The 67,274-nt window shown below is 36.3% G+C and overlaps 2 pseudogenes; both read right to left on the reverse strand.

The window, feature by feature from the left end:
* Nucleotides 1-297: 297 nt before the first annotated feature.
* On the reverse strand, nucleotides 298-24,466 carry LOC103565313 (UDP-glucuronosyltransferase 2B17-like; annotated as a pseudogene).
* A 15,844-nt stretch (nucleotides 24,467-40,310) lies between these two features.
* Nucleotides 40,311-46,016, reverse strand: LOC139082569 (UDP-glucuronosyltransferase 2B31-like; annotated as a pseudogene).
* Nucleotides 46,017-67,274: the final 21,258 nt, after the last annotated feature.

Genomic DNA, 67,274 nt, shown 5'->3' on the forward strand with positions numbered 1-67,274 from the left:
GCCATGTCCTTAGGTAAAAAGCGATGCTGATACTGAGGCTGAGGCACAGTAAAAATCAAGCAGCATCAGTGGGCTCCCAAAAGGAAATGAAAGGATGAGTCTTTCTACACAATTCTAATTGTTGAATCATTTCTTCAGCAAAAGATAAAGCTACACATTTCTGTACCCACATGAAGTGAAAATACTCTGAATATTTGTAAAATATTACTGGTACTGTGAGTAGACACCTTATGTTCTTGTTTCCGTGCACAAAGTTAGAAACACAGTTAGGCTCAATAAATTTTTTTTGGTATAAATTGTGAATTAGAACTGTAAATTTCAATATAAACCCAGATAGGTTTATTTGATTTTTGTTTCCCCCCGTTTTCTTTCTCTTAGCATGAAATATTTCTAACTCTTAAATGTGTATTAAATCCATTGAAAACAAATTTCCAGACAAGCTAAATTTTGAAGTCATTTGGATATACGAGGAAGGGACCTTTACATCACAACTTCTTGCTGGAATAAACTGGAAGCATACCAGCTTTAGGTCAAGGATACAGCTTGGCCCTTTTTTTCTTCTTTGCTGTTTTAGTAAACTTCTAGCAACAAAACAGACAGCCTTTTGAGATGACAAATATAGCAGTTGCCACACAGGCCAGCAGGAACCCAATCACATCCAAAGAGTGGTGCTGGAAATAGGTGAGGTCATGGGCTGCAACCCGAAGATGTTTGGCTCCTTTGTGGCGCATGACAAACTCGATCCAGAAGACTGCTCGATCTAGAGGCTTCACTGGCTGATCATGGTGAATTCTTGATAATTTCATAGCATTCTCTTTATATCTAAAGGAGAAACACAAAGATAGCAACATTGAAAGGAAGTTTGTTTGTCTAAGCATACCAATCCCATTAAAGATTTTTGAAAAGTGTCGTACATATTATTCAAAATAAATGCTATAGGATTGCAGAAGTTAGTAAATCTTTATTTGGATCGCATAGAAAGTTTGGCTTTTAAATTGGAATTTTCCAATTGAAAAATATTTTAAAAAGTAAAAAAGGAAGGGCAGGTGAGAAAATTGTATCTTTTCTAGCAGAAAAAATGATACAAGCCATTCCAAGCGCTGTAAGGCAGAGGGCGGAAATGCAATTTTAGCATGATGCTTTTTTAATTTTTCAAGGAGACCAGTGTCTTGGAGGATGAAATGCCTCTTCACTAGTCCCTGTGTTTTTACTCTTCTACTTATACTGTCTATTTTCCATCGTGTAACCAGAATGATTCTTTTCAAACACATGTCAGCCTATTACACCTCCCTGCTCAGAATTTCAGCCTGGCTTCTCATCTCATTCTGAATAAACTCTAAATCTCTTCTTTGGACCTCAGGACCTCCATGGACAGAGCCCTGGCTCCCTCTTCTCCTATCACTTTGTCCCATGCACACTCTGTTGTAGACTCATTGGCCTTCTAGCTGTTCACTGAAGCTGCCCAAAGTTTTCCCACCCCAGTGCCTTTGCACTTTGTGTCCCCTCTGTCCCTCCGCTGGAGCACTCTTCCCTGCAACACCCCAAGCCTTGCTTCTCCCTTTCGAGGGAAGTCTTTGGCTCAGAGTTCCATCTCAGGGAGGTTTTTCCTGGCCACATGCTGACAGCACTCATGGGCATTTCTTCTATTGTTTTTTGCGAATTGTGCTTTCTACCATGTAGATATTTTTAAACATGTTATATATTCTAAAATAAACATTTAAGTATGAAACATATGAAAGCTGCACATTTCCTAAGTAAGCAGCTCCAAATTCAAAATTAGCTAGAAAATTATGACAAGGTAAAACACTAATCTAACTGCTCTCCAGATCATCAATTAGACAATCATAAGCTCCCGAGAATCACTTCCTCCTTGTGGGCACTTTCAGCCACTGCTATCTTCCCCAAATTAAACACTAGCATGATTTCTAATGTCCCAGAGTAGTTTTGCTCATGTATATACTGGAATCATATAGTGTCTACTCATTCGTGTCTGTCTTTTATGTAGCAATCATTGGTTAATTCCATTGTTGTATAGTATTCCTTTGAGTGACAATACCATAAATTATTTATTCATTCTTTGATCAACAGATATTTGGGCTGTTAACAGTTTTCTGGCTATTACGACTAATGCAGTTATAATTCTTGTATATGTCTTTTGGTTTGCATACTTATACTTTTTTCTTTTTAAAGATTTGTGCCTGAGCTAACATCTGTTGCCAATCTCTTTTTTTCCTTCTTTCTTCTTCTTCTCTCCAAAGGCCCCCAGTACATAGTTGTATATTCTAGTTGTAGGTCCTTCTGTTTGTGCTGTGTGACACACTGCCTCAGAATGGCTTGATGAGCAGTGCCATGTCTGTGCCCAGGATCCAAATTTGCAAAACCCTGGGCTGCCAAGGCAGAGCGCGCAAACTTAACCACTTGGCCTCGGGGCTGGCCCCTATACATTTTTGTTAGTCATATATCTAGGACTGGAATTGCTGAGAGAATAGTGCATGTATGTTTGGGTCTCATTGATATTACTAAACAGTTTTTTAAAGTTTTTTATTAATTCATCTTCCAACCAGTAGTACGCGAGAGTTCCTATTTCTCCACATCCTTGTCAAAGACTTGGTTGTATCAGTCTTTCTAAAGTTTAGCTCTTCTGATGAATTAATAGGAGGTTCTAATTTACATTTCCCTGAGGACTAATTAAGAGCATAAAGCTGTATATTTTTTGCCAGTGATATAATATTCATTGTAGGTTTCCTTTTAGATAATCATTATCAGATTAAGGAAGTTTCTTTCTAGTTTGCAAAAGGTTGGGTCTTTTTGAATATGATGAACAGATGTTGACTTTTATCAAAAATTTCTTTAACCATTGAAATGGTTATGATATTTTTCTCTTTCATGTTGACAATTTATTGTATTATATTGATTGATTTTTCAAACATTTCAGCAAACTTTCAATCCTGGAATAAACCTAAACCTAATTTGGTCACGATGTTTTATTCTTCTTTAAATGTACTCTATTTAGTGACCCAATATTTGATTTCAGAAAGGAATTTTTTTCAAATTTTCTTTTCCTGTAATGTCCTTGTCTTATTTTTATAGGCCTCAGAAAATGACTTGAAAAGTATTAAATATGTTTGACATTATCTAGAAGAGTTTACGTAAACTTGGTGATATTTCTTTCTTAAGTATTTGGAAGTATTCACAGGTGAAGGCATCTGGGCTAGGAGTTTCCTGTGTTGGAAGTTTTAACAAAGACTAAATTGAAAGTTTTAATAGCTTTAACAAACATTCAATTTCTTTTCTCTTTTTTTTGTCAGGAAGATTGGCTCTGAGCTAAAATCTGTTGCCAATTTTCCTAGTTTTTCTTTTTTTTGCTTAATGAAGATTATTGCTGAGCTAACTTCTGTGCCAATCTTCCTCTATTTTATGTAGGATGCTACCACAGGGTGGCTTGACAAGTGGTGCTAGGTCCATGCCCAGGATCGGAACCTGCAAACTATGGGCCACCAAACCAGAGTGCACAAACTTAACTACTATGCCACTGAACTGGCCCCTAGTTTCTTTAATGGATATGAGGCAAATCAAATTTTCAATTTGTCCTGGGGTGATTTTTTTGTACAATTGTGTTTTATAATATTTTGTTCATTATATAGAATTCTGTTCATATAGTTGCACCTAATACACTGTTAGGAGAAATTTTAATGTCCAATAGCTCTAGATTAATGTCATTTCTTTATTCTTGATATTGGTAATTTGTACCTGCTTTATTTCTTTGTTGATCTAAGTTGCCAGGATTTTATAAATTTTGTTGGTCTATTTAAAGAGCCAGGTTTTGGACTCATTGATCGTCCTCATTGTACATTTGTATTATATTGATTCATTTTCCTATTGTATTCATTTCTTCCCTATACATTGGTTTAATTTGCTGTTGTTTTCCTCAGATCTTGAAATAGAAGCTAAGATCATTGTTTATTAGACTTTTTACCTTTGGCATACATGTGAATTTTAAGGTCCAAAATTCCATTTGGGTATAACTTTTGTTGCATTCCACAAACCTTGATACCTTTAATTTTCCTGATCATTTTGTTAGATGTGTTAAAATTTCCATTATGCTTTTTTCATTGACTCTGAATTATTAGAATAAAATTGCTTAATTTCCAAAATTTAGATTAACAATTTTTTGATGATTTCTAACCAAATTCCACTGCGACCAGACAATTTACTTTGTATGAGTTCAGTCTTTTCAGATTTTCTGAGTCTTGCTTTATGGACAAACATATGGCCAATTCTGATATTTTATTACATATGCTTTTTTTTTTCTCCTGAGGAAGATTAGCCCTGAGCTAACATTTGCCAATCTTTCTCTTTTTTCTGAGGAAGGCTGGCCTTGAGCTAGCATCCATGCCCATCTTCCTCTCCTTTATATGTGGGATGCCTACCACAGCATGGCTTGCCACGTGGTGCCATGTCCACACTCAGGATCCGAACTGGTGAACCCCGGGCCACTGACGCAGAACGTGCACACTTAACCACTGCACCACCGGGCTGACCCCCACATATGCTTTTGAAAAATGTGTACTTCCAGTTTATCTATCTATCTATCTATCAATCAATCTATCTATCTATCATCTATCTATCTTACCTAGGGGTATGAAGTCATGGAGACTGACTAAGGAGTATAACCTTTCTTTTTGGTGTGATGAAAAAGTTCTAAAATTAGATTATAATGATGTAGGGAAGGTTTCATAACTCTGCAAACATAATGAATATACTTGAATTTTACAGTTTAAAGAGGACAACTTTATGTTAAGTAAATTTTATCTCCTTTTATAACGTATTAAAATAATTATATTAATAAAAAATTAGGGGAATATTTCTATAGTTTTAAAACTTTTAAGTAATTAATTGAAATATTTCCAGATATTTTTTCACATTCATCAGTTTTTCCTTCTGTGGATTCAGTCACATTTTTTTTTTAAAGATTGTATTTTTTTCCTTTTTCTCCCCAAAACCCCCAGTACATAGTTGTATATTCTTAGTTGTGGGTCCTTCTAGTTGTGCTATGTGGGATACCACCTCAGCATGGCCCGATGAGTGGTGCCATGTCCGTGCCCAGGATTTGAACCAGTGAAACTGTAGGCTGCTGCAGCAGAGCACTCAAACTTAACCATTCAGCCACAGGGTTGTCCCCCAGTCACATTTTTAAAAATGTGTGCCTCTTACAATAAGCTATATAACTTAAATTTTTTTTTGCTTAGAAAATTGTTGAACTAATTGGTTACTCATTAAATCTATAGAATTAAAATGAAATTTTGAAATAACTGACTGCTTGAATGTAAAAGTGAATTTTAGATTGGTTATGCCATTTTAATTATTTAAAATTAGCCTCTTAATAATAGGACATATATATATATTCACTACTGAAAAGAGAACCTATCTATAAATACTGCTTGGTTAAAAAAAAATGCTATACTCATGAAGGGTCATTAATGACAGTCTTCAATGCATTGAGCAAATCTGTACTTGACATTGTGTTCAAGTCCAATCTAACAGCTGCTCCCTTGGCCACCATGTGAGCAATGTTATCAGGTTGATCAACAAACATGGGGAGGCCACCATGGGAATCCAATGGTAAATGGCTTCATAGGTGCATTGCCACCACCGTGAGTGACAAAAGCTTTGGTTTTTGGATGATGTAAGAAAGAGATCAAAGAAAACAGTAAATTCTGAGTCCCACGGGTAAAAATAGAAATTGACAGTATAAGCCAGTAAAGAAGGCAGCATTTTCTGCACAGGATTACTATGCTCATGGGATCGTATAAACATTTGTGGATTTCCAAAGGAAGTCTGTCTAAGGAAAAGAGAAAAAGGGTTACATTGAAGGAGATGTTAGTGTAGAGTTGTTTGTCCCATAGGCAAGTGTGGAAGTGAATGAAGATTCAAAGAACTTTGTATTCAAAATCATGGCGGTGAAGAAACATTGTCTCAATTGTATAGAGAGGGATCCAATCTGAAAATGTGTGGAGAATCTCAGGAAGTGTTTGGACATAAAGGACAAATGATGAATGAGTTGAACACAAGGTGTTTTGTGTCCTATTGGGTGTACTTTATTTTGTAGGCAGTGTGAGTCACTGAAAGTCCATAGGAAAGGAGTAATGTTTTCTTATATTTTTTAGGAAATGCATTACAACATCAATGAGAAAGATAGACTGGAGTAGAAGAGCATGGAGCTGATAAGACCTATCAAGAAGCAATAGAAAATTTATGGTTGAGAGAGAATTAGCACATGATTGTTGAAGTTTTCAAAACCAAATGTTGCATTACACTGGTATTCCATTGTTTTTCTTGATATTTCCTCTCAGTAGGATTTTATTTGTTTGCCACAGTCTTACCAAGAAGATCATTCTGTGGGATCCAATTGAAGAGTTGAGTATTGCGTCCTAAGGTACCTGGTTTCTTTCCACTGAATCTCCAAACAACCTATTAAGATGAAGAAAATGCTCTACACCATGAGAAAGATCACATAAGCATAGAGTATTTTTGAAATTAAAATCTAGCAAGGAGTCTTTTCCAGCTCCCTCCCATTAACAAATTTGGATATTTTTGCCCGGAAATGTTAACATATGAGTGCTATCAAATAGTTTAAAAAATCAAAGTACCAAAAATCTGGGTACCTATTTATCAACTATCTTTCTGTAGAGTTTGCTACAAATTATTAGTTTATTATTCACTATTATTAGTTATAAAGAGCTGAGGGAAATTAGTTTGTAAATGACATTTTAACATTAAAAGCTTTAAGGAATAACTCAGGACTTTAGTGTAAACACAACATTAACTGCAATTTCTGCAATTTTATTTCAAGTGACTATCTCATATAAGAAACTTGTGGTTTTAATCTAGGAAAGGCTTTGCTTGCTTAGCATTTTCTGAGCAGAATACATGAGGATTTGCTTATGTTCACTTTCTCCATAAAGCATTTTGATGGAAAGTTATACCTTTCTATTTTATATCGTCAGCAATATCATACTTCATTCTACTTAGGACAGAGGGTTAAAGTCCCTTCTTCTATAGAGGGAATATCAAATAATTTAGATTACGTATTGCAAGAACATTGCTTGCTATAATCTTTGAAGTAGGAATCTTCCAAGGCCTTATTTCAGTTTTTTCCCCCAGAAAGGGATTAACAATGGACTTATCCATCCATAGTTTTACATATTTTTTTTTTTACAAAAGTAGGAACTGCAGAATTAATAATAGGACAAGGGATAAAATTTTTTTAAAAGGTCTTTAATTTTCATTGACCATAATAAGCTAAAATAGGCAAATTAGCAGCTTATGATGTTAAGAGATCTACTTGCATTTTATAAAATAGAAAACACTAATTTAGAATGCCTCATGTATCAAAGATGCTGCAACCAGACATAGTGACTGATACTGAAATTCTCACTTCTAAGTGAGATGAAATCCCAAGGAATCCTAGGTTAGTGGGGCAACTTTTTAAAAGAATAGCAGGTGGCTGTCTATTACCTGTCATGGCAGTCAGCCTGATCTCAGGCTCTCTGCGATAAAAATATTGTGGATTGTTAGGGGCCAGTTTAGATCATGCCTGAAGGTGGAAAGTAGTCCACAACTAGTGAGAGAGCTCAGATGGATCTTGTAGTTTCATTAAAATAACTATAGGATTTTACAGGAGGGAGCACTTCTGGATTTATCTCTATGTTAAACCTGACTGCGCATGCTTTCCCAGTTTTTGCCTCTCTCTTTCCCCCCACCTTTGAGAAAGCAGTTGATCATCCAGTTTGTCAGAACAGTATTTGGATTAGACCAAGTTTTTAATGGGCTGGAATAAGAGGACTTAAAGTCAGAGCCCGTGTCCCTTCCTTCCTATTGCCCTTTCTGCTTTAACAGGAGACAAAGCCTGGCCCTCTGGGCCTGCTCTTTAATCTATCCCCACTATTCAATGCCAAGGGGAATCAGGAGGGCCAGGCTTCTCTCTTGTTCTTTCACATAAGGTTAGTTTTAAGATATATACTGTATTTATCTTAGGAGAAGGGGGAGCAGGAACAGGAGGAAGGGTCTGAATCTTTATTCTCCAACTCAACCTTTTAGAAAATTCTACTTTGACTATTGAGTGTTTATGCAGCTACCAATTGAATTATGATTTGATGCCTCTCTGATGCTCATAACTTCATAATCTCTGAGGAGATGTTTTTGGAGAAGCTTTGATTTGTGGGGTAAAATTTGGGCATTCTTGCTGTGTTACCGGCATACTATTATCATAATAGGAGCAAAACCTTACACAGAGTCTCTAATATATAAATATCTCAGAGAGCATAATGAAACTTAAAGTGGAATATTTAAGCAAATGTGTCCTCTCTGCACTATTTTAGAATTTGACTTCAAATAAAAACAGAGATACAAGTTCATTTTGATCTAATTGCATTATGAAATTTTTACTCCTTTCTAGTAACCATTTTAATGAACCCACTCTACAGATTGTAAAGAGACTTACTCAAGTACTTGTTCAGCATAAATGCAACTTATCAGACCTTCTGTGGAATCTGAGCAAGGGCCGATGCAATCACGTTAGCCTTTTCTTCTGGAAGGTTTTGGACCATTGACCATAAACTAAATGCTACAATGCCGTCTTCTCCAGAGCTCTGCACAAACTCTTCAATTTCCTGAAAAGAGATAGTTCATGGTAATATGAAAGGGCATCAGTGCAGAGAGATTTTTTTATTTCATTTGTTCTTTTTTTTAGTTTGCTTGAAGGAAATGAATACATACATTCCTAAACAGAGTAGAATTCTTAGAATAGTCTCATCTTCTAACATGCTAAACCATTAAATCCTTTTAGAAGGAGATGTGTGATATGAAATCCAATTTCTTTCCCAAATGTATATCACTGATTTCTAGGCAAATATGGTTCTTTTTTTTATCAATTCCCAGCAAGTGATTACAATACAGAGGAAGTGTCCTTTGAGAACCTTTCCCACTATGGCAACATAGGTTTAATTTTCTTATGTGAGTACTAAAAACCATATAATTTCTATTCCATGCATTAAACGTCACCAGGGCGAGACATTTTTTTTCTAATTCTGTGTCAAACGTTACTGAGACCTAGCAACAGTATCTTGGTTATTTGCCCCAGGATTACATGATTGTGCCCAACTAAATTAGTTTACTCATTAAAACACATAGCTTGCTTACCAAGATAAGAATCAACACCTCACCTACCTTTGTCCAGCAATCCAAAGTTACATCATAAACTTTGCTCACTTACAACCAACTGCTTACTTTACAAAGCCGTCCATGTATCACCAACCCAGGCCCCAACACCTCGGAATTATCTTGACTTCCTTTTTCTGGAACAATAATAAAACCCAGTCTGGAAGGTGTTGTTTCCCCTTCCTGTAATAAGTCAAATAAATCTAGCTTCGATTGATCAACAGTTTTGTTTTGTTTTTGGTGTTCTTTGAGGAAGCAACAGATGACTAAAGAATTCAAAGAATCTAAATTCCTATCAGAATTCCTTGAATAAAGTGAAAGACCATTTGCAACTAGACTTCATGAATTTGTATGTCATTCTATGTCCAATATATTTGTTACTGAATTGCTACACTTTTCATCTTGGCAGTTTTTCAGGAAGTCTCTTTTGGTGTAGGCTTTCCTGATGATGAAGGCTACATGTAATGTGGCCTGATTATGCGGTTATATATGCTTGCTTTGGTATAAGAAGGAAAGTGCTTTTGTTAAGTCAGCTTTACGTACATAAATAAGACCTTCAATTTATTAGCCACAAAGTTTCCTGGAGTTTCAGATTCCCACTACATAACGGATCCCTAAATTTGAGCCTCCGCTAAGACTCTGATCTATTAATTGTTTTTCTGGTGATATTTCATTAACTGACTGGAAGATTTATGTATTTATGAAATAATTTTCCCTTTCATAAAGTCTCATATCCTTTTTTTTCTGGCACATGCTCTGCTAATATTGGGTGTGTTGTACTAATTTCATCTCATATTAAGGAAATAGCTTTCCAAAACTTCCTGCAGTTTGTTTCTTCCAATTTTCATTCAAAGTCCTAATGAAAGTGCAATGACATGCATTAACATTATTTTTATATAGAGTTCTTCAGCCTGGGTACAAGTTTGTGTCTATCTTATCCTGGCCCAGATATTTCAAGGGAACTAAAGACATGACTGCTAATGAATGTGACCAATTTTGCTTGTAAACTATTTATTTCATGGGTTTTTACTCCTTGAGAGTGTGATTTAATGGGTAACATATTTAATCAGTGTGTATATGAACTAATTGAGATCCATGTCGCAAAATGATTGAAAACCATCATTTATATTTCTAAATCTGTGGCATGTTGTACAGGTTAATATTAAATCAGGCATTTCCTCTCTAATATCTTACTTAATATATTTGTTTTCAAGCCATCTTGTGAGATTAGGCCATTTAAAACTTTGAAATAGAATTATATCTAATCCAGTTTATACTCCACTGAATGATTTTTAATGCCCACTATAGCTAATTCCAGAGAAAGGCTGATTTCAACAAACTGTTATCATGGTACAATGATCTCTGCTCTGTTTTGTGATATGAAGTTATTTGATCTCATGTATGATGAGATCAAATGCTAGAAAGCATTCAGAAATATCTTTGGAAATGATTTCAGGGGTTTGCCAGTATACACTCATATATATACATATACATATCTCAGAAGGAGTCCCTCCAGTCTAGATACTGGTGAGGTTGTGTAAAGTTTCAAATAGATTTTAACAGTTTCATCTGCTCACTTTGTTTTCTAAAATGAATTTCTTCAGTTAAAAGAGTCACTAGTAAAACTGAAATCACAATGGTTAATATCTATTAAGTACTATATTCCTGGCACTGTGTAAGGGCTTTACATATTTAGTTGATTCTTATTATTCTAGGCAGTTTTGTTTTATGAAGTTGCTGCAAACATGTTATTAGCAAATACTGAATCATTGCCATCAGTGAACACAAGGTTAGTTTCCTGCAAGCTTCTTGTTACAACATTTTTACCATCTGATCAACTCACAGCCTTCTTTCATGTGTGTTTCTGATTAAAGGCACCATATTTAATATATATTGTTTGATCTCATCAAGATGGTGATGTAGGTGGACTCTGAACTCACCTCCTCCCATGAACAGAACCAGGTTCAACTATTCTTGGAAAAATTACCCTTGAGAGGGAACTGAAAACTGGATAAAAAGAACCCCCACCACAAGGGACAGTCCTGACTGAGGCAGAAGATGCAGAAAAATCCTTCTGGAAAGAAAAAAGCCACCTTTGTGAGCCACAGAGCTTGACTGCCAGGTGAGAGCAACCTTAAGGTAGGAAGCCTTCCCTGGAGGAGCAGGGACCAGAGCAAGTGTGTGTTAACACTATAAGCATACTTCAGACCCAGCACAACAGAGACAAGTGTCATAATACCTGGCTTTACTGGTTATTAACTACAATGAGGAATACCTCCAGAAAAGCTATCTGACAAAAGTAGAAAAACTTAGCTAATAAAGGGCCCATGCACTAACTTACCCTTCTCAGAAAGCAGCCTAAAAACATCAGAAAGAAAGGTGGACAGTCCTTTGGTGAAAAGGGACTCACCCAACAGTTTCGGGCACATCTCAGTGAGAAATGAAACCTCTCGGGAGGCAGAGACATTGGTGGCAGCCATTGTTGTGACTTTGTACAGGCATACTGACACAAATGCTGACAGATGCCATTGGCGTTCTTCCCCTGGCCTCTTAGCCCAGGGATCTGCCACACTCACTAAGGCACCGATTTCATCCAGCTCTGCCAGGGCAGGCAGCCTGCCATAGGGACTGGGACTACCCAACAGCAAGCCCTCAGGCTATTTGTCAGCCTGCATAGATTGGGTGCCTGGATCCTCTGCAGGCAGGTATGTCTGCCTCTCTGGGGCAGGGCCTGTGCGAGGAGCAGGCAAAGTGTGGGGCCTCTGCAGTGGGGTGACTGGCTATGCTTCAAGGGGTCGGGAAGTGTACATGGGACAGGACTGTGCTGAAGGTGTGTGTGAACCTATGAGGGGGTTGGTGCTTATCAGTAGCAAACGACCTCTGCTTCACAAACAGCCACAAAGGGGATTGAAACCACATGCTAAAGCCTGAAACAATTGGGTTCTTCCATGTCTGGGCCAAGCCCCAATCAGCTGCAATCCTAAGAGAGCTGACAAGAGCCTTGCAGGTCTAAGGCCTATAGCAATTGTATGTCCCATTGTCTAGCAAGCAGCAACACTGGGTGCCTACTCACTTAAAATGAAAAAATGTAACAGGAATGTGCTATTAGACCTTTTAGCCAATAGTGCTGTGGCTCCCCAGCCCTATTTACAAACTGTCAAACAGTGCAGGAAATCCTAGACTCTCTGCATACTTGCAGTGAGAGCAAACTTTCTGCAGCAGAAGGACACACATAGCCCACACAGGGGTCACTCATGGAGCATTTTACTGGTGATGAGAGGGAAGCACACTGCTGGGCCTCAAAAAGTGTTTCTGACATAAGGCCACATCTCTAAATCAAGAGACATAGCTGACCCATCTAACACATAGATATAAGCATAGAGAAACAGGAAAAACGAGGAGGCAAAGGAACACATTTCGAGCAAGAAACCAGGACAAAACTCCAGAAAAAGAACTCAATGAAGCACAAATAGGCAATCTACTTGACAAAGAGTTCAAACAAAAACTCATAAGGGTGCTCACTGATCTTGGGAGAAGACTGGATGAACACAGCGACAACATCAACAAAGAAGTGGAAAATGTAGAAAAGAACCAATCAGAAATGAAGAATACATCACTAGAGGGACTCAATAGCAGAGTAGATAATACAGAAGAACAGATCAGCAAGCCAGATGAAAGACTACAGGAAATCACCCAAGCTGAAAAGATAAAAGAAAAACGAATTAGAAAGAACAAGAACAGTCTAAGGGAAATCTGGGACAATATCAAGCACACTAACATTTGTAATATAGGTGTCCAGGAGGATAAGAGAGAAAAAGGGGCAGAGAATATATCTGAAGAAATAATAGCTGAAAATTTTCTTACCCTAAGGAAGGAAACAGACATCCAAGCCCAGGAAGCACAGAGAGCACCAAACAAGATAAACTCAAAATGCCCACACCAAGACACATTATAATTAAGATGTCCAAAATTAAAGATAAAGAAAGAATCCTAAAAGCTGCAAGAGAAAGGCAACAAGTGACATACAAAGGAAACCCCATGAGACTATCAGCTGGCTTCTCAGCAGAAACTCTACAGCCTAGAAGAGAGTGGCATGATATACTTAAAGTGCTGAAAGGAAAAAAACTTACAGACAAGAATACTCTACCCGGAAAAGCTTATCATTCAGAATGGAAGGAGAGATAAAGAGTTTCCCAGACAAGCAAAAATTAAAGGAGCTTATCACCAAGAAACCAGGTCTACTAGAAATACTAAAAGTATTTAAGTGGGAGAGAGAAGACCAAAAATAGATATGATTTCAAAACACAAAATGTAGGAGGAGAGTGTGAAAGAATAAGACGTTTAGCAAGAGGTCAAACTAAAGAGACTATCAACTCGTAATAGATTGCTATATACATAGAATATTCTATCTGGACCTCATAGTAATCACAAACAAGAATCTATACTAAATACTCAAATGAGTAAGAGAAAGGAAATCAAACGTTTTAATAAAGAAAGCCATCAAAACACAAGGGAAGAGAGCAAGAGAAGAAGAAAGGAAAAGAGAAGAACTACTAAAATAGCCAGAAAAAAAGTAACAAAATGGCATTAAATGCATATTTATCAATAGCTACCTTAAATGTCAATAGATTTCGTGCTCCAATCAAAAGGCATACAGTGGCCAACTGGTCAAAAGCAAGACCTATATATGTGCTGCATACAAGAGACACACTTCAGACCAAAGACATTGACAACCTAAAAGTGAAGGGATGGAAAAAAGATACTCAATGCAAATGGCAAAGAAAAGACAGTTGAGGTAGCAGTACTTATATCAGACAAAAAGACTTTGAAATAAAAACTGAAACAAGAGGTAAAGAAGGGCATTACATAATGATAAAAGGAACATCCAAGAAGAGGACTTAACAATTGTAAATATCTATGCACCCAACATAGGAAAACCTAAATATGTAAAGAAAATATTAACAGACATAAAAAGAGAAATAGACAGTAACAAAATAAGAGTAGGGGACTTTAACACTCTACTTACCTGAATGGATAGGTCATCCTAACAGAAGTTCAATAAGGAAACATTGGCCTTAAATGATACATTTGACCAGAAGGATTTAGTAGATGTATATAGAACATTCCATGTAAAAACCAGAGAATACACATTATTTTCAATTGCACATGTAGCATTCTCCCGGATCAATCAAATATTAGGCCACAAAATAAGTCTCAAAAAATTTAAGGAGACTGAGATAATATCAAGCATCTTTTCTGACCACAAAACTATGAAACTAGAAATCTACTAGAGGAAGAAAATCAGAAAAGCCAAAAATATATGGAAAGTAAACAAAATGCTACTGAACAATTATTGGGTCAATGAAGAAATCAAAGAGAAATCAAAAAATACCTGGAGACAAATGAAAATAAAAATATGACATGGCAAAATCTATGTGTATGGAAAAAGCAGTTCTAAGAGGGAAGTTTATAGCAATTCAAGTTTACCTCAACAACAAGAAGAATCCCAAATGAACAATCTAAGAGTGCACTTAAAGGAACTGAAAAAAGAAGAACAAACAAAGCCCAAAATCAGCATAAGGAAGGAAATAATGAAAAGCAGAGCAGAAATTAATGAAAAGCAGAGCAGAAATAAATGAAAATAAGACTGAAAAATCAATAGAAAAAATCAAAGAAACCAAGAGCTGGTTCTTTGAAAACATAAACTAAACATTACTGCCAAACCCTTAGCTAGACTCACCAAGAACAAAAGTGAGAAACCTCAAATAAATAAAATCAGAAATGGAAAAGGAGAAATTACAATGGACACCTTAGAAATACAAACGACTATAAGAGAATACTAGGAAAAGCTATACGTCAACAAACTGGATAATCTAGAAGAAATGGATAAATTCTTAGAATCACACAACCTTCCAAAACTGGATCAAGAAGAAGTGTAGAACTTGAATAGACCGATGACCAGCAGGAAGATAGAAACAGTAATCCAAAACCTCTGAAAAAGTAAAAGTCCAGGACCAGATGGCTTCCCTGGTGAATTCTAGGAAACATTCAAAGAAGACTTAATACCTATCCTTCTCAAACTATTCCAAAAAATTGAAGAGGAGGAGAGGCTTCCTAACTCTTCTACGAAGCCAACATTATCCTGATACCAAAACCAGACAAAAACAACAGAAAAAGAGAAAATTACAGGCCAATATCACTGACAAACATTGATGCAAAAATTCTCAACAAAACAGTAGCAAATCGAATACAATAATACATTAAAAAGATCATATACTATGGTCAAGTGGGTTTTATTCCAGGGATGCAGAGATGGTTCAACATCCACAAATCAATCAATGTGATACATCACATTAACAAAATGAAGAATAAAATCACATGATCATCCCAATAGATGCAGAGAAAGCATTTGACAAGATACAGCATCCATTTATGATAAAAACTCTAAATAAAATGGGTATAGAAGGAAAATTTCTCAACATAATAAAATCTATATATGACAAACCAACAGTCAATATCATTCTCAATGCAGAAAAACTGAAAGCTATCCATATAAGAACAGGAAACAGACAAGGATACTCACTTTCACCACTTTTATTTAACATAGTATTGGAAGTACCAGACAGAGCAATCAGGCAAGGGAAAGAAAGAAAAGTGATCCAAATTGGAAAAGAAGTGAAACTATCACTATTTGAAGATAGGCTTGTATATGTTCAAAACCCTAAAGAGTCCACTAAAAAACTTAGAAATAATAAATGAATACAGTCATGTCACAGGATACAAAATCAACATACAAAAATTGGTTGCGTTTGTATACACTAACAATGAAGTAGCAGAAAGAGAAATTAAGAATACATTCCCATTTACAACTGCAACAAAAAGAATAAAATACCTAGGAATAGACTTAACCAAAGAGGTGAAAGATCTGTACACTGAAAACTATAAAACATTGTTGAAAGAAATTGAATAAGACACAAAGAAATGGAAAGGTGTTCCGTGCTCTTGGATTGGAAGAATTAACATAGCTAAAATGTCCATACTTCCTAAAGCAGTCTATAGGTTCAATGCACTCCCTAAAGTTATCTATAGATTCAATGCACTCTCTATCAAAATTCCAACAATGCTTTTCACAGAAATATAACAAAGAAACCTTCAACTTATATGGAACAACAGAATAGCCTGAATAGTCAAAGGAATCATAAGAAAAAAGAACAAAGCTTGGGTTATCACATTCCCTGATTTCAAAATATACTACAAAGCTATAGTAACCAAAACAGCATTGTACTGGCACAAAAACAGACACACAGATCAATGAAACAGAATCGAGAACCCCAAAATCAACCCACACATATATGGACAGCTAATTATCGACAAGGGAGCCAAGAGCATATGGTGGAGAAAGGAGAGTCTCTTCAATTAATGGTGTTGGGAAAACTGGCCAGCCACATGCAAAAGAATGAAAGTAGACCATTATCTTACTCCAGGCACAAAAATCAACTCAAAATGGATTACAGACTTTAATGTAAGATCTGAAACCATGAAACTTCTAGAAGAAAACATAGGCAATACACTTTTCAGCATTGGTCTTAGCAGCATTTTTTCGAATACCATGTCTGACCAGGCAAGGGAAACAATAGAAAAAATAAACAAATAGGACTACATCAAACTAAAAAGCTTGTGTGTAACAAAAGAAACCATCAATAAAATGAGAAAACTTAACAACTGGGAGAAGATATTTGCAAACCATCTATCACATAAGGGGTTAATATCCAAAATATACAAAGAACTCATACATCTCAAATTTAAAAAAACTAACCACTCAGTTAAAAAATAGGCAAAAGATTTGAACATAGATTTCCTCAAAGAGGGTATACAGATGGTCAACTGGTATATGGAAAGATGCTCAACATCATTAACTACCAGGGAAATGCAAATCAAAACTACAATGAGACATCACCTCACTCCAGTCAGAATGGCTATAATTAACAAGAAAGGAAACAATAGGTGTTGGAAAGGATGTGGAGAGAAGGGAACTCTCGTACACTGCTGTTGGGAGTGCAAACTGGTGCAGCCACACTGGAAAACAGTACAGAGTTGCCTCAGAAAATTAAGAATAGAGCTACCATATGATCCAGATATTCCACTGCTGGGTATTTATCCAAAGAACTTGAAAACACAAATGCATAAAGATACATGCACCCCTTTGTTCATCCCAGCATTATTCACAATAGAAAAGACTTGGAAGCAACCTAGATGCCCATCAAGGGACAAGTGGATAAAGAAGATGTGATATATATACACAATGGAATACTACTCAGCTATAAGAAATGATGAAATCTGCCCATTTGTGACAACATGGATGGACCCTGAGGGTATTATGCTGAGTGAAATAAGCCAGAGGGAGAAAGTCAAATACCTTATGATGTCACTCATATGTAGAAGATAAAAACAATGACAAGCAAACACATAGCAACAGAGATTGGACTAGTGGTTACCAGGGGGGAAGCGGGGAGGGAGGAGGGCAAGAGGTGATTAGGAACATGTGTGTGGTGATGGACTGTAATTAGTCTTTGAGTGGTGAACATGATGTAAACTACACAGAATTCAAAATATATTAGGATGTACACCTGAAATTTATATAATGTTATAAGCTAATAAAAACAAAAATAAACAAACTATAAGGAAATAATAAATTATATTCTTGACTCATTAGCATTGAGCTCATAGCCAACAACTATACTCATGGAAGTGAATGAAGCTTATGTAACAAACACGTTTATCCCCTAAGTCATGTCATTGTCATCTTTCTCCCTCTGAGGAACACCAGGAAGCCCTTCAGTATTATCCTTGGGGACCATTCTAAACAAAGCAATCACCAAAAAAAAGCACTATAATGCAAAAAATGTGACATTAAATACACTGGGAAAGGGACACTTGTTTACAGTATGAGAGCCTACAGCAAGACAGAGCATCACCTTGTGTGACCTCAACTGGGAACATACCTATAGGTGAATCGATTTTTTGCTGCTCTGTGCATATCCTTGAATGTTATGAAAGCACTGCAAGTACAGATTTTGGAGTTACAAATAAATTTTAGTGAGCAGGCAAATTTAAAAATACGTAATCTTCAAACAATAAAGAATGTTTTAAAATTTTGCATTTTCATACAATTCAGTGAGATAAGTAAGTAAAATCTTTTTTTTTCTTTTCCTCATTTTTTCTTTTACATCCATATTTTATAGGAAAAGTATTCCTGACAGGATCAGGACCTTTGTGTATTTGCTGACTACCGTAACGTCATGCATTAAAGCACCAGATCCCATAGCCTTGGAATACTGGCACATATTTTCACTTTGAATATAACATTATCATAATTTGATTCTTTTAATACCTGACTGCAGTTTACTTGAATACAATATGACAAGAGCTCCCACACCACCTCGATCTTACTCTTAATATGATTTATTGTTGATGTAAATAATTGTATATTATTGACTTTTATAGTTTTTCTGACCAACTAGCCTATAAGCTCCCCATGGGGGTAACTGTGTCTGTCTCATTCACTTCTTCTTCAGTGCATGGTATACAATTTGGCATCTAGTAGACATAGAATATTCATTTGTTGAAAAAATTATCCTTTCTTATGTATTGGACAGCAAAATAATGTTTTATAGTGTCCATATCCACATGATCATGCATGTCTCTCATCCTTGTAACAACTGTTATGTAACCTAGAATCTTCATTGATAATTAAACATGAAACACATAATATGTGAAAGAATGGCATGAAGAAATTTTATGTATTACCCCATGTCTTATCTATAAGACAACATCATCTGGATTGGGAAAGAAAAGCTCTTTTCAAGATAGCAAGTTTTACCTTAGGCAAGGGTTTGGCAGGTTTGCACTGTAGTCCTCCAACATATTCAAAATTAGGTAAGAGTGGACAAGGAAATTCAAAATCCCAATAGGTTTGGATTAGCCAAATATCAGTTTTCCCCATCAGTTCACACAATGCACTGGGTCTTCCTGAGAAAGAAAATAGAGAAGGAAAAATATGTATATATCGGTGAATTTGTATCCATTTTTTCTTAGAAAACATAGGAGTAAAGACTCAGGTTTCTGTAGGTCAAGATTTTCAAAATATGCCAGTGATTTAAAATTTGAACAAACATTTAAACAACAAAAAAAGTGGAAAGAAAACCATGTAAGTGACAGACTTAATAGTTAATATACTTTCACCTCTGCACCCTTTCTAAGTTCAAATATTCATTAAAGATTCATTTCTCTTTTATGTATTACAAATTCAAGGTAACTGATACATTGTATTTCTAAGTCGATATTTCCCTGTAGGTTGTTTAAGCATATATGATGAATATTAAGTTCTAAATGATCATCATCTCATTTTCCATCTTCATGGCATTAGGTTTGTATCTCTTTTATGATATTTGTGATAGTTTTACTGAATCCCATGCTTTAAACATGTTTTATTTTCTTTGCTAACTCATGATTCTCAGTCTCTGGGAAAGGTCCACGTGACAGGGTTTCACATGGGACAAGGGCTCAGCTAAGAATCCACTTTGCTGCTCATTGAAGTGAAGAAATCCCCAAGATTGCAGTAAGTTGGTTGAATAAGAAATGGTTTTCTAAATATCATAATGATCTTCCACATTAAATATGAATCTGCAGCGTGAGGATTTGCATCGTTCACGCTTGTCTCAATCTGGTCTCGTTTCACCAGAGAATAATCAGGTTACACATGGGAAGCTGTATATCCTTTAGGGGTATGGGGAAATGTAAGTAGAGAAACCCTGGTGGCTTAAGAGTTCTCTCTGATGACACAGATCACACTGGGAAACAAGTCTTCCTTTCCACAGCTTAAAGACTCTTTTTTCCTTGTATATTTTGCAGAAGAAAGCTTATTGCAGGACCAAAGTCCCAGACCATCTGTGATCAGGAAAGTGCATGATGAGTGAGATATGCTATGAAATGATGTCTTTCACTTGCATCTCCATGTCATTTATTTTTTATTTCTGAGGAAACTTGAAACATTCTTACATGGATAGATTATCACGATTTAACTTAAAGGGAAGGTTGCTTGACAACTATAGGGAAAGAATGGGACCTGAGTGCTGTCCCATCATTCAGTCTATCAAGTAATTTCCCCTACCTAATTTGAGTCTCCAGCCTACAGAAGAATTATAAATACTGGAAAACCTAAACTAAGTATGACCAAGCCCTGAATCGGTGGTCAGAGAGATTCAGGGGAAAAAAGTTGAAAATTCTCCCTTTTAAGTTTTATGACTTAGGGGCTGGCCTGGTGATGCAGCAGTTAAGTGCGCATGTTCTGCTTCATTGGCCCAGGGTTCACCAGTTCAGATCCAGGATGTGGACCTACCTACCACTTGGCAAGCCATGCTGTGGCAGGCATCCCACATATAAAGTAGAGGAAGATGGCATGGATGTTAGCTCAGGGCTAATCTTCCTCAAAAAAAATAAATAAATAAAAGATTATGACTTGGCCAAGGGATGTCCTTTGTCGGTTTCTATCCCTAAATAAATCAGCATTGTTGTCATGGGTGCCTGTTCAAGGAATGACATAAAAGTTCTGGAAAGCCAGGATGGAAAACTGACTTTGTTGTATAAGTTTATTTGCTTCAACCTTTTGTACCTGCATCCCCTTATTTACCTAAAATGTTCCCTGAGCTTCTTTGTGGCTTTGTATTATTTGCTTGGTCTTACAACCACGGACACATGAACCCACTCACACAATTGACCACCCAGCTTTCTATTTTGATTGTTTGCCATTTGATCCTTGTTTTCCTTCACATTACTGTGCATGCTCTGACTATGGAATCTCATCTAAGAGCTTATTTTCTATGACCTATGATTCCTGATTACTTTTTACCAGATTAATGTCAGAAACTTTGGTCTTTGGATTGTTTGTTTAGTCTTTTATTGTGAGCAAACCTTGCCTCCCTCCCACCTGACTCAACAACCAGCTTTCTACTTTGATTGTTTCCCATTCAATCCTTGTTTGCCTTTACAGTACTTTGCATACTCTTGCTGTGGGATCTCATTTAGGAGTTTATTTTCTGTGACCTATGATCCTTGATTAATTTTCAGTAGATTTGTATTTGAGATTTTGGATTTTGGCTTTATTCTCTAAGCCACTGCACCCTTATACAATATTTATATAGTCAAAGGTTAATGTTTTTGTGACTCAGATCTTTATTTCCCCTGTAATCTTAAATTAAACTTACATATCTTCTTATCTATTGATAATAATTATTACATTTATGTTAAGGATGGTTAAGTTCCATTTGAAAGGGATATGTTTTCTAAGTTTTCAGGTTTTACCATAGGGCCCAACAAAAAGCTACTTTATATATAGGATGAGGGAGCACCCCTGTTGGCAACACAAAGTTTGGCTAGTTGAAAGATACCTTCTGGCAATGAAATGCGTCTGTTAAAAATATCTCCCAAATCAAGAAAAACTAACTTTCTTGGTCTTCTGTATTGTAATATACTTGGTGCTTAGCACAGTATGTGGAGTTTTGAATTGAGACTCTCTGTTCTATCATTTAATGCAATATGCAAAGGAATTAGGCCCAGGGGACAGACGGCTGTGTTTTAATCCCATCCCCAACATTTTTTTCCACTGAGAATTTAGGTAACTTACCTGAACTTCTGTACTACAGTTTCCATTCTGTAAAATGAGGAGAATAATAGCACCTATGAAATGATTCCTATATGTATTGTCTATGACTTAATAAATATGAAGGACTTAGAAGATTTCCTGGAAGAGAGTAATTCTCAGTAAATGTTTACTGATTTCCTTCTCCCTCCTGGAGGCAAAAATCATAGCAAAAGCTCAGTAAATGTTTGTTATTGAATGAATGTGCTTACCAAATCATCTTTAGAAATATTTCAGATAGGAAAAATATACTAGACCCCTATAGTTTGCTTTATTTTTTAAATCAAGTGAAAGTATAACTGTAGATCAGAAAACAGACATGGATAATGCTAAAATAATCAAAAAAGTTTTAGGTTTACTTAGCAGATGATTTTTAATTCATTGAGAAGGGAGGCGTAATACTAGATAATGCTCAGGGATAGCTTATTCATAACTTAGCAGGGGCAGGCCCAGCAGCTCAGCTGTTAAGTTTGCACCTTCCACTTCTGCTGCCTGGGGTTCGGCGGTTCGGATCCTGGGTGTGGACTTGGCACCCACCGCTTGGCACGCCATGCTGCGGTAGGTGTCCCACATATAAAGCAGAGGAAAATGGGCACGGATGTTAGCTCAGGGCCAGTCTTCCTCAGCAAAAAGAGGATTGGCAGCAGATGTTAACTCAGGGCTAATCTTCCTAAAAAAAAAAGTAAAATGATGGAAAAAAGATAAAAAAAAATTCATAATTAAGCAATTTTCCTCTTAAGAGAGATATTAAATGATTAGACCAAAGAAACAGTTCAGGTGTAATAATAGAAAAATTGAAACTGGAAGAGAGATGTCAGAGACTTTGATTCTGAAAGCTGAAAGTTACCTTAGCTATGAGCTCATATAAATATGTAATTTCAAAGACAAGGAAACATAAATTTTTCACAAAGTAGGCATACGTTCTTATACACAAAGTAAACTTTTTACTAGAACCAGATTGGTAAAATATATTTACTCATGGCTGAACTTCTCCTGACTTTATAAATAAATTTAATAAGTTTCTTACTGTAGTATATTAAAAATGGCAACCTATTCTTCGTAACTTCCTCTATCAAGAGATTGAGGCTATTTCTCCATCCTTTGAATGTGGACTTGCCTCAAGACCTATTTTACCAATAGCAGGGGGCAAAAGTGACATTGCACGACTTCCAAAGCTAGTCCCAGAACATTCACTCAAACTTTTCTGGAATTCTGCTACCTGAAAAAGCACAAGCTTGCCTGTTCAAGGGGCCACAGGGAGGAGACAACTAAAGTGTTTGGCTCTTGGGCCAAGGAAGACCCAAAGAGAAACATTTACTGAGTCCAGCTCAAATTGCTGGTGCACAGGATCATGAACAAATAATATGGTTGCTGTTTTAGAATGATTGGTTATACAGCAATAAATAACAAAGACATGATTTATGAAGAACATAGCACATATGTAGCTTTTTAAATAAACAAGCTTTAAGAATATTAATATAGTTGATCAATGTCAAATAGAGTTGCAGCTCCAGTGTTATGGAATTCTAGAATAATTTGCACAAGTTCTTGAATGATTGATAAATTTTGACTGAGAAATTATCGTATATCCATTTTGACACTAAACCTAAGAAAATAGAAATTCTCTTTAATTATATATACGTATATATATATATATATGTATATACACACACACACACTCTAAAACACACAAGAAAGTAGGTTTCTTTCCACCTACCGTAGGGAAAATATAATAAATAAATCACCGACTTACCTAATACTTCACTGTAAAACTTACCCCTCTTCTTCTTGTTAAAAGTCTCAAATGCAAAGTTGAAATACAGAAAATGCAACATATTTGTTATCCTCTCCATAAATGTCATTTTGTTGCTAAGTTCTGATATGACAACAGGTACATAGGAAGGAGGTAATGTAAGCCCTCCACAGAGTTTTTCATATGTATCGTCAGTGGTAAATCAAAGAGTGTAGACCAAAAGTAAGTTAAGTAGTTCAGACAGCAGCTCACCACAGGGAGCAACGGCATCTCCAAGAACAACATCAAATTTGGATTTTTGCAGTTTCTTGTTCAAAACTAAATCCTCACAGAGCTTTTGAACAGTATCAGAATATTCATAATATGTTTTTTGCATCTTTGAATCATATGCCCACAATGTACACTTTGGTAACTCGTATGACCACAACTTGAGCCATTTCATAAAATGTGAATCAAGTTCATTCTTGGTAAAAGATATAGGATAAACTTCAAATTTAAGAGCAGATTGTTTGCTGAGATCCACAAGAATGGAAGCTGAAGATACCAGCACAGTCACTTCATGGCCCCTCTGAGCAAGTTTATCCAAGATTGTTGTTAAATAGATCCAATGACTGTATTCCATTGGCCACACAAGCACTTTTCCACAGAATCCACAGCTGAAATAACAATACAGTGCAAGAAGAGAAGCCCATTTCTTAGACATCCTGGTAAAATTTATTCCTTCTTTATAAACTTCTTGTAACTTTGATGTGGCTCTCATTTACTCGTGGGAAAGAATCAATTAAGTAGTTAAAATATAACTGGTACGTGTAAATTGCACAATGATTAAATAACTCCAATAGAGGATTTGGAAAGCAAATACAGAAAAGTTCATGGGACTGTCCAGTGGTGTAGTGGTTAAGTTTGTACACTCCACTTCTACAGCCTGGAATTCTCAGGTTCAGATCCCCACTGCAGACTGAACACTGCTTGTCAAGCCATGCTGTGGCAGCATCCGACATAAAATAGAGGAAGATTGACACAGATGCTAGCTCAGGGCCAGGCTTCCTCACAAAAGAACGAAAGAAAAGAAAAGGAAAAAGAAAAGAAAAGACCAAATGATCTTGTGCTTGTGACTACGGATAATAAACTCCAGTATCATTATAAATTCTACTGCCTCTAGGCTAACAGGACATTATCTTTCATATAGGAATTCTCCAGACAAGAGAGCATCATTGTCTCAACACAAATCTATTCCTGATTTATTTTGACATTTTCAAGTAGGCTGTCTGAATTCCCTCCTCCATATTTTCCCATCTGTCATATTAGTGCTATTTCATTATCTTTGAGTTTGTTTTTCTGAGTGTAGATATTCCTTCCCTTCTTCTCTTTTCATCCAAATATGCAAGATTGTCAAGTACCACTGTACTTTCTTTATTTGAAAATGTTGCTTTAAATTATGATCTTTTTCTTTTCTGAACATTTGCAACATTCCTTATGTTATTCTTCCTCCCTTGAAACTTACTCTTAGAAAGTATGTATCCTCAAAGTACCTGCTTTTGAGCTTTGCTTTGTAGAATGCCTTTGTAATCCAGGTAAGTTGTATTTTTAAAAGAACTTTTACCACGAATTCTTAATCAAATTACGAGTAGGAAAGGAGAGATGCATGTCATGGGATAGATTTATTTTCATGCTATTAATAATCTGTTGACCTGAAATGATGGGTGATTTTCTCTGAAAAAGAATTTGGAAATAGATTCTAGCAAAACATTGCAAGCAGACTTGCTATATCCTTGGATTTTGACGATGCCCTTTTTGGTGGATCTTTTGATGTACTTCTGCTGAAGAGATCTATCTAGTCTAAAGTGCTGTCTCCTTCCTGGGGAAACCCATATCCAATGCCTGGTCTCCTCATTTAAACTTGGGCCAACACTTAAAAGTGATCTTAGCTTCAGATATCCCAGAGGGTTGGTTGAGACCTATGCTGAAACTTTATTATGTCCCTAGTTTTTTTCACTTTCCAATCTTGTTTCTTACCCTTCACACTCACAGATTTTGTTTCCAAGAGCAGTCGTTAATGATCTCTCTGTAAACTAATCTCCAGCTCAGTGTCTGCTTCTTGGGAGCACTCAACATTTGATAATGGATACCAAGGGTGAAATAAGAGAATAGACAATGAGATCAGATTTTGTCGCTTATCATTCACTACCAGTTGTAATGAGGACTCTATCGTTAGTGGTAGGTGGGACACAAATAGCCTCAGAACTGTGGTAACTGTGCAATTATTACTGATTGCACCAGTGATGGTGAATTGGGATCATAAACTGTTGGAAAGAAAGGCACTAGCAGTTATGATATATCAGGTATTTGATAAATATCAGAAAAGTGGAAATTATGAGGAAAATGGAACTAAATGATTGCTTCTGCTGAATTCACGTTTTGGAGAATATAATGGAAAAATGACAGCTATTAACCATCAAATTAAGGCTAAGTGTGAAAGCCACAGAGGCCTCCTTGGCAGCATGTAAAGAGATTCTCTTCTATTACAGAAGGCCTAATAAATTCTGTATCATTTTAAAAATAAAACTTTTCCAATTATACCTAAATTCCAAACCTAGTCTGATCTCTTACCAAGGTTAGTGCCCTAGTTGAGAAAGAACAGAATTCCAAGACATCTAATAAATGGTTTATTGTACACGATGACTTTGAAATTCCAGATTCCCCTGAAACTTCTGAGTCCCCAGAAGTGGCCTACTCCTCTCTGTGAAGGGATAGCACTTCTCTATTGTTTGAGGATGACCTTCAACCAATGATGAGGTATCTTCTACCCACAGGACATCATGTGTCCCTCTCAGTATACGCACTTACCTCCTTTCTTGGCCATAGGCCAATAACTAGGGGGTTGAGTCACATTGTAATACACCCAGGAATAACCTGGACTACCAAGGAGGGAAAGATATTATTACGCAAAGAATTGAACGATCTAATCAATATTTAACACCAAGAACTGGAAGATTATTTAGGGAACTGTATGCTGAGCAACTGGATTATGGAAAATAGAATATACAGTTGCATCATGAAGCATAGTTTTATTTTGCAGCACTCTCTCAGGACATAGGATTTAATACACGGTGTTCAGACTCCAGGAGATGGCAGTAAAAAACTACTAAGATGCCATAGAACTTGGAAAAGTGATGTGCCACACAAAGTGACCTGATGTTCAAGAATTGCCATGGCAAAAGGTGGGAGAAAGAATCAAAAGATTTTGAGCAGTGGATATGTTAAGATAGATAAGTAAGTCTGGAAAATCTACCAGATGGTTCTTTACTAAAGTTATAAGGAGAGCTCAGTGTGGCTATCCTCCGAGGGACAGGTTTTTTGGTCATTATAAAATTGAGGTCACTGATATAGATCAGAATCAAATCCAAAAATGAAAGAGACCAAGGAATGGTGCTCAAGCATCAGAATTCAGGGGGGCACAATGATCACAGTGAACAATAGGATCAGATTAGCATCCAGCAGGCTAACCCATGAAAAGTTATGGATTTAGCTATAGAGCAGGTAGCCCTAGGGACAGAATAGGCCACCAGAAAGGGCGCTGCACATTCTACACTAGCTGTCTGGAATATGTGGCTAGCCTAATGGGGGAATCACAACACAGCAAGCCAATATCATCTGGACTGAAGAATTACATGTGTTTGCAAAAACAAGTCCTGGCATGTTATGGGACCCTGTTACGGATGGAACAGGTGACCATAGGACACCATGTTAACGTTCACTAGAGAGCATCCATCATGCAATAGATGCTAAACAATAAACCAGGCAAAATGACTCAACCAGTTGTCTTCAGCCACTCTCTGTCTTCAAACACCCCAGTTCTAGTCCCAAGAGTAAATTAGTAAAGTCGCCATAATGGCAGAGAGTGAGGCTGTGCATGGGCCCAAATCTGTGTGCTTTTGTTTAACAAAGGTCATGTAATTACTCCTAAAATTGAATGTCAAATGTATCAACTCTGTTAGCAATAGAATCAAACAGTCTGTCTCTGATATGGCACCACTCTTTAAAAAGAACATCTGAAAGTTTTAGGGCCAATTTCCCAAATTGGATCTTTTCCATCTGGCTTTTTACCCTGACAGGATTAGCCAGGAATCCTGGGGATATCTTTACCTTTCTTATCCTCAAAAATCAGATATGCAGATAATAAAGAAGAGGTCACATTCTATTAACCTGGAATTTTAGCAGTTTGAACATTTGACAGGGCTGAGAGATGTAAGATTGGTATTAAAATCAAGACAGTTTAAGGCCATATGTGAAAACTGGTTCTAGCAGGTCAAAACAAAGTCTTTTCTGAGTAGCTTAACTTTCAGTAGAAAATAGTGCGGGTCATTTTGAATTTCCAAATTATGCACATTCAATTCCCAAAATTCACTTATCATCAAATTCCATCTTTTTTTCCTTATGCAGCAATACCCCCAGTTCATGCTGGATATCCTGTTCCTAGCAGTGTAATCCGGAAAGTGACTATACCCAGAAAGCTGGAGTAATCTTAGGGTTCACCTCATCAAGTTTCTGTCCCTTAGTTATCATGTTCTTGTGATACCTAATCTTCAATGTCTGAAAAAAGTTGTTATATAATATTTGTCCAGTTTTCTAGTTGTCTATGGTATACGGCTAGTGTAGCCACAGTCACACCATGAGGTCTAGAAATGGAATTCAATACTCAATTCCAAATATCTTGGAATAGTTGAGTAGAAAAATTAAAACAGAAAGTGAGGAAGTTTTGTAACAAGAATTGAATCTTCTTAATACAGATGTTAGTGACTAGCTGAACTTATATCTTAGAGAAAATACACCGTCTTGTTTTTCCAGACTTACCAAAATTCAAAGAATAAAGTAAGCATCTTTTTGTTTCTGATAAAGAGCAAAATGATTAACACTTCGGCCAAGAAGCACCCAATAACATTGAGAGACTATTATTGATAAGAGATGAATCCATTGGCTGTGGGTCAAAGGTTTTCAGCTATTCCGTGCTTCATCACAAATATAATTCAGAAAAAATGCTTGATTTAGGAGATTTTTAAAATAATATAGTAGTATTATTTTAAAATAAAAAAATTCATGTAGAAATAAATACATTATTTTCCTCTCTTTCGTTACATACAAGTTTTAATTGGCACAAAGACATATAAATGTGAAAGAAGAAAAAGATGATTCTTTTCTTGAATGATTTTCACATCTTCTCCTTGTAGAAGAGGCAATACTTTATATTAATGGGGAAATAAACTTATTTCTAACAACAAAAATAATGTGAGCAAAAGCACAAAGTTGGAAAAATAAAATAGGTGATTTGCAATGCTTCACTTCATTATTACAGTAATAATTGTTTCACCTTTTTAACCCCAGTTTTATGGCACAGTGCTATGACATGTCAGGTACGGGCTGCTCAGTGAGATCCATGGTCATGGTCCTCTAGAGCTCTTCAGATTATCTGACTAAGAGAAAGAAGTCAAAACCACAATACCACGCAGAGATGAGTGTGTGTGTGTGTGTGTGTGTGGTTGAACACAGGTAAGTAAGGTACCTTATGTTTTTCTGAGTTTTATGCCTATTTTGTTGTCTCCTGTATATGGAAAATCTTATGTTAGATATTGTCAAATGTAAGTACATTTTTTATAAAATGTGCTAGTTCCTTTGATTTTGGAGTTTATATTCTTTTTTTTTCCCCTTGAGGAAGATTGTCACTGAGCTAAGATCTGTGCCAATCCTCCTCCACTTTGTGTGTGGGATGCCACCATAGTATGGTTTTATGAGCAGTGTGTAAGGCCACACCCAGGATCTGAAGCAGTGAACCCCAGGCTGCTGAGGCAGAGCATATGAATCTAACCACTATGCCACCAGTCTGGCCCCTGGAGTGTATATTGTTCAATAAAGAAAATAATTTTGCATAGACTTCTCATTCAAAACTATTTCGTAAAGCATGGAATTGGAATTTTGCCAAGTGTCTCATCACTTTAGAAAGACAAGAAATGTTAAAGGATGACTCGTTAAGAAATAATCTAATGACAAATTGACATTTAGAAGACGTTCTTAGGAATAGTCATTAGAAAGATCTTTAATGATCTTAATTGCAAAGAAAATAATAAGAAACTATCCTGTACCTTATGGATTTTATTCTAGTTCATGCTTGAATGAAATTATTTTTACTGACAATTTTAATTAGGAAATATAGCAAATATTTTTTGCAGTTTAAATATGTTGTTTTTCTCTAAAATTATCCCATTATTTTTAGAGGTACACATACAAATCCTGTTGTAAAGTTTCCTGGCAGACACATCTCACTAGAGTTGTATTTAAAATGAATGGCTCTGGGAGATTAAGACTGTCCTGTTAGTATAGATTTTAGATTATGAACTTCTTGATCAATTGAGATATTTACGTTTTTCTCATTATAAAACTCTCTTATCATAAAACGATTTCTTTTTGCGGGGAAGATTAGCCCTGAGCTAAAATCTGCCACTAATTCTTTCATTTTTTGCTGAGGAAGACTGATCCTGAGCTAACATCCATGCCCTTCTTCCTTTACTTTTATATGTGAGATGCCTGCCACAGCATGGTTTGACAAGCAGTACGTAGGTCCACACCTGGGATCCAAACTGGGAACCCCAGGCAGCCCAGCGGAATGTGTGAACTCAACCGCTGCACCACCAGGCTGGCTCCATAAAATGACTTTTGTCAGGAATTGTTAAAACTTTGTGAGATGGTCTGTAAGTTTTTTCCATACTAGGAGTCTACATTTATAAGTTTCTATTTCTTATTGATTACAGATATATGGTTTCCTAAATTAAAATGAAGGGGAAAAGATATTAATATCACCTCTGCTGAAGGACTCAATGTCTATGTATTAAAGAGATGAGAGAGAAGAAAGAAAGGTCTTTGAGAAGATATCGAAAGAACAAGAAAACATTATCTAAATTTCTTTATGGGAAGTAATAGCTTCATATACCACTGTCTTTCAAAAACACTTTCAATAACACAACAAATCTTAAAGAAATTAGACATTTCTCTTGTTCTAGCATGGGAAGATATAAGTACATACATATTTTGAAAGAATAAGCATTCAAAGACATCAACCTGATTAGACGAACTACATTTGAGAATATGCACAATTAAAGGTTATGTGTAAAGGGAGAAAACCTTAGGAAAAAATCTTTAAAGAACTTAGGAAAAATTACTTTAGGTTGTGAAACAAATCACCTTCCCAAATACCTCTAGTTTGTTCTAAAAAGCAGTCATGTACTATAATAAAATTTAAAATCCAATGTAAATTTTCAGAGGAAGTGATTTATTCTTTAAACACAAAATTCTGCCCATTCTCTTTGAAGGGATTTGCCCGGATAAAGAGTGATTCCAAGGAGGGATGCAGCACCATGAATCTCTGTAAACATAATGGAGGCTGGACTCTTAACACTCAACTCCAGAACTTCTTCTTTCAAAGAGTGATGAAACTATAGAAAATGAAGCCAAATTTAATTAAAATATTCCAAATACCTGTCAAGAAATGTTTTTAAACTAATTAGAGTATTTATACTTCAATAATCAAGACAAGTTGAGCCTTGAAATCCTTTGATTTATTCATTTTTAGTTATTTTTTTAAAGCTCCAAGTGCCAACCTTACGCCTCCCCCAACCCTGCAACCAGCTCATTGTGCATGCTCCTGAGGGCAGCAGTGAGAGCAACTTCTGGTAAACAAAGATTATGCACAGAAAACAAGCCAAGCTCCATGGGCAAAGCAGAAATCAAAATCTTGAGCTTCAGTACCACCTTCTGGAAAACAAAAGAGAAGTTTCATACAGCTGCTGTAGTGAGTTGTAAGATCAAGAGAAGACATACAAGCCTAAGATTTCTGCCATAAAATGGAGCAAAAATGTGGAGCAGTAGCATCTATACAAGGTTGAGAAAGCCTCAGACATAAATGGTACCAATGAAAAGTATTTCCCACCTGTAGGCAGCTGTAAAGATTAGAGGAGACTGATACTTCAAATGCAGAAACAACAATGCTAAACTCCAAGAAACATGAAGAATCAAGGAAACATGACATCACCAAGACAACAATAATCTTCCAGTAACCAATGAAAAGACTCAGAATTCTGTGATTTACCCAATAAGGATTTCAAAACGGTTGTTTTTAGGAAACTCAGTGAGCTAAAAGAAAGATAATACAACGAAATTAGAAAAATAATATATGAACAAAATGATAAATTTAACAAAGTGATAGGAAATCTTAACAAAGAACCAAATAGAAACTCTGGAGCTGAAGGAATGAATTGAAAAATGTGATAGAATCCATAGCAGGATAGTCCAACAGAAGACAGAATCAGTGTGTTAGAGAATAGAAACTTTGAAATAACTCTGTGAAAGGACAACAAAGAAAAAAAATGAAAAAGATTGAAGAATTTCTATGTGATTCCTGGGACATCATCAGAAAACTCAATATCTGAATCATTGGAGTTCTAGAATGAGAAGAGAGGGAAAAGGGGGCAGAAAGTTTAGTTAAAGAAATAGTAGCCAAGATCTTCCAAACCTGGGGACAGATTTGGATATCCAAGTTAACAAAGCTAATAGATCACCCCAATACTGAAACTCAAAACCATCTTCTCCAAGACATATATTAATGAAACCATCAAAAATCAAAGGCAAAGAGAGAATCCTAAAAGGATCAAGGGAAAAGAAAATTGTAACCTGCCAAGAAACCCCCATTAGGCTCTCAGCAGACTTTTCAGCATAATTCTTACAGGTCAGGAGAGAGCGGATTGATACATTCAGAGTGATGAAAGAAAATAATTGCCAGCTAAGGATACTCTACCTTGTAAGTTTATCCTTCAGAAATGAAGGGAAAATAAAGACTTTTGTAGACAAATAAAAGGTAAGAGAGTTTGTTACCCCATATCTACATCACAGGAAATGCTGAAAGGATTTCTTTAGCTAAAATGAAAAAGCACTAATTAGTAACAAGAAAACGTATGAAAATATACAACACACTGGAAAAGGTAAATGATATACAGTCAGATTTAGAAAACTCTAATTCTTAATATGATGATAAGAAAAATATACTAGACCCCTATATTTTGCTTTATTTTTTAAATCAAGAGAAAGCATAACTGTAGATCAGAAAAAACAGACATGGATAAGTTTTGTCCTATTATTAAGAGGCTGATTTCGAAATCATTAAAATGCTATAACCAATCTAAAATTCACTTTTACATTCAACCAGACAGCTATTTCCAAATTGCATTTTAATCCTATAGATTTAATGGTTAACTCATTAGCACAACAATTTTCTGTGCAAAAAACTTTAAAAGTCATATAGCTTATTGTAAGAGGAATTCACAGAAGGAAAAACTGATGAGTGTGAAAGAAATATCAGAAAATACGTCAATTCATTACTTAAAATTTCTAAAATTATAAAAATATTTTTGCTAAAAAATTATTTTTTAATATCACTATTTTAATAGATTATATAGTGAGACAAAATTTACTTACCATAAAGTTCACCTCTTTAAAATGTAAAATTCAAATGAATTCAGTGTGTTTACAGAATTATGAAATCAGTCCTACTTTTCTGTGAACTTTCAATGACTCACACAGAAAAGTAGAGGTGTTTTCCTGTATATTTTAGGAAAAAAGCATTATAACAGCAGTGAGAAAGACAGATCTGAGGTATAAAGGCATGGTGGTGAGAAGACCAATTGAGAAGTTATTGAAAATTTATGGATGAGAGATAATTACTACCTGATTGTCGATGTTTTCAAAGCAATTTTGCATTACATTGCTGTTCTGCTATTTTTCTTTAGATTTTCTTTTAATTCAAATTTAATTTGTTTGCTGCAGTCTTATCAAGAAGATCATTCTATGGGATCCACTTGAAGACCTGAGTACTGAGTCCTAATGTATCTATTTTCTTTCCATTGAATCTCCACACAAACATGAAGAAAATGCTCTACTCCATGAATAAGATCACACAGGCATAGAGTATTTTTGAAATTAAAATCTACTAAGAAGTCTTCCCCAGCTTCCTCCCATTAACAAATATGAACATTTTTTTCCCAGAAATGTTAAAATATGAGTGCTATCAAATAGTTTAAAACATCGAAGTACCAAAAATCTGGGTAACTATTGTAGGGGAGGAAGAAATTTCCTCTACCCTCTCTGGGTTTGTCTGGCTGGAGAATGAATTAAATTCACATGAGACAGAATAATAGGAGAAAATTAAACAAAGCTTTATGACATGTATACATGGGAGAGGCTCAGGCAAGCTGAGCAACTTGCCAAAATGGCTGAAGCCACCACCTTAAATATCGTATCCAGCTAAAGACAAAGGAGGATGTCGGGGGTAGGGAGAGTCAGTTACAGGAGGTTACCAGAAACAAGAATAAGATTATTATGCAGATTTAAGTCCTTGCATTCTGTATTGATAGGAGTTTCTAGAGATAAGGTCATCCTTGTTCTTCCTGGTACAGAGAGGGGGACAACTTTACAGATGGAGATTTCCCTTACAAATGTAAATGTCTCTTAACAAAAGGGTAAGTAAATTCTACTTTTCAGTTGCTTTCCTATCTGCAGTGTATTAAAAGCAACCAGCCCCAAATAATCCTCATGCCAAAGAGACATATCTTGGGGTGGCCAATTCCAGGCCCCCACTCTATTTATCAACTATCTTTTTGTAGAGTTTACTACAAATTATTAGTTTATTTTTTGCTATTATTAGTCCTAAAGGACTGAGTGAAATTAGTTTGTAAATGACACATTTTAATATTAAAAGTATTAAGGAATCAGTCAGAACTGTAGTGTGAACACAACATTAACTGCAATTTCTGGAATTTTATTTCAAGTGATAATCTCATATAACAAATTTGCAGTTTTAATCTAGAAAAGGCTTTGCATTTAATGCACTTTAATATTAAAAGCATTAAGAAATAAATCAGAACTGTCGGGTAAGCCCAATATTAACTGCAATTTCTGAAATTTTATTTCAAGTGACTATCTCATGTAACAAACTTGTGGTTTTAATCTAGAAAAAGCTTTGCTTGCTTAGCATTTTCTGAGGGGTATATGTGAGGATTTGCTTATTTTCATTTTCTCCATAAAGCATGTTGATGGAAAATTATATCTTTCTATTTTATGTTGTCAATAATATTATACTTTCTTCTACTTAGGGCAAAGGGATAACGTTCCTTCTTCTTATAGAGGGAATATGAAATATTTTAGATTTTATATTGGAAGAACACTGCTTCCTATAATCTTTTAAGCAGAAATTTTTCCAAGGCATTATCCCAGTTTGTCTGTCTCTCAAAGGTATTAACAATGGAATTTTCCATCCATAGTTATATATATATATTTTTACAAAGGTAGGAATTGCAGAATTATTAATAGTACGAGGGGTAACATTTTTAAAAAACTCACATTAGGGGAATGACATCACCATCATGTCATAGGGAGCTCTCTCAGTGAATTGTCTTTCCCACAATACAATGAAAAATACATTCGTATTCCAACAGAGAACATCCACACAACACAAAAGACATCTGAGAGTGCCACACAGCTATACGTCAGAAGGTGGAGAGGCTGAATTCCCCCTCAGAAGAGGTGGAATGGGGTAAGAGAATGTGTTACTCCCTCCTTGAAAGATTGCAATCTAGAGATTGCCAGCACCTGTGAGAGGGAAGGAAGGGGGAGGGGTTGCCCCTTTGCAGGAACATCAAAGATCCCTGAGGTTCCTCTTAGCCTAGAGGAAAGCCCCCTATGGAGGGGAAAGCTATTGTGGTGCTAACTTCATCAAGCCAACACCTCAGGAGAGCAGATAGTGAGGGCAGAGCAAGAAAATCCCAAGAGCACGCAGAATGAGCACCCCTCCCCCTACTACTCAGCACCAGCCCTAGTGCCTTGGATTCCAGCAGAACAGAGAGGGCTCTGAATACACAGCTCTTGACTCCCACCCAGTGGCGATAAGTGGTAACTATGACCAAATAATACCACTATGTGCAAGAACAGAGCCATGCCCTCTAGCAGTATCAAAAATTATATTAAATCTCCAGAACAGAAACAAAATGACAAATACCCAGAAATCAATCCTGAAGACCCAGAAATATGTAACCTTAATGACAGATAATTCAAAATAGCCATCATCAAAAAGCCCAACTGGTTAAAAGAGAATGTAGAGGAATAATTCATGTAGTTCAGGAGCTACTTCAAAAAAGCGGTTAAAATTATAAAGAAGAACCAATCAGAAATATTGGAGGGGCTTGCCCAGTGGTGTAGTGGTTAAGTTCATGTCCTCTGCTTTGGCACCCTGGTGTTTGCTGGTTCAAATTCCAGGCCCAAACCTAGCACTGCTTATCGAGCCATGCTGTGGCAGGTGTCCCGCATATAAAATGGAGGAAGATGGGCACAGATGTTAGCTCAAGGACAGTCTTCCTCAGCAGAAAGAGGAAGATTGCTGATGCATGTTAGCTCAGGGCTAATTTCCTCAAAAGAATAAAATATTGAAGATGAAAGACACAATGGATGAGGTAAAACAAATATGGATTCCCTGAACATTTAAGCAGATATCATCAAGGAGCAAATCAGCATAAGCCAGTTGGTCACAACAGTATACTGATTAGGCCAAGTTACTGATGGGCAGGACCAAGAGCACTTAAAGTCAGAGACCATGTCCCTTCCTTCCTATTGCCCTCTCTACTTTAACAGGAAACAAAGCCTGGCCCTTTTTGGGCCTTCTTGTTAAGTTGTCCCCACTATTAAACACCAAGGGAATCCGGAGGCCCAGGCCTCTCTCTTGGTCTTTCACAAAGGGCTAGTTTTAAGATATAGGCTGTTTTCATCTTAGAAGAAGAGGAAGGAGGAACAGGAGGAAGAGTCTGAATCTTTATGCTTGTGCTCAGTTATTTTGTGAATTCTGCTTTGAATATTGAGTGTTTATGCAGCTCCTAATTAAACTATAACTTGATGCCTCTCTGCTGCTCATAACTTCACAATCCCCCAGGAGCCCCATTTGAAAATGCTTTGATTTGTGGGGTAAAACTTGGGCATTCTTGCTGCGTTACTGGTATACTATTATCATAGTAGCAGCAAAACATCACACAGAGTCTCTAATACATAAATGTCTCTGAGAGCAAAATAAAAGTTAAAGTGGAATATTGAAGCAAAGGTGTCCCCCTTGCACTCTTTTAGAATTCGACTTAGAAAGCAAAACAGATACATGAGTTCGTTTTGATCTAATTGTATTATGAATTTTCACTCATTTGCAGAAACTGTTTTAATGGACCCACTCTAGAGATTATAAAGAGACTCATTCAAGTAGTTGTTCATCATGAAGGCAATTTATCAGAACTTCTGTGGAATTGGAGCAAGGGCTGATGCAATCATGTTAGCCTTTTTTTCTGGAAGGTTTTGGACCATTGACCCCAAACTAAATACTACAATGCCGTCTTCTCCAGAGCTCCGGACAAACTTCAATTTCCGGAAAGGAGATAGTTCATGATAATATGAAAGGCATCAGTGCAGAGAGATATTTTTGTTTATTTATTGTTGTTTTTTTTTAGTTTGCTTGAAGGAAATGAATACATACATTTCTAAACAGAGAAGAATTGTTAGAATAGTGTCACCTTCTAACATGCCAAAGCATTAAATCCTTTTAGAAGGAGGTGTGTGATATGAAATCCATTTTCTTTAACCAACATATATCACTGATTACTAGGCAAATATGGTTTTTAATTATCACTTCTCTACAAGAGATGACAATAAAAAGAAAGTGTCCTTTGAGAACTTTTCCCACTGTGGCAACATAGGTTTAATTTTCTTAAGTGAGCACTAAAAATGTTATAATTTCCATTCCATGTGTTAAACAATACCAAGACAAGGCATGTTTTTCCTAGTTCTATGTTAAACATCATTGAGACCTAGCAACAACAGCTTGGTTGTCTCAGGATTAGAGGACTGTGACCAACTAAAATAGTTTACTCACTAAAACACATAGATTGCTTACTAAGACAAGAGTCAAGACCTTACCTCACTGTGTCCAGCAGTCCGAAGTTATATCATAAACTTTGCTCACTTGCAACCAGTTCCCTACTTTACACAGCCCTCCTTGATATCGCTAACCCAATATCTTGGAGTTATCTTCCCCTCACTTTCCTTTTCTGAAACAGTAATAAAACCTTGTCAAGGAGCTATTCTCCTTTCCCGTAATGAGCCAAATAAACCCAGCTTTGTTTGATGAACAGGTTTAGTGGGGGGCTTTTTTGTTATGCTTTTGAGAAAGTAACAGATGATGATGAATGAAAAGGATCTAAACTCCTAATAGAATTCCTTGAATAATGTGAAAGGCCTTTTGCAATCAGGCTTCTTGAATTTGTATGTCACTCTTCATCCAATATATTTGTTACTGAAATGGAAGTGATCCACTTTCCTTCTTGGCAGTTTCTCGGCAGGTCTTTTTTGGTGTGTAGGCTTTCCTGATTACAAAGGCTATATGTGATATAACCTGATTATGAGGTTACATATATTTGCTTTGGTAAAAGAAGGGAAGTGTTCTAGTTAAATCACCTTAATGTACATAAATAAGAACTCTCAATTTATGAGCCACAACCTTTCCTGGTGTTTCAGATTCCCACTACCAAAAGGCTCCCTAAATTTGAGCCTCAGCTAAGACTCTGATCTATTAACATTTTTTTCTAGGTGATATTACATTAATTGACTGAAAGATTTATGAATTTATGAAATAATCTTCCTTTTCTTAAACTCTTATATCCATTTTCTTTCCGGCACATGCTCTGCTACTATTGGGCGTGTGATGCTGATCAAATCTCATATTAAGGACATAGCTTTTCAAAACTTCCTGCAGTTTGTTTCTTCCAATTTTCATTCAAAGTCCTAAAGAAAGTGAAATATGTATTAACAGTATTTTTATATAGAATGATTTAAACTTGAGTACAAACTTGATTCTATCTGATCCTGGCCCAGATATTTCAAGGCAACTAACACCTTAACTGACAATGAATGTGACAAATTTTGCTTGCAAACTATTTATTTTGGGTGTTTTTACTCCTTGAGGATGTGATTTAATGGGTAAAACATCTAATCAATATTTCTATGAGCTAATTGGGATCCAAGATGTAAAATTACTGAAAACTTTCACTTGTATTTCTAACTCTGTTGTGAAGGTTAATGTTAAACCAGGCATTTCCTGATGTCTTATTTATTGTATTTGGTTTCAAGCCAGCTAGTGAAATCAAGCAATTTAAAAGTTTGAGCATAATTATATCATATCTTATTTATGCACTACTGAATGATTTTAAATGCACCACTACAACTAATTCTGGAAAGAGGCTGATTTCCACAAATTGTATTATCAGGTTACAATGATCACTGCTCTGTTTTGTGCTGTGAAGTTTTTTGATCTCATATAAGACCAGATCAAGTGCTGGAGTGCATTCGGATATGTTTTTGCAAACAATATCAGGAGTTTGCCAGTACACACTCATATACATCCATACTCCTACATAGACCTCAGAGGGAATCCCTCCAGTCTAGATACTAGTGAGATTGCTTAAAGCCTCAAATAGATTGTGACATTTTTGTGTGCTTATTTTTACTAAAATGGATTCTTTCTGTTAAAAAAGGTTACTAGTTAAATTGAAATCACAATAGCTAATATTTATTAAACACTGTGTGCTTGGCTCTGTGCAAGGGCTTTGCATATTTAGTCGATTCTTATTATTCCCAGCAGTTACGTTCTGTGAAGTAGCTGCAAACATCATTAGTGAGTATTAAATCATTGCTCCCAGTGGATGTACGAGGTTAGGTTCCCGAAGCCTCTTGTTACACATTTTCATCAACTGATCAACACATAACCTTGTTTTATGTGTGTTTCTGCTTACGGACACCTTGTTTAATATATATTGTTGCCTCATTAGCATTGAGCTCATAGCCAACAGTGTTATAACTCATGGAACTGAATGAAGCTTATCTAACAAGCATATTTTCTCTCTAAGGCATGGCATAGTCATCTTGCTTCCTCTGAGGAACACTAGAAAGCACTTCAGTACCATCTTTGGGGGCCATTCCAAACAGTGCAATCACCAAAAAATCACAAAAATGCAAAAAATGTGGCATTAAATAGACTTGGAGGGGTCGGCCTGGTGGCGTAGCGGTTAAGTTTGCATGTTCTGCTTCTCAGTGGCCCGGGGTTCGCTGGTTCGGATCCCGGTGCGGACATGGCACTGCTTGGTACGCCATGCTGTGGTAGGTGTCCCACATATAAAGTAGAGGAAGATGGACACGGATGTTAGCTGAGGGCCATGCTTTCTCAGCAAAAAGAGGAGGAGTGGCAGTAGTTAGCTCAGGGCTAATCTTCCTCAAAAAAAAAAAAAATAGACTGGGAAAGTGACACATTTATAGTATGATAGCTGTACAACGAGGCAGACCATCACCTTGGCCTTAACCGGGAACATGCCTGTCAGGTGAATCAATGTTTTTGCTAATCTTTACACATCCATGAAGGATTATGAAAGCACTGCATGTATTGATTTTTGAGTTACAAGTAAATTTTAGTGAGTAGGTAAACTCAAAAATCTGGAACTCGCAAATAATAAAGAATGACTGAATTAGAACTTTTTATCCTCACATCAATTCAATGAGATAGGTAAGTAAAACCTTTATTTTTTGCTTTTTTCTTGCACATCCATATTTTGTAAAAAGGGTATTAAAGGCCAGATTGAAGCCTTTGTATATTTGCTGGCTATCATGATATCACGTATTAAAGCACCATATCCCACCACATATTTTCACTTTCAATTTAACTTTGTCAGAATTTGATTCTTTTAAATACCTGATTGCAATTTACTTTAATAAAATACAAGAAAAGAGCTCCCATACCACCTCCATCTTACTTATAACATGATTTATACTTTACTGTAAATAATTTCATGTACTTAACATTTATAGTTTTTTGACCAACTAGTCTCTAAGCTCCCCATCGAGGGTAACTGTGTCTGTCTCATTCACTTCTTCTTCTCCTCCAGTGCACAGTGTAGAATTTGGCATCTAGTAGACAGAGTATGCTCATTTGTTGAAAAAATTGTCCATTATTATGTGTTGGACACCGAAAGACTGCTTTATAGTGGTTATATCCACAAGATTCTGCAGTTCTTTCATCTTTTGAACAACCATCTGTATCCCAGAATCTTCTGTGATAATGAAGAACATAATATGTGAGGGAATGCTGTGAAGAAATTTGTATATTCTCCCGTGTCTTTTCTATAAGATGATATCTGGATTGGGAAAGAAAACGAATTTCAAGACACCAAAGTTTACCCTTGGGGAAGAGTTTGGTAGGTTTGCACTGGAGTCCTCCAACAAATTCAAAATCAGGTAAGAGTGGATGAGGAAACTGAAAATCCCAGTAGTTTTGTATCAGCCATATATCAGCTTTCCTCATCAGTTCACGCAAGGTAGTGAGTCTCCCTGAGAAAGCAAGTAGGGAAAGGAAAACAGATATATTTGTGAATTTATATCCATTTATTCTTAGAAAATATAGGAATACATTTTCAGGTCTCTGTAGGTGAAGATGTTCAAAATATGAGTGTGTTTTAAAATCTTTAAGCAACAAATGTTTAAGCAACAAAAATAGCAAAACGAAAACCATGTAAGTGAGAGAATTAATAGCTAAGAAGATGCTCTTACCTCAGCAGGTTTTCAAAGTTCAAATATTTGTTAAAGACTTATTTCATCTTTTTCTGTATTACAAATTCAAGATAACTGATACATTATATGTCTAAATCAATATTTCTCTGTAATTGTTTAACTATATAGTGAATGTTACATTCTAATTGACCATCTTCTTCTTTTCCATCTCCACGGTTTTAGGTTTATATATCTTTTATGATATTTGTGACAGTTTTACTGAATCCTGTGGCATTTTAAATGTATTATTTTCTTTGCTAACTGATGACCCTCAATCTCTGCAGAAGACCCCGTGTGACAAGGTTTCACATGAGACCTGGTACCCACTGAGAATCCACTTTACTGCTCACTGAAGTGAAGAAATGCCCTATGATTGATGTAAGTTGGTTGAATAAGAAATTGCTTTCTGGGGCCCGCCTGGTGGCACAGTGGTTAAGTTCCCAGGTTCCACTTTGGCAGCCCGGGGTTCACTGGTTCAGATCCTGGGTGTGGACGTGGCACTGCTTATCAAGCCATGTTGTGGCAGGCAACCCACATATAAAGTAGAGGAAGATGGGCATGGATGTTAGCTCAGGGCCAGTCTTCTTCAACAAAAAGAGGAGGATTGGCAGCAGATGTTAGCTCAAGGCTACTCTTCCTCAGAAAAAAAGAAAAATGCTTTCTAAATATCATAATGATCCTCCACATTAAATACAGATCTGCAGTGTGAGGATTTGCATTGTTCACACTTGTCTCAATCTGGTCTCCAGTTGCACAAAGAATAAACAGGTTACACGTGGGAAGCTGAGTATCCTTTACAAGGATAGTGAAAGGCAAGCAGAGAAACCTCAGTGGCTCAAGAGTCCTCCCTAATGATATAGATCTCACCAGGAAAAAATAAACCTTCCCTTCTAAGGCTTAAAGTCTCACTCTCCCTTGAAAATTTTACAGCAGAAATTTTATTTCAGGACCAAAGTCCTGGATCATCCGTGATCAGGAAAATACATGATGAATGAGAGATACAAAATGAAATCATGTCTTTCACCTCCATCTCCATGTCATCAATCTGTTCTTTCTGAAGGAATTTGAAATATTCTGACATGGATAGATTATTACTATTTAATCTAAAGAGAAGATGCTTGAAAACTGTGAGGAAAGAATGGTAGCCTGAGGTACTAACCCATCATTCAGTCTACTGAGTATTTTCCCATACCTAATTTGTGTCTCTAGTCTATAGAAAAGTTATAAATATAGAAAAACTAAAGTAAGTATTGCCAAGCATATAGGAATGGGTGGTAAGAAAGATTCATCTGCAAAAAGTCAAACGTTCTCCCTTTTAAATATTTATAACTTGGCCGGGAAACTCCTTTGTCAGTTTCTAGCCCTAAAATAAATCAGCACTGCTATGATGAGTGCCTGTTCAAGGAATGACATAAAACCTCTGGAAAGTGAGGAAGGAAAACTGACTTTATTGTAAAAGTTTATTTGCACCAACCTCTTGCACCGGTGTCCTCTTATTTACCTACAATGATCCCTAAGCTTCTTTGTGGCTTTGGATTATTTGCTTGGTCTTACATTCTCACAGGCCCTCCAACCCAATCACTCACCCCACTCACTGTTCAGCTTTCTACTTTGTTTGCCACTTGATCCCTGTTTTCCTTCACATTACTGTGCATGCTCTTACTATGGAGTCCCATCTAAGAGCATATTTTCTATGACCTATGATTCCTGGTTAATTTTTAGCAGATTAATCTTAGAAACTTTGGTCTTTGGATTATTTGTTTAGTCTTTTATTGCGGGCAGACCTACCCACCCTCTAACCCATTCACCAATCAGTTTTCTTCTTTGATTGTTTGCCATTTGATGCCTTACTTTCCTTCACATTACTTTCCATACCCTTGCTCTGGAATCTCATCTAAGAAGTTATTTTCTGTGATCTGTGATTCTTGATTAATTTTTAAGAGCTTTGCTTTGGAGACTTTCGTCTCAGTTTTATTCTCCAAGTCACTGCCTCCCATACTCTCACACAGTACATAATATATAGTCAAAGGATAATGTTTTTATAGCTCAGATCTTTATTTCCTCTATAATCTTAAATTCACCTTATATACCTTCTTATACATTGATAATAATTATTACATTTATGCTACACATGTTTAAGTTCCATTTGAAAGGGATATTTTTTAGAATTCAAAATTTTTACAAGGCTCAACAAAAAGGTGCTTTATATATATGTGTAAATGGTGAAGCGGGAGGACTCCTTTGGTCAAAGCTAAGTTTGGGTAGTTGAAAGATATATGTTGGCAATGGGAAGTGTTGGTTTAAAAGTTCTCCCAGATCAAGAAAAACTAACTTTCTTGGTCTTCTTTATTGTAGGATACTTGGTGCTTAGCAAGATGTCTCTTCAAGTAATATATTGAGTTTTTGGAGTCAGAGCCTGTCTCTTTTCTATGAGTTAATGCAATATGTAAAGGGGTAAGGTCCACGGGCCTGATGGCCGTGTTTCAGTGCCCACCCTAACCCATCTTCCCCATGAGAACTTGGGCAAGTTACCTGGACTTTCTGTCCTTCAGTTTCCACATCTGTAAAATGAGGAGAATAGTAGTGCCTATAAAAAGGATTTCTACATGTATCTTCTGTGAGTTAGTAAATATAAAGAATGTAGAAGATTTCCTGGAAAAAAGTAAATTCTCAATAAATGTTGCCTAAATTTCTTCTTTCTTCTGGAAACAAAAATCATAGCAGAAGCTCAATAAATGTTTGTTATTGAATGAATGTTGTCACAGAATCATGATTAGATACCGTTTAGATATGTAAAGTATACTAGACCCTCATATTTTGCTTTTTTAATTTTTAAATGGAGGGGAAGTAGCAATTGTAGGATCAGAAAACAGGCATTGATAATTTTAAAGTAATTCCCCAAATTTTAGATTTACTTAGCTGATGATTTTTAATCCATTGAGAAGGGAGGAGTAATGCTAGATAATGCTCAGAGACAACTCATCCACAACTAAGGACTTGCCCTCTTAATAGATGTATTAGATGATTAGATCAAAGAAACAATTCAGATATAATATAAAAATTGAATCCAGGAGAGAGATCAAAGACTTTGATTCTGAAACCTGAAAGGAATCTTAGCTGTGAGCTCCTAGAAGTACTTAATTTTAAAGAAAAGTCAACAGAAAGTTTACACAAAGTAATCATTCTTTCTTATACATAAAGTTGAGTTTTTACTAAAACCAGATTAGTAAAACATATTTCTTCATGGCTGATTTTTGAATATATTTAATAAAGTTTCTGAAGTATATTAAAAGTGGCTATGTATTCTTCACAACTTCTCCTATCGAGAGCTGGAAGCTATTTTTCCATCCCTTGAGTTTGGATTTGCCTCATAACCTGTTTTACAAGTAGACAATGGTAAAAATGACATTCATGTTCTAGGCCTGGAACGTTCATGCAAGCATTTCTGGAATTATGGTATCATCTGTAAAAGCACAACATGTCTATTGGAGATGCCACATGGAAGAGACAATTAATGTGTCTAGCTAATCTGCCAAACCACAGCCATGTGAGTGTCACTTTCTTGGACCATGCTGCCCCAGCTAAGCTGATAGCTACTTGTAGCCTAATGAGTGAGCCCTAGCAAGGCCCAAAGAAGAGCCATTTAACTGAGGCCAACCCAAGTTGCTGGTCTGCAAGATCGTGAGCAAATAATATGGTTGCTGTTTTAAACTCTAAGTCTTAAGATGGTTGGTTATACAACAATAAATAACTGAGACATTATGATTTATGGAAAACATATTGCATATGTAGCTCTTTAAATAAACAAACTCTAAAAATATTAGTATGGTAGATGAACGTCAAATGAAATTACATCTACAATGTCACAGAATTCTAGAATAGTTTGCACAAGCTTTCTTGAATGAGTGGTAAATTTTGGCTGAAAAATTATCTTACATCCATTTTGACACTAAACCTTAGAAAATATAAATTCTCTTTAGTTGTATATATATATATACATATATTCTGTAACACACACAAAGAAAATAAGGTTTCTTTCCATCTACTGTAGGGAAAATGTAACAAATAAACCACTGGCTCACTTAATACTTCTCCACAAAACTTACCCCACTTCTTTTTAAAGGTCTCAAATGCAAAATCAAAATATAAGAAATACAACGTATTTGTCACCTTCTCCATAAATGTCATTTTGTCGCTAAGTTCTGATAGGACAACAGGTACATAGGAAGGAGGTAACGAAAGCCCTCCACAGAGTTTTTCACATGTAATGCCAGTGGTAAATAGAAGAGTATAGACCGAAGGAGGTTAAGTAGTTCAGACAGTAGCTCACCGCAATGAACAATGGCATCTCCAAGAACATCAAATTTGGCTCTTGCAGTTTCTTCATTAGATCTTGGTCAAAACTGCATCCTCACAGAGCTTTGGAATAAAGTCAGAATATTCATAATTTAATTTTTGCATCATTGAATCTATTTTTTTATGCAGTTTGTTGAATGTATTGTTCTAAGCTCAGTAATAAAGCCCCTACTTGTCTTTCAGAGTTAGTGCTTCCCTCAACATGAAGTTCTTGGTGACATTTATTAGGTGTCTCGTGACTTCTCAGGGAACCATAGGAATCACTTCTTGGTTGCTGTGATCATATCCAGTGCCCTCTGCACCCTCCACTCCCACCTAAACCCTGTTTGACTCTATTGTATCTGCTTTGTTGTCATTTCTGTTAATCTGCAGTTATTAAACTCATATAGTTCTGGGAAAAAAAAGAAAAAAATGCCCACAATGTACACTTCGATGACTCATATGACATCCTGATCCATTTCATAAAAAGGAAATCAAGTTCGTTCTTAGTAAAGGATGTAGGATGAACCTCAAATTTAAGAGCAGATTGTTTGTTGGGATCCACAAGAATGGAAGCTGAAGATACCAGCACAGTCACCTCATGGCTCCTCTGAGCAAGTTCATCCGAGGTTGTCTTTAAATTGATCCAATGACTATCTTCCACTGGCCACACAAGCACCTTTCCACAGAACCGACGGCTGAAATAACAATACAGTGCAAGAAAAGAGGCTCACTTCTTAGACATCCTGGTAAAATTCAATCTTTCCTTATAAATTTCTTTTAAATTTGATGTGGTTCTCATTTCTATCCAGGAAAGAATCAATTAAGTAGTTAAAATATAACTAGTACATATCAATTTCACAATGATTAAAAGAGCTCACAGTAGAAGTTTTGGAAAGCAACTACATAAAGAAAAGGGTAAATGATCTTGTGCTTATATGTGCATATAATAAATCCCAGTATTATTGTAAATTCTACTGCCTGCAGGTTAAAAGGATATTACCTTGCATGTACAGAGTCTCCAGATAATAAAGTAGCATTGTGTGAACACAGATCTATTCTGATTTATTTGAGACTCCAGCCTGGCTTTCTGAATTTCCTCTTCTGTATTTCACACCTGTTATATTAGCTCCATTTCATTCCCCTTGGCTCTGTTATTCTGACTGTAGATACTCCTTCTCTTTTTTCATTTTTGTCCAAACAAGGGAGATTATTGAGTACCACTTTGGTTTCTTTCTTTTATTTGAAAGTATTGTCTCGAAATTGTGATCATTTTATCTTCCGAACATTTGCAATGCTCCTTATGTTACTCTTATTTCGTCAACATTTAATCTTAGAAAGTATTTATCCTTTAACAATCTTCTTTTCAACTTTGTTTTGTAGATTGCCTTTGTAATCCAGTTAAATTGTATTTTAAAAAAATTTACCAGGAATTCTTATCAAATTAGAAGAAAGAAGGGAGAGATGCTTGTCATGGGAAAGCTTTGTTTTCATGCTATTAATAATCTGTGGATCTGAAATGAGAAGAGAATCTCTCTTAAAAAGAATTAGAACATAGATCCAAAGTAAAACATTGCCAGCAGAGTTGCTGTATTTTTGAATCTTCATTTTGCCTTTTGGAGGATGTTTTGATGTGTTACCCAGATTCTCCTTCTGGGAGTATAGAAATTATTCCTCAGCCGATGAGAAGATGGCCTGCTGACACCTTTTATCTACTAGGTTTCTCTGAGGATTGCCTGAGCTGAAGAGAATTATCTAGTCTATAGTGACATCTCCTTCCTGGGAAAGCTCATATCCATCACCTGATTTCCTCATTTTAATTTGTGCCTATTCTTAAAGGTGATCTTAGCTTCAGAGCTCCCAGTGGGGTGGTTGAGGCCTATGCTGAAGCATTATTATGTCCCTATTTTTTTCACTATCCAATCTTGTTTCCTACCCTTCACACTCACAGACTTTGTTTCCACCAACACTCCTTAGTAATCTCCCTGCAAGCTCATATCCAGCTCAGACTCTGCTTCCTGGCAGCATTCAACCTTTGATAACGGATACCAAGAGTGAAATAAGAGAGTACACCATGAGATCAGATTTCAGAGTTGGATCGTTCACCACCAGTTGTAATGACTCTATCACTGGTGGTAGATGGGATACAAATAGCCTTGGAAGTGTGGTAACTGAAGTTTTTACTAGTTTCAGTGATGGTGAATTGGGACCATATAGTGTTGAAAGGGAAGTGTGCGGTGGTGTGATATATCAGGTATTTGATAAATATGGGAAGAGTAGAAATTATGATGACAATGGGGCTGGATTTTTATTTTTGCTGATTTCAAATTTTGAAGACTACAATGTAAAAATGGCAGCTATTATCCTTCAAATTAAGGCTAATCATGAAAGCCAGAGAGGACTTCTTCACAGCAAGAAAGAGATTCTCATCCTTTTCAGAGGCCAAAAAAAAATCTGTATCATTCTAAAAGTAAAACATTTCCAGTTCCACTTAAATTCCCAAACTAGTCTGATCTCTTACCAAGGTCAGGATGCTAGTTGAGAAAGAGCAGAATACCAAGAGGTCTTATAAATGGTTAATTGTACATGACAATTTTGAAATCCCAGATTTGTCTGAACCCTCTGAGTCCTCAGAAGTGGCCCATTCCTCTCTGTTAAGGGAGAGCACTTCTCCATTGTTTGAGGATGGTGTAGGGTCTTTTTCCCACAGGACATCACGTGCCCCTCTCAGGATCTGCTCTTATCTCCCTTCTTGGACATAGGCCAATAACTAGGGTTGAGTCGCATAATAATACTACCAGGTATAAGTTGTTCAAACAAGGGAGGAAAGATATTAAAATTCAAGGAACTGAATGATCTAGCCAACATTTAACAACAAGAACTGGGAGATTATATAGGGAACTGTACACTGAGCAACTGAATTATGAAAAATAGAACATAGAGTTCCATAAGGAAGCATAGCTTTATTTTGGAGATGTCTCTCAGGACATAGGCTTTAATACCAGTGTTCAGACTCCAGGAGCTCGTGGTAACAGACTACTAGGATGTTGCTGAATCATGGAAAAGTACTGGCCCAGACAGAGTGAAACTGATGTGCTGGAAGTGCTGTGGCAAACAGTGGGAGAAAGAATCAAAAGGCTTAGCAGTGCATTTGTTAAGATAGATATATAGGTCTGGAAAATCCACCAGATGATTGTTTACTGAAGTTATAAGGAATGCTCAGTGTGGCTGGCCTCTGAGGGATAGGCTTTTAGGCAGTTATAAAACTCAGCTCACTGATATTAATCATAATCCAATACAAATATAGAAGAGACCAAATGATGGTGATCAATCATCAGAAATCAGGTGGTCACAACAATCACAGAGAAAAATAAGATCACATTTGCAGCCAGCAGGCCTAACTCATGAAAAGCTATGGATATGGTTATAGAACAGGCAGCCCTAGGGAAAAAATAAGCCACGAAAAAAGGGCATTACACAACATATACTAGCTGTGTGGAATCTGTGGAAAGCCTAATGGGAGAACCACAACACACCAAGATGATTCCATCTAGACTGAGGAACTACATGTATTTGGAAAAACAAGTCCTGGTATACTATAGGGCCCTGTTAGAGATGGAACATTTGACCACGGGACACCATGTTAATGTTCCCCAGAGAACATCCATCATGGAATAGGTACTAAACAATACAGTAGGCAAAATGACTCAGCCAGTTGACATCAGCCAGCCTCTATCATCAGCCATCCCATTTTCACCCCCAAAAGTAAATTAGCAAATTGACCATAGTGGCAGAGAGTGAGACTATGCATGGCCCAAATGTATGTGCTCTTGTTTAACAAACATGATCTAACTACGCCTAAAACTGAATGTCAAGACTATCAAATCTGCTAGCAATAGAATCAAACACTGGGTCCCTAATATGGCACCATTGTTTGAGTAGAACAACTGGACGGTTGAAGGGCAGTTTTCCAAATTGTATCCTTTCTGTCTGGTTATTTACTCTGACAGGATTAACCGCATATGCTGGGAATCTCTTTATCTTTCTTTTCTGCATAAATCAGATATGCAGATAAGAAAGAAAAGGTCATATTCTGTTAACCTGGAATTTAAGCAGTTTGAACAGTTGACAAGGCTGAGAGGTGTAAAATTGGTATTAACATCAACATAGTTTAAGGCATATGTGAAAACTGATTTTAGCAGGTCAAAACAAAGTCTTCTCTGAGTAGCTTAATTTTCAGTAGGAATAGCTTGGGCAACTTTGAATTGCCAAATTTTGCACATTCAATTGCAAGTGTATAGTCTTCTCAAATTCTCCTTTTTTTCCCCTTATGCAGTGATACCCCCAGTTTCTGGTAGAGATCCTGTTCCTTGCAATGTAATCTAGAAAGTGACTATACTCAGGAAGCTAGAGAGATCTTAGAGTTCGCCTTTTCAATTTCCTGTCTCTTAGTTATCATGTTCTGGATCATGTTGAATTGATACCAGTTCAACATGAGGTTAATGTAAGAGAAGTCATCTTATAGAAAAGAAACCATATTCTAACTTTGAATGACCTCTGATTAACTAATTTAGCTGGATATGCACTCTTGAGGAGATGTACATGCTCTGTAGCTTTTAAGGCCTCTCTCAGCTCCTATAAGGCAATAACTTTGTAACTCTTTTGAGTTCCTTAGGAGTGTGATGACCCCCAGGGCAAAGGGTCTATGCTGACAGCCACCGTCAATGACAACTGAAAGATCAGGGTATGGGGCATCGCTCCAGGATCTGATGCATATCCAGTAAAACAAAAGATTACTGGGAACTAAGACAAGATGTCTTCCCCATCTGGAGACCAGATGCCTCCTAGACCCAGAGACCAGCCCCCTGTATAACTGGCCTGCAGTCTTTGTTCTGCAAGACGGTTTTTTCCGACATTAGTGAGCCATCTTCCCCCTTACTAACAAACTATAATGAAACCCTTTCTCTCCTACCACCCTGCCTCTCGACTATTGGGATGTCTTGAGGTGGGGAGATGACCTCCCTGGGTTGGTAACAAATTTGGCAACTCTGGTGGGACACTAATTCCTGCTCGTGGCTGGTTGACCTTGGATGGGCAACCTGTCAGGTAAGTCTCTAGCAGCTACCGAGGCTTTCTTTGTCTTGGGGATCTGCCTTTCCCACTTTCCCATATCAATACTGGCTGCCTCCTCATGTTGACTATGGTAGGAAGAAACAACGTTACATCTGGTGAATTCGTGGGCTTTATCTGGAATAGGCTAAGTTGCTTGGAAGATGCCTGTGAACTCCCTCCTCCTCCATCTGAGGACCTTCTGTTTACAGCAGAGCTATCTGGGATCCAATAGGACCATCTGGGCATGCACTCAGAGTAGGAACAGTTGTAGGACTTTTTACCCTAAATCTGTGAACTAGTTCTCTGGTGTCTGGTTTTTCTGTCTGTGTCTGTGTCAGTAAACAGCTTAAAATTGGCTATTTGGGGACTTAGTTTCTCAGTGATTGTAACAAACTCTCTTTAGAAAACTACCATGTTTGTTGTGACCACCTTGGGCAAAGCTCCCTAAAATGGGGATAGCTATAAATAGCTGTCAAGATAACCCAGGATAATTTAAAATTACAGTGGACACTTTGGGCTCCTTTTGAGCTTTGGAACCGAGAAACAAAGAAATCTTTAAAGAGTCAAAGGTTCTACCTTTCAACCTAAAGGTTCCAGGAGCTGTATATGATTACAAGAGAACAGCAGAACTTTAACACGCTTGTTTGCTGTCCTGAGGGCTTTACTTGATCATCATTAGGTTGGAGGATCCCAAAACTACAGTGGGAAAAAAAATGTAGTTGCATTCCATTTTGCAGTTGGAGATGGTTGGGGAGAAATGCAGGTTGCACTCCTGTTTGTGGCTAACAGTCCTATCAAACTGCTGTCAGTCTCAGGGAAATTACATTGGCCATTAGAAGGAAGCCTTGGTTTGGCCTTCATTGTGACAGTCTTGGTTTCAGGGACACCTCAAAATTTTCACAATCTGGTTATAGCTGCAGTATAAATATACTTTTGACTGGCTATGTCTAAATTCTGAAAACAATGGGAAATGCTAATTCTATTCCCACCTGTAGCGCCTTAGGCTGCATATTCCGAAATTGGCAAATTTATAGCTGTGAGTAAGTAGTATGAGCTACTGAGTACTCCTTGGTTTATTGATCCTTTTCCTCCCAGAGATGGTCACTATGTTTCCTGTTTCTGTCTTTTGTATCACTTGCCATAAAAAGGAAAAATCGTAGGGCAAGAAGAAGGCATCTCTATAAGCCTGTTGTCTGGGAATATGTGCAAGAGGTGAAAGCTGTTACTAAGAGACATCATGGAAGTCAAAAAAGGTTGCAGTATTTGTGGGTGTGAGTCAAGCAGTTAAGATCCATTAAGGCACTTGCCATCTCAAGAAGACTCCCATGATAGGATAAGTTGGTCATGGAACAGGTTAGATGACAACAGGTCCCCTTACCAATCTCAAGAAAATGTCCATCCAATGATGAGGTACTCTGTAAAGCAAACACAATCCCCAACCCTATGGGACCTTCCACTTATGTATTAATCTGGCTCCAAGCTACCCAAGGTTTAGCTAATGCTGTTAATGTGCATATAAGATGAGGTTTTCTGTTTTGTCTTCTATGTCTTGAGAGCTTGGCTTTGTGAACTCTTTGGTCTCTGCCATCTGGGGGATGCATGTACTGGTGTGTATCTTGGTAGTCAGTCAAAAAGACTGGGCTTCCTAGAGGTACTCTCTTTGTCTGGCTATGTCTCCTCTCAGGAGAGTTTGTCATAAGGAGTCCCAGTTTTTTTCATAAGAGGTCTTTGTTGTCTCAACCTTCATTGCATGTTGGTGCACTACCTTCTGTGCAGTGGAAGTCTTTGTTTTCTTGGACTATGTTTGGGAGTGAACTTGCTGGATCTTGTGAGAGCTTCTTCTTTTACATTCTCTTTTGGGGACATCTCTCATGTCCACGGTTAAGCCATAAAGTCTTATTGATTTGAGTGGCTTCTAAGATCCTATTCATCATTGTGGCCAGATGATGGATCATTTAAATTGGAAAAACTTCTACATTGGGCAAAATTTTTAAAGAGCGCTCATCATAATTGTTTTATTGCTACCTATAAAAATAAAAAAGAAATACAAAAAAATAACCACTAGCCTTAAGACTCTACCTCAGCCTACAATTAAATTGAGAACATGTAAAAGTATAAGTGTTGATAGGATTATAGAGTTTGGAATGTTTGAGTTAATTTTACATAAAGAGGTTATACCAACTTTGCCTAAGTGTGTTATGTTTGGCTGGGAATGCTTCCTCTATCCAATATTATAAGACCAAGACCTATTGATAAAGTCCTAGTGAAAGCTGTGATTAGAGGTGTGAGAGTTGATGGAATTCAGATGAAATTTTGTAGGAAAATTGATAACAATTATGGGCCTTATGTGAAGCAATTGCATCTCTTTTTTTGCCTCATTATTTTATAGATTGTATGGGGGGGTAGACATTGTGTCCTACTAGGGAATATTTCCCCTTCCTGATTGTAAGACAGCATGTAAATATGCACTTCAAACAATGTTAATTCAACATGCTAAAGGGAAGTCAATAACCTTGCCTGAGTCCACACACTATGAGATACTAAGTAAAGCTAATATCAGATGCTAATAAAAAGATAATAAAAACTCCCCCTTCCAGAGAGTAAATTTGTATAGGGTTAAACTGTATACTTAGAAAGAGGACCTTTGTTATTAAACACTCTGGGCAGACTTTTTAAGAGTGAATACATTGTCCTGAAGTTTTAGAACATAAAAATCTTTTGATTCACCTCTTAAGTTAAAAATTTCCCTATATAAAGAAGTAATTGAAAAAATATAGCTGGAAGGGTGGGTCAACCTCATTTGTCATTCAGACTATAATCCAGATCTTTGTGTGACTGGAAGCAATGATATTTATCTTGTAAATCTCTGTCAGGTTGAAGGTATGGCTCTAGAAAACAGTTCAAAATTCATTTGTCCTTTTGCCAATCCCAAAGCCTCCCCTGTTCCCAGATATTGGGATGTTAGAAACTGATAAGGGAAATATGCCCCAGAAACTCCAACTAGGAGAAAATTTTTCTGCTTTCTCTGTGTCTTTATGATGTAAATTTTCTGCTCCCATTTTCTCTAGACCTGAGAGCCATTGTTTGAAATTCAAATGTTTCTCAAACTAGTAAGTTTTGTACCGTGATTCATAAAAACTTAATGGAAGCTATAAGGTCTCTATGTCTACCTGTGTGCTCCTATATGTCTATACGTATATGTTGTAAATGTGAGATATTTCTCTACCTCTGGATGACATGGCCAAAATTAAGAGCTTTATCGAAATTGACTTAAAGTAAGTGCCTACATATTATTTCTAAATGTAATAGAAACTAACTCAAATGTCTTTCAAGTTAACATGATATAAATTAGCCTTTGGTAAATGAAAGCTTGCTTAAATTTGTTGGTTTGACTGAAGTAGACATGTCCTCAAAGCTGTCAGTGCTTGGATATGATGCACACATGCCGCCTGGGTTTACTGGTCAAATAAGCTCATGTTATCTCATCAGTAAAATAACAGCTTTAGATGATAGCTAATTTTGTCTAATGTCTCATGAAGTTTTTGTGGGTAATCTCAACATATTTATTGGAAACAAATGATTTAGATAGATGAAAATGGGTAAGAGTTTTTGAGTACAATAATTATGTTTTATAAACTGTATACTTAAAAAACAGCTTTTAAATTGCTTTTGGTAATTTAAAACTTTAGGTTTTTGCTAAATTAAGGTAAATGATAAAAATTTGTTGAGTATCTAGGTCATTTCCACATAAGATAAAATATTAGAAGTTGGTTATTAAGCAAAGATTTGTCTACCTTTGGTTTCTTATTGCAGAGAAACTAAAAAATGCTTAGGTTGGTTGATAGACATGCTATGTATATGCTGAGGAATTTTCTATAAGAAAGCGTGTATTTCTAGAAATTTTGTGTACACATGTATCTTTTTGGTAAAGAAGGTATAGGAAATAGAGATATTTTTGTCTGCTTTGAAAAGAAAGACAAATTTGTCTTAAAGTACTAAGAAAAAACAAAGAATACCATGGGACAAATTCTGAATATAAAAATAATAAGTGACAGAGAGTTTGTGAAAGTAAAACCCTGAGGAGTTTTATGCATGATCAAGTTAGCTAAAAGTAAATTATGTTCAATTAAGTAAATGAATGTCAATGTCCAAAGTAAGCTGGTTCAAAATTAGGATTTGTTCTTGTCTCTCTTAAAAGATAACTTTCTTGAACTTGAATCTTTAGTCTTTTCTTGATAAAGAGATTATGAAGGGTTTCATCTTTGAGTAGTCTACCAGAAGGGTAGGGATTTTATGTTTTATCAAAATAAATTTCCTGTATTTTTATCAGGTCTTTAATAACAGGCACTAAGGTTTTTCCTACAACTATTTAATTTGCCTTTGCCTGAAAATCTTTAATTGTCACCGTGTTAAATTGATATGTAAGCATTATTTCAAAGGGATCTATCATATTCTGTTGGTAAATGTTACTGATATAAGTGTTTTAAAATTATATAACATTCCTAAAATTCTGATCTGTCCTGGTTATCAGTCATATTTCTAGTTATTATTTTTAAATGTTTTATGTCACAAATTAACTACATTTCTTTGTTAATTGCCATTTCAAAGTCTTTTGTCATTTATACGCAGTTACTGTTTTACTCTGATGCCTTTTCAAACTGTGTTTCATCTTCAGAGAAGTTCATGGAAAGGGCTCTTACTCTAGAATACAGGTTTCTGATAAAGTTTCAGATCCATAAATGTAAACTGGGTAAAAAAAATTACAAAACTCTAACAGAAAAACTAACTTCATGAAACTGCTAACAGAAGGTCAAGATAAAGCATCGATTACATGGGACTAAATGAACTGATGAGAATGATTATAATTCTAATGAATTTTTGTTTGAACTATTGCTTATTTTTTCTCTTTTCTCTCAAGCTAACTATGACTTGTAGCAATTTGGTAATTGTACGTTTGTGAGCAGAATTGAAACATTTATCTCTTTCTTCCTATATTATCCCTCCAGAATTTGGAAAATCTTACTGAGTATTGCTATTTTCATGGCAATATAGTTATTTCAATAAGAATCTGTTCTCCTTGTAACAGGGCACAATTGGAAACACTGGTTATTTTACAGAAGAGCTAACCACCTTTGACCTACAACCAATGAATTCACACGTTATCAATAATATTCTCATAATGTTATTGGGTGCTTCCTGTCCCGAGTGTTGATCAATTTGTTCTTTATTAAGAAAAAAAATTATTAAACTAATTAGAGTACTTATACTGCAATAATCAAGACAATTCAGCCTTCAAAATCCTTTCATTTATTTATTTTTAGGTTTTTTTTAATGGCCTGGTGCCAACCTCATGCCTTAAAATATTTCCAACCATCTTTTCTGAGCACAATGGTATGAAATTAGAAATCAGTAACATCTGCAAAATTCCTTTTGCCATGCATGCTCACACAGCCACAGATTCTGAGAACTAGGCCTTGGATATCTGTGACAGCCATTATTCTGCTTGTAACAGTCTGTCCTCTGGACCTCAAAGATTCATGTCCATCACAAATGCAAAATACATTCACTGCATCGTAATGTCCCTCAAAGTCTCAAAGCATTGCAACATCAGCTCAAAGTCCAAAATCTCATCATCTGTATCATCTAAATGAGATATGGACAAGGCTCTGGATATGATCCATTATGGAGCATAATTCTTTCTCCATGTTTTTAGAAAAAAATAAGATTTTAGAGTCTTTACTTTTTTTCTAGGTTAGACTTGATTCTGCTCACTTTTTTCCCAGTGCATGCCTGTCCACTCTTACCTCATCTGAGAAAGTTTGAGTTGTTTATCTGATTATTTAGAAGCAATTAGATTCATTGTCACATGCTGAATGTACCAGTAAACAAACAGATATCAAATTTATGAACCTATATCCCAATGTTTCCCTTGCTATTTCACACTTGAAACTAGAAAACTTCAACTGGCTTTTGATCTCTCTCCTCTACTCCACCAGCAGAGTGTAAGTAGACTCACGGTGGCCCATGCCATTTCTCTCAGGAAATACTTTAAATATTCTATTCTCAAATTGTGCACTGTAGTCAGTTTGGAAAAAGAGGGAATCAGAGCAAGGACAGGAGTTACAGATCATTTTATACCTGTAGTCAGAGCTTGTCACCTCAAACTTTACCAATTCTATACTAGGTAACAAGTGGTTGGAATGATAACATGACTCCACCTGACACTACTTGCAGTTCCCACACTTAATTTAGAAAATCCATTGGAATAAAACCTGGTTGATGAATGAATCTAGAAATTCTTTTGTTCTGGGCCATAGTATCTAAATCTCATCCTTAATTTTTATCCATATAACTTTCTGAAAGCAATGTAAAACAAGATTTGCATAATTTAAGCAAATATATAAAAATAATGAATAATGGAAATAAGATATTAGGATATACATATATTTTGAAATTCTACCTCCTTTTGTGGAAGGCAATTTATAAATATGATGAAGAGATTAAAGTTTATCTGACTCTCTATGGGATCTGGTCAAGGGCCTCTGTGATCCTGTTTGTGCTTTCTTCTGTGAGATTGTTGATCATTGTTCTCAATGAGAACAATACAATACCATATTGTCCTAAGCTCTGGACAAATTCTTCCATTTCTTGTATAGAAACAATTTGCTCACCCATGAAAGAAATGCATTATAGGGTTTTTAAAAAAATTTGATGGCTACACTTGTACATAGAGATAAATTGTTAATACATTCCTGCCTTCTAATATGCCAAACCATTAAATACCTTCAGTTGAAAGGATTGATGTCAAATCTGTATCCCTCAAATTATGGATAAACCAGGCTAATAGAAAAATTATGGAAATGAACAATATTCACCAGGAATTCATAAAGATGGCTTCGTTTTTTCTTATTGTGGTCATAAAATGTTATAACATTGTGAGATTTAAGTTGTATAATATTGTTTGTCAGACACCATATAAATGTGCCCCTTCACCTCTTGTGCCCACCCTTCCCACTAGTAACCGCTAATCTGTTCTCTTTGTCTGTAAGTTTGTTTATATTACACAAATGAGTGAAATCATACCATGTTTGTCTTCCTCTGTCTCTCTTTTTCACTTAACATAATACTCTCAAGGTCCATCAATGTGGTTGTGAATAATGTTGCAATGAACATAGAGGTGCATAAGTCTCTTTGAATTGTTGATTTCAAGTTCTTTGGATAAATCCCAAGTAGTGGGATAGCTGGGTCATATGGTATTTCTATTTTTAATTTTTTGAGAAATGTCCATACTGTTTTCCATAGTGGCTGTGCCAGTTTGCATTCTCACCAGAGTGTATGAAGTTCCCCTTTTCTCCACAACCTCACCAGCATTTGTTATTTTTTGTCTTGGTGATTATAGACATTATAGCGGATGTAAGCTGATATCTAAGTGTAGATTTGATTTGCATTTCCCTGAATATTAGTGATGTTGAGCATCTTTTTGTGTGTCTATTTGCCATCTGTATAGATAAAGATGAGTTCTTTATGCTTGAAAACAGAGACAAGAGATCATCCATAGTCTGGACCCTAGAATCACTTGTGGGCCATTCTATGTCTAACAAAATTATTATTACACTGATTTATTTTTCTTCTGGGTAGACTTTCAGGATACTTTTTCAGTGAGTACCCCTTACATATCTCTCCAAATAATGAAAACCACAGAACTTACAATTATTTGCTTTGTTTTAAGAGGAAAATTAGCTTTGTTAAATCACACACGCAGTAAATCAAAACCATATTCACAATACTCTTCCTGATGTTTCAAAGATTCGAGATTTGAGTCTTACATCCCTGTCCTGTTTTTGGTTTACTTAGTAACTTATCTTTCTAAGGAAATAAATACTTAAGCTGTAAGTGCTTACTATGTTGTTTGTGTGGTTTCCTAGATCTACAGCTTTATGCTACATCTCAATTAATTTATTTTTTGCTGCAACCTGAATAAAATTAAAATTGGAACCTCGATGCCCTACTTGTATTCAGACTAGCTAGTCCATTTTCATGCTTCCTGTGTTGTAAACTGTTCTCCCTATTCATAAGTGATGTGTGGTGTACCATCACAAGGGAAAAGGCAGTCACTAAGTTCATGAATAGTGGTCTTTGGAGAAAATCTGAAGGTAGGGAAGGGAAAATATGTACTCAGAATAAGTATATCACCCTGTGAGGACCAAACACTGCCCCTTTCAGGTGGAAAGGAGGCCAATACTTACTCACAGGAGTTTAATATTCACTGCATGGCTGGTTTCCTCAGGAAATAATGATCAACATTAGGAGCTCAATATTGGCTGTAACTATTAGACGTATGCAATGGCAGCAGCTAGTTCAGATCTAAAAAGGGGAAGTGCATATTATGTAACCCATGTTCCCATTGCCATTTTGTATGTGGGCCTATCTGAAAGAAGCAGGGAAGCCTAGGAAAGAAGCTGACTGAAATCCACAGGATGAGTTGTCACATCCATCTAGTAACTGAGTTTCTTTTGTAGTGGATGTCCTCTGATAAGCATTTACATGGATCACAAATATCTTCACCCTCTGAATATTGTATATTGGTATGAATTGCCACATGAAATAAAGACACTTATTATCTTTGTTGATAGGGATAGGATAGAGAAGCATTTTCCAGATTAACACCTGAGTACCTGGTGTATGGATTTCCTTCACTAAAGATAGCACATCCAGGGCCAGGCCCATGGCCAAGTGGTTAAGTTCGCATGTTCTGCTTTGGTGGCCTGGGGTTAACCAGTTCAGCTCTTGGACGCTGACCTGAACACCACTCATCAAGCCATGCTTTTGCGGCATCCCACATAGAAGAACTAGAATGGCATACAAGTAATATGTGCAACTATATACTGGGGCTTTAGGGAGAAGAAAAAAGAGGAAGATTAGTAATAGATGTTAGCCCAGGGTCAAACTTATCACTAAAAAAAATAAAAGATTTCACATCTGCTCTTGCACCTGTGATTGGCTTCACTAACCAATTAAGTTTGTGATAAATTACAGTCATTTTGATAACCCGTCTAACTTTTAGTTCTCCAAACAGGTGTGTTAAATGAGATTGTGATAGGGATCATCACCTCTTTATCTTCCAAGTCTGTGATGGTAGCACTAATATCTGAAAAACCCTGAGTTATGACAGTGCTTGTGATGTATTATCTTTGTTGAAGGTGTGGAGAAGTCAATTCTAGTGGCCTCCACTTGGTCTTTTGTGAAGATGTCTAGCTTGGGACAATAGAAATGACTCACAGAACTCCACAGAAAATACTTTTGTAATGTTTTTAATAGAGAAAAAATAGAGCTTGTTGGGTTACAGTAGGAGAAAGAGAGTAAAGGTGAGCATCAAGAGTAGAAGAGATGTCCAGGAAGATCTCTAGAGTCCTTTCTTCTTTGTACAGGACACACTTTGTCGCAGGATAGGAAACACCAGGATTTGTATGATGAATTTTGATTGGTTGTACAAGACAAAAATGACTAATGGGGTCTTTTGTGCTCCTCTAGTCCTTTACCTAAGCCAGCCTATCTCATGCATTACAGCAGTCGTAAGCCATCAGTAAACAAACTGGCATTGTTGGCTAATGGAAAAGGAGGGGAAGACTTTCAAACTGTAAATGACGTCATAAATCATTAGTTAGCCACTCTTCCTTATTGTGGCCCAGTGTTAGCACTAGACTCTAGACATCCACAAAGATAACCATAGAGTTGTCACCATCTAAGTGAGGTGACCCACATGGAGACTATGTCAGTTACTAAGTGTTTCTACATTCAGGAATCAGAGAAATAATGTAGATGCTTCCACAATCTGCATGGATCCATTGTAAGAAGAATTGAGATAAACTTTTACCTATCACTTGACCTTTTTGAACTCTCACTCTTCATTTTGTACCATAGTAGTATTCTAGGTCTCCAGAGATTAATGTCAGTTCAAAGTAATTAACAAAAAATCTTTAGATATTTGTCTTTCTCCCATTGCAAGTACCATGGTAAATAGACTCCATGTAATTTAATACAGAGATCTCATCTGGGACTGTAATTGGAATCAGCTTCTGATTTATGTTGAGATAAATTACTGCATCACGAAGGAGCTAAGCAAAAGGAGAGAGATGTCAGGAGAAATGCTCAGAGGAAGAACGTGGAAGATGTAGGTCAAGATTGCATTATATTTTCCAATAATAATAAAAAAAAAATGAATAGTACCTCATAGCAAGCTATCATCTGGACCCAGGAATGAGTATCAAGTCCGAGATCAAGTCTGCTTTCATAATCATTCTGGGATGGGCATGTTTGGGTAGTGGAGCCATTGCTCTGTAATAAACTCTAGCAAATAACGCACTCAAATTATGGCTTTGAGGCTCGAAGAGTAGCTACTACTTGGGGATGAGCATCATCATCTGGTCTTGTAAACATATAAAAGTACAGATGAATTAACATTTCAAATTTTAGGATTCTCCAGACATATGGCATTAGATTTTGTGAAGATCTGGAATGGAAACTCGCCACTAACTGGAAAGTGATGGTACAGGAGTAATTATAACAGAAGTGGTTTCTGCTACCTCTCAGACAAGCAATATGCCACCGCGACACCTGGAAAGTGAATCCTCCTTCAATTCGTACTAGTTACTGATGAAATCGTAGTTTTATATCAAGAAATGAAGAAAGATCTACTATTGCAAACTCTCAGAGAGGTTTGGGACGCCTCCCCTTCATCATTAACTGTGTGATGAGATCTTATGCCTAGGAGTTCCTGGGAAAGAGACAGGAACTATAATTAGTCATGCTAATTAGAGCAAAGGATCTCCAGGACCATGGGGTGGCTTCCCTTCATGGAACAATCATGCTTTTATGATCTAACAGTTGCTTTAAGAGTGAAACAGAAGTGCCTGCATTTCACGGTGTCATATGGATTAACTGGTATCATAATATGAGAGTATTTCATCTGACTGGGTGAAAGGACTGTCTTTGGGGGAAATGATTTGCAGGAACTGAAAGTGAGAGATTAGAATTTCAGCCTCTTTGTCTAGGTTTAGATCCAGAATCCGGAACAATGGCAGAACTAGAGTGGCATTTAGAAGCCAAGAACCCATGGAGAGAATGAAAGTGAGAGGCAGAAGGTTGGTGGTGATTCAGTGTGCACTGCAGAACTTACATTCTCCATTCCATAGGCAGCAGACTCTTCTCAATCCCAGTTGTATAATAGTTTAAATATGGATACTATTCCATTAATTTAGGGATTATGGTAGATCTGGGTCTGCAGGTGAATCATTATTTTTGGTAAAATATGTAAACCTTAACAGAAACAAATACTTCTCTCATTGTAAAAGGCAAGCAAGTTAAAAAATCAAAACATACAGCAATATGAATCACTTCTTATTCATAATGTATAAAACATCGCTTTTTGTTCACATATATACACATGTGTGTATGTACAAAATATTTGCATCTACCTATTAGATTTTAAATTAAGTTATGATACAGACTAAACTTAGCAGAGCTTCATGATATAGTCACATAGGAATTATAAGTAGTTTAAAAATAAACTATTTTAAAATGTGTTATTTTAACTGACTAGGAAACCAGAGATCATTAAACTCTTAAGACGTGTTCTTATTAAGTATTCAACTGGAAAAATGTAATGTTTTACAAAGGTTTATCCTCTGCATACGAAAAATTATTACCAGAATGTTAATATATTTTATATAATGATATATAGGTGATTTAAATAGATAGTTTTTTTCTTCTTTTTGGGAGGAAGATTGTCCCTGAGCTGACATCTGTTGCCAATATTCCTCTTTTTGCTTGAGGAAGATTGTGCCTGAGCTAACATTCTTACCAGTCCTCCTCTATTTCGTATGTGGGATGTTGCCACAGCATGGCTTGATGAGTGGTATGTAGGTCCATATCCAGGATCTGAACCTGTGAACCAGAGACCACTGAAACAAAGCATGCGAACCCAACCACTGTGTCCCTGGGCTGGCCCCACATTAAATAGATCTTAAACCCATGCAACACTAGTGTTTAAGCTTTTTAAACTCTATACTTGAAAGCATTATGATTATTTATTTCAAAACCTTATAAAATTATGAAAATATCTTTTTCCTCCTATGTTTCTTTATAGTTAAATTCCCATCTAAGAATAAATTATCTTTCTCTTATTTGCCCAAGTATTCCTGTAAAAAACAGATAACCTCCTTACGATTTACACTGTCCTATTATAGAACTATAATTTTAGGTCTGCTAAGCTCGGGTTATACATATCAAACTCTGTGGTAAATCTTTTACTGAACTTGCTTAATAGATAATGCTATCACAGTTAGACTGAATAATTGTTTGACCTCGAGGACAAAGAATTGGCAAATATAATTTGAAGACAGTCTTTTCAGAAAACAAAGGAAGAGAAAGTCCTACTTCTAGTAAAATTCAGCTTATGTCTTCATGTTGACTGTAGATTTCTGGCTAATACTAGTTAACAAGAATCCTGCATACTTGTTTCTGATGTAGCGGTCACAGTACAGTTCGTGAGAAGACCAGGAGAAGTGATTGGGGTAAGGAAGAGGAAGAAACAGGCAAACTCACTGAGTTCCTGATTAGATGGAGAAATCATCCCCATAACAAATACTATTTCTGAGAAATGCATTTTTCCTCCAAAGTATCTGCAGTGTAGCTAAGTAGTTTTGCTTCTTCTTTCCAAATATGGATATTGTAAGTAAAATTAATGTAGGAAAGAATTATTTAAAAATTTTAAGTTACTTAAAGGGTAGGTGTTATATTCCCATCATTTACTTTTGCTCCACCATTCCATCAATCATGCTAAGTTGTCAAAATCAACTAGTTATCTGAAGCCACAAAGTGTTACAGTATAAATCAGAAAATATGACTATTAATTTCAAAACAAAGCCAATCTTCAAATCAAAGACATAAACAAAGCTATATATTACAAGGAAGATAAAGGCAGATGTGTCATATAAAAGGAAATTTGTGGCATAAAACATGTCTCAAATGGGCTTGCCAGGTAGCATAGTGGTTAAGTATGCAGGCTCTGCTTCAGTGGCCGGGGTCTGCAGTTCACATCCTGGGCATGACTTACACACTCTTCATGAAGCCATGCAATGGTGGCATCCCACATACAAAATAGAGGAAGATTGGCACAGCTGTTACCGCAGGGACAATCTTCCTCATCAAAAGACACACCGTGCTTCACAGCAGAGTAGAAACCCTGACGGTCTCTTGATATTTCTAGTTGCAAAGGAAGTCTAGTGACTTTAGAGAATATGGAGTAATTATAGCATGCAGGAACAAAAATGATGTTAAATACTTAGAAAATGTTCACTATGATTAATACTGAATATAGAATTAATCATTCCTATGGCCTCAAACAACATCTCAATTTGTTGAACTGAAACAAATGAATAAATTAAAGCACTAAGATTTCAATAGTAGCAACTTCCGTGTGCTTATAGGTTTATCTTCTCTTTTTACAGACTAGATTACTTAACACCTTAATTCTAAATCATGCAGCCAACTCCTTGGAAGAGTCTTTAATCCCTGACTTGATAAGCAAAGGGATGGAAAATAACTTGGAAGAGTAGGAGAGGAATCTGTTCAAATTAGTAGACGGATTAATTTAGATGAGCCCTCAAGATTTCCAGCCAAACTCAAAGAAAAGTACTCTATCTTTTTTCTTTTTTCCTGTCTTACCAAATTTCCAGCAACAAAACAAGCCACATTTTGTGACCAGAGACATTATAGTTCTCACACAGGCTAGCAGGAACCCAATCACATCCAAAGAACGCTACGGCTACCAGGTGAGATTGTAGGAGGCTGGCCGTAGGTGTTTGGCTCCTTTGTGGCGCATGACAAACTCAGTTCGGAAGATTGTTCGATCCCGGGGCTCCAGAGGCTGGTGATGGTGAATTCTTGATAACCTCATAGCCTTCTCTTTACAGCTAAGGATTGAATATATGGACAGCAACTTGAAAATTTTTCAAGAGCATGATATTCATAAAATTGTGTTACATATTATGAAATGTATACTACATAATTATGTAATAAATATGTCATACATTATATCACCAAGAGCCCAGAATATATACAACAGTTTTTTTCCTCTTGAGAAATTTCTAGGTAATTCGGCCCATCAGCTGGAATTTGTTGGATGTTTCATAGTCTAAGTAATAATTGGAGGTATGGGCAAAAATAATTTCTGATTGGAAACAGCATTTAAAAATTCAGAAATAATAAAGTAGATTATGTAGGTTAAGAATACAGAATTTTTATCTCATTTGATAAACGTGGTTTTAGAAACAAGATAATGTCAAGAAGTAGCATTGAGGAGCAGATCTATGATAAAGAGATGCCCTCCCGGTCCCCAGGTTTGCTCTGGCGTATTAGTGGTAACAAAAGCCAGTCTTCAACAGTAGCAGGTAATGTTTTTTGTCTATGATCTTCCTGGCTCTGATATTTCATACCAAACCAAAAAACTTAATGTGACCCTACGAGCAAAAAGTAGGGCCTGAGAGTGAGTAGAGACTGGAATCTTTGCTTCAAGCTACAGAGGGATGCAAGTGCCAGTGGTGAGAAGGGACAATGGCAATAGCGAGAACACAAATCCTTCTAACTTTACTCAAGGAACAAAAGACCAGGCCAGACTTTTGGTTTAAGGTTTTGGATGGCTGATCCTAGAAGAATGATTTCCTTGAATTTGTGAAGGAGGTGAAGGAGGGAAGTAATTCTTCCACACTGAAGTGCAATCGTCATTTGAGGAGAATATAGAATATCAAATTGTAGAAAATAGTGGAATACATAGAAAGTTCTAAGGAAGATAATTGTGCATCAAAAAACGTACACAAAGGCCTGTTGCCCTTTGCTTTTAAAAGAATAAGGCAGACTTTTTTTTTAATATGAAAGAATTTAAGGAATAAGTACTTCTGGATATATCTCAGGAAAACAAGGAAACCACAGAAACAAAACCTCCAAGACACATAAACAAAACATTTGTCAGAGAAATTAAGAAAAACGAAATCCCTCAGGAATAGAAAGACTGAGGTAAAACATGAATGGCATCATTTAATACATATAAATACCAAACTAAGGCTAAACAGTACTGGAAAATGTGGTGATAGACAAGAGGTGTATGCTATAAGCCTCAACAATGACATAATGATAATGTCAAACAAAAATTAAGATGAGAGGTATAAGAGACATGGATGGGAGGTTAAGGAGTGACTTTATAGTGAAAAGTCATTCTATATTGATCAAAATTGGAAGCATTTAAAAAATAATTATTCTGATCCTTATGTCAATATTTGTTATGGATTTATATGCTCTTTTGGGTAAGTGATTTATCTATTAAAGAAATATTTATCCACAGCCGGGCAGTTCTTTTAATTTCACTCTAATTTTCCCTGAACATATTTAATTTATTTGAAATAAAATAACATAATAAATGTAATCATTATTGTTGAGAGTTTTATTTATTTACTATGATCACAGTTATTTTTCTCTGAAAGGAAATAGTATTGCCAAGTAACATCAAAATGAAAAGATTTTTTTCCAGCTTTATTGACATATAATTGAAATACTACAATGTGTAACTTTAAATGTACTGTACGTAGATTTGATGTATATATTTATATATTGCAATATGATTACTACTGTAGCATTAGCTAAATACCTCCATCACAACACATAATTACCATTTATTTTTTGCGTTAAGAACATTTGGGATCTACTCACTTCACAACTTTTGACTATATAATGCAATATTATTAGCTTTAACCACCATGCTGTACAACAATTCCTAGAAATTATTGATCTTCTAACTGGAAGTAGGAGACCAAGTGATGGTGCTCAATCATCAGAAGTCAAATTGTCATAATGATCACAATGAGCAGTAAGGTAAGAGTGACAGCCAGACAGGCCAAATCCATGAAATCTATGGATACCATTATACAGCATGCAGCCCTAGGGACCAAATAGATAAGCCACTAAAAAGAGCACTGTTTAGTCTATACTACCAGAAGAGTTCCAGGATAGGTATCTGAAGGTTGAGAGTAATATCTCCCATAAAATCACAATTACTTGCCAGGTTTTTGGACCTGAGCATTTTCAGACCTGGAACTCAATGACTGATAAAGCGAATAGGTCTACAGAGGAAGAATCCTGTAACATCGTAGTACATGTATATGCTGATAATTCCCTCAATTCTTTCCCAAAGAGACATTAGCATCTTTGGAACAACTGATGATTGTCTCAGTTCCCAACACACATAACTGAATAGATACTCTTTGTCATTCACATAAGTCTCAAAAGGCATTCGTGGCCTATGGGATAAAGCCTATCACAGAGGGAAAGGCCAAACAGAAGCACTTTGCATTGGATTCTCAGGGCTGCTGTATCAAATTACCTCAAACT

Source organism: Equus przewalskii, chromosome 3 (genome assembly GCF_037783145.1).
Source record: "Equus przewalskii isolate Varuska chromosome 3, EquPr2, whole genome shotgun sequence".
NCBI classification, from domain to species: domain Eukaryota; kingdom Metazoa; phylum Chordata; class Mammalia; order Perissodactyla; family Equidae; genus Equus; species Equus przewalskii.